This window comes from Saccoglossus kowalevskii, unplaced genomic scaffold (assembly GCF_978046115.1).
Source record: "Saccoglossus kowalevskii unplaced genomic scaffold, keSacKowa6.1 SCAFFOLD_313, whole genome shotgun sequence".
Classification (NCBI taxonomy): domain Eukaryota; kingdom Metazoa; phylum Hemichordata; class Enteropneusta; family Harrimaniidae; genus Saccoglossus; species Saccoglossus kowalevskii.
This window is the reverse complement of record NW_028188752.1, coordinates 1-51000: the sequence shown is the minus strand read 5'-3', so window position 1 is coordinate 51000 and position 51000 is coordinate 1. Positions and strand designations below refer to the sequence as shown.

The following is a 51000-nucleotide window of genomic DNA, read 5'->3' as shown; positions in this document are numbered from 1 at the left end:
TTTACAATCTGCATATGAATACAACCATTGTGGTTTACAATCTGCATACGAATACAACCATTCTGGTTTACAATCTGCATACGAATACAACCATTCTGGTTTACAATCTGCATATCAATACAGCCATTGTGGTTTACGATCTGCATATGAATACAGCCATTGTGGTTTACAATCTGCATATGAATACAACCATTCTGGTTTACAATCTGCATATCAATACAGCCATTGTGGTTTACAATCTGCATATGAATACAACCATTGTGGTTTGCAATCTGCATATGAATACAACCATTGTGGTTTACAATCTGCATATGAATACAACCATTGTGGTTTACAATCTGCATATGAATACAGCCATTGTGGTTTACAATCTGCATAGGATTACAGCCATTGTGGTTTACAATCTGCATAGGATTACAGCCATTGTGGTTTACAATCTGCATATGAATGGAACTATTGTGGTTTACAATCTGCATATCAATACAGCCATTGTGGTTTACAATCTGCATATGAATACAACCATTGTGGTTTACAATCTGCATATGAATACAACCATTGTGGTTTACAATCTGCATATGAATACAACCATTGTGGTTTACAATCTGCATATGAATACAACCATTGTGGTTTACAATCTGCATATGAATACAACCATTGTGGTTTACAATCTGCATATGAATACAACCATTGTGGTTTACAATCTGCATATGAATACAGCCATTGTGGTTTACAATCTGCATATGAATACAACCATCGTGGTTTACAATCTGCATACGAATACAACCATTGTGGTTTACAATCTGCATACGAATACAACCATTGTGGTTTACAATCTGCATACGAATACAACCATTGTGGTTTACAATCTGCATACGAATACAACCATTCTGGTTTACAATCTGCATATGAATACAGCCATTGTGGTTTACAATCTGCATATGAATACAGCCATTGTGGTTTACAATCTGCATATGAATACAGCCATTGTGGTTTACAATCTGCATATGAATACAACCATTGTGGTTTACAATCTGCATATGCAGATTGTAAACCACAATGGCTGTAATCCTATGCAGATTGTAAACCACAATGGATGTATTCATATGCAGATTGTAAACCACAATGGTTGTATTCATATGCAGATTGTAAACCAGAATGGTTGTATTCGTATGCAGATTGTAAACCACAATGGTTGTATTAATATGCAGATTGTAAACCACAATGGTTGTATTCATATGCAGATTGTAAACCAGAATGGTTGTATTCGTATGCAGATTGTAAACCACAATGGTTGTATTCATATGCAGATTGTAAACCACAATGGCTGTATTCATATGCAGATTGTAAACCACAATGGTTGTATTCATATGCAGATTGTAAACCACAATGGCTGTATTGATATGCAGATTGTAAACCAGAATGGTTGTATTCATATGCAGATTGTAAACCACAATGGTTGTATTCATATGCAGATTGTAAAACCACAATGGTTGTATTAATATGCAGATTGTAAACCACATTGGCTGTAATCCTATGCAGATTGTAAACCACAATGGTTGTATTGATATGCAGATTGTAAACCACAATGGTTGTATCAATATGCAGATTGTAAACCACAATAGTTCCATTCATATGCAGATTGTAAACCACAATGGCTGTATTCATATGCAGATTGTAAACCACAGTGGCTGTATTCATATGCAGATTGTAAACCACAATGGTTGTATTCATATGGAGATTGTAAACCACAGTGGCTGTATTCATATGCAGATTGTAAACCACAATGGCTGTAATCCTATGCAGATTGTAAACCACAATGGTTGTATTCATATGCAGATTGTAAACCACAATGGTTGTATTCATATGCAGATTGTAAACCACAATGGCTGTATTCATATGCAGATTGTAAACCACAATGGTTGTATTCATATGCAGATTGTAAACCACAATGGCTGTATTGATATGCAGATTGTAAACCACAATGGTTGTATTCATATGTAGATTGTAAACCTCTATGGTTGTATTCATATGTAGATTGTAAACCTCTATGGTTGTATTCATATGTAGATTGTAAACCACAATGGTTGTATTGATATGCAGATTGTAAACCACAATGGTTGTATTAATATGCAGATTGTAAACCAGAATGGTTGTATTCGTATTCAGATTGTAAATCACAATGGTTGTATTAATATGCAGATTGTAAACCAGAATGGTTGTATTCGTATGCAGATTGTAAACCACAATGGTTGTATTAATATGCAGATTGTAAACCAGAATGGCTGTATTCATATGCAGATTGTAAACCACAATGGTTGTATTCATATGCAGATTGTAAATCACAATGGTTGTATTCATATGCAGATTGTAAACCACAGTGGCTGTATTCATATGCAGATTGTAAACCACAATGGGTGTATTCATATGCAGATTGTAAACCACAATGGTTGTATTCATATGCTGATTGTAAACCACAATGGTTGTATTCATATGCAGATTGTAAACCACAATGGTTGTATTCATATGCAGATTGTAAACCACAATGGTTGTATTAATATGCAGATTGTAAACCACATTGGCTGTAATCCTATGCAGATTGTAAACCACAATGGTTGTATTGATATGCAGATTGTAAACCACAATGGTTGTATCAATATGCAGATTGTAAACCACAATAGTTCCATTCATATGCAGATTGTAAACCACAATGGCTGTATTCATATGCAGATTGTAAACCACAGTGGCTGTATTCATATGCAGATTGTAAACCACAATGGTTGTATTCATATGGAGATTGTAAACCACAATGGTTGTATTCATATGCAGATTGTAAACCACAATGGGTGTATTCATATGCAGATTGTAAACCACAATGGTTGTATTCATATGCTGATTGTAAACCACAATGGTTGTATTCATATGCAGATTGTAAACCACAATGGTTGTATTAATATGCAGATTGTAAACCACAATAGTTCCATTCATATGCAGATTGTAAACCACGATGGTTGTATTGATATGCAGATTGTAAACCACAATGGCTGTAACCCTATGCAGATTGTAAACCACAATGGTTGTATTCATATGCAGATTGTAAACCACAATGGTTGTATTCATATGCAGATTGTAAACCACAGTGGCTGTATTCATATGCAGATTGTAAACCACAATGGTTGTATTCATATGCAGATTGTAAACCACAATGGTTGTATTCATATGCAGATTGTAAACCACAGTGGCTGTATTCATATGCAGATTGTAAACCACAATGGTTGCATTCATATGCAGATTGTAAATCACAATGGTTGTATTGATATGCAGATTATAAACCACAATGGTTGTATTGATATGCATGGTTGTATTCATATGGAGATTGTAAACCACAATGGTTGTATTCATATGCAGATTGTAAACCACAATGGGTGTATTCATATGCAGATTGTAAACCACAATGGTTGTATTCATATGCTGATTGTAAACCACAATGGTTGTATTCATATGCAGATTGTAAACCACAATGGTTGTATTAATATGCAGATTGTAAACCACAATAGTTCCATTCATATGCAGATTGTAAACCACGATGGTTGTATTGATATGCAGATTGTAAACCACAATGGCTGTAACCCTATGCAGATTGTAAACCACAATGGTTGTATTCATATGCAGATTGTAAACCACAATGGTTGTATTCATATGCAGATTGTAAACCACAGTGACTGTATTCATATGCAGATTGTAAACCACAATGGTTGTATTCATATGCAGATTGTAAACCACAATGGTTGTATTCATATGCAGATTGTAAACCACAGTGGCTGTATTCATATGCAGATTGTAAACCACAATGGTTGCATTCATATGCAGATTGTAAACCACAGTGGCTGTATTCATATGCAGATTGTAAACCACAATGGTTGTATTCATATGCAGATTGTAAACCACAATGGTTCTATTCATATGCAGATTGTAAACCACAATGGCTGTATTGATATGCAGATTGTAAACCACAATGGTTGTATTCATATGCAGATTGTAAATCACAATGGTTGTATTGATATGCAGATTGTAAACCACAATGGTTGTATTCATATGCAGATTGTAAACCACAATGGCTGTATTCATATGCAGATTGTAAACCACAGTGGCTGTATTCATATGCAGATTGTAAACCAGAATGGTTGTATTCATATGCAGATTGTAAACCAGAATGGTTGTATTCATATGCAGATTGTAAACCACAATGGCTGTATTGATATGCAGATTGTAAACCACAATGGTTGTAATCCTATGCAGATTGTAAACCACAATGGTTGTATCAATATGCAGATTGTAAACCACAATGGTTGTATTCATATGCAGATTGTAAACCACAATGGTTGTATTCATATGCAGATTGTAAACCACAATGGTTGTATTCATATGCAGATTGTAAACCACAATGGTTGTATTCATATGCAGCTTGTAAACCACAATGGCTGTATTGATATGCAGATTGTAAACCGCAATGGTTGTATTCATATGCAGATTGTAAACCAGAATGGTTGTATTCATATGCAGATTGTAAACCACAATGGCTGTAATCCTATGCAGATTGTAAACCACAATGGCTGTATTCATATGCAGATTGTAAACCACAATGGTTGTATTCATATGCAGATTGTAAACCACAATGGTTGTATTCATATGCAGATTGTAAACCACAATGGCTGTATTCATATGCAGATTGTAAACCACAATGGCTGTATTCATATGCAGATTGTAAACCACAATGGCTGTATTCATATGCAGATTGTAAACCAGAATGGTTGTATTCGTATGCAGATTGTAAACCACAATGGTTGTATTCGTATGCAGATTGTAAACCACAATGGTTGTATTCGTATGCAGATTGTAAACCACAATGGTTGTATTCGTATGCAGATTGTAAACCACGATGGTTGTATTCATATGCAGATTGTAAACCACAATGGCTGTATTCATATGCAGATTGTAAACCACAATGGTTGTATTCATATGCAGATTGTAAACCACAATGGTTGTATTCATATGCAGATTGTAAACCACAATGGTTGTATTCATATGCAGATTGTAAACCACAATGGTTGTATTCATATGCAGATTGTAAACCACAATGGTTGTATTCATATGCAGATTGTAAACCACAATGGTTGTATTCATATGCAGATTGTAAACCACAATGGCTGTATTGATATGCAGATTGTAAACCACAATAGTTCCATTCATATGCAGATTGTAAACCACAATGGCTGTAATCCTATGCAGATTGTAAACCACAATGGCTGTATTCATAGGCAGATTGTAAACCACAATGGTTGTATTCATATGCAGATTGTAAACCACAATGGTTGTATTCATATGCAGATTGCAAACCACAATGGTTGTATTCATATGCAGATTGTAAACCACAATGGCTGTATTGATATGCAGATTGTAAACCAGAATGGTTGTATTCATATGCAGATTGTAAACCACAATGGCTGTATTCATATGCAGATCGTAAACCACAATGGCTGTATTGATATGCAGATTGTAAACCAGAATGGTTGTATTCGTACGCAGATTGTAAACCAGAATGGTTGTATTCGTATGCAGATTGTAAACCACAATGGTTGTATTCATATGCAGATTGTAAACCACAATGGCTGTAATCCTATGCAGATTGTAAACCACAATGGATGTATTCATATGCAGATTGTAAACCACAATGGTTGTATTCATATGCAGATTGTAAACCACAATGGTTGTATTCATATGCAGATTGTAAACCACAATGGTTGTATTCATATGCAGATTGTAAACCACAATGGTTGTATTCATATGCAGATTGTAAACCACAATGGTTGTATTCATATGCAGATTGTAAACCACAATGGTTGTATTCATATGCAGATTGTAAACCACAATGGTTGTATTCATATGCAGATTGTAAACCACAATGGCTGTATTGATATGCAGATTGTAAACCACAATAGTTCCATTCATATGCAGATTGTAAACCACAATGGCTGTAATCCTATGCAGATTGTAAACCACAATGGCTGTATTCATAGGCAGATTGTAAACCACAATGGTTGTATTCATATGCAGATTGTAAACCACAATGGTTGTATTCATATGCAGATTGCAAACCACAATGGTTGTATTCATATGCAGATTGTAAACCACAATGGCTGTATTGATATGCAGATTGTAAACCAGAATGGTTGTATTCATATGCAGATTGTAAACCACAATGGCTGTATTCATATGCAGATCGTAAACCACAATGGCTGTATTGATATGCAGATTGTAAACCAGAATGGTTGTATTCGTACGCAGATTGTAAACCAGAATGGTTGTATTCGTATGCAGATTGTAAACCACAATGGTTGTATTCATATGCAGATTGTAAACCACAATGGCTGTAATCCTATGCAGATTGTAAACCACAATGGATGTATTCATATGCAGATTGTAAACCACAATGGTTGTATTCATATGCAGATTGTAAACCAGAATGGTTGTATTCGTATGCAGATTGTAAACCACAATGGTTGTATTCATATGCAGATTGTAAACCACAATGGTTGTATTCATATGCAGATTGTAAACCAGAATGGTTGTATTCGTATGCAGATTGTAAACCACAATGGTTGTATTCATATGCAGATTGTAAACCACAATGGCTGTATTCATACGCAGATTGTAAACCACAATGGTTGTATTCATATGCAGATTGTAAACCACAATGGCTGTATTGATATGCAGATTGTAAACCAGAATGGTTGTATTCATATGCAGATTGTAAACCAGAATGGTTGTATTCGTATGCAGATTGTAAACCACAATGGTTGTATTCATATGCAGATTGTAAACCACAATGGCTGTAATCCTATGCAGATTGTAAACCACAATGGATGTATTCATATGCAGATTGTAAACCACAATGGTTGTATTCATATGCAGATTGTAAACCAGAATGGTTGTATTCATATGCAGATTGTAAACCACAATGGTTGTATTCATATGCAGATTGTAAACCACAGTGGCTGTATTCATATGCAGATTGTAACCCACAATGGTTGTATTCATATGCAGATTGTAAACCACAATGGTTGTATTCATATGCAGATTGTAAACCACAGTGGCTGTATTCATATGCAGATTGTAAACCACAATGGTTGCATTCATATGCAGATTGTAAACCACAGTGGCTGTATTCATATGCAGATTGTAAACCACAATGGTTGTATTCATATGCAGATTGTAAACCACAATGGTTCTATTCATATGCAGATTGTAAACCACAATGGCTGTATTGATATGCAGATTGTAAACCACAATGGTTGTATTCATATGCAGATTGTAAATCACAATGGTTGTATTGATATGCAGATTGTAAACCACAATGGTTGTATTCATATGCAGATTGTAAACCACAATGGCTGTATTCATATGCAGATTGTAAACCACAGTGGCTGTATTCATATGCAGATTGTAAACCAGAATGGTTGTATTCATATGCAGATTGTAAACCAGAATGGTTGTATTCATATGCAGATTGTAAACCACAATGGCTGTATTGATATGCAGATTGTAAACAACAATGGTTGTAATCCTATGCAGATTGTAAACCACAATGGTTGTATCAATATGCAGATTGTAAACCACAATGGTTGTATTCATATGCAGATTGTAAACCACAATGGTTGTATTCATATGCAGATTGTAAACCACAATGGTTGTATTCATATGCAGATTGTAAACCACAATGGTTGTATTCATATGCAGATTGTAAACCACAATGGCTGTATTGATATGCAGATTGTAAACCGCAATGGTTGTATTCATATGCAGATTGTAAACCAGAATGGTTGTATTCATATGCAGATTGTAAACCACAATGGCTGTAATCCTATGCAGATTGTAAACCACAATGGCTGTATTCATATGCAGATTGTAAACCACAATGGTTGTATTCATATGCAGATTGTAAACCACAATGGTTGTATTCATATGCAGATTGTAAACCACAATGGCTGTAATCCTATGCAGATTGTAAACCACAATGGATGTATTCATATGCAGATTGTAAACCACAATGGTTGTATTCATATGCAGATTGTAAACCAGAATGGTTGTATTCATATGCAGATTGTAAACCACAATGGTTGTATTCATATGCAGATTGTAAACCACAGTGGCTGTATTCATATGCAGATTGTAAACCACAATGGTTGTATTCATATGCAGATTGTAAACCACAATGGTTGTATTCATATGCAGATTGTAAACCACAGTGGCTGTATTCATATGCAGATTGTAAACCACAATGGTTGCATTCATATGCAGATTGTAAACCACAGTGGCTGTATTCATATGCAGATTGTAAACCACAATGGTTGTATTCATATGCAGATTGTAAACCACAATGGTTCTATTCATATGCAGATTGTAAACCACAATGGCTGTATTGATATGCAGATTGTAAACCACAATGGTTGTATTCATATGCAGATTGTAAATCACAATGGTTGTATTGATATGCAGATTGTAAACCACAATGGTTGTATTCATATGCAGATTGTAAACCACAATGGCTGTATTCATATGCAGATTGTAAACCACAGTGGCTGTATTCATATGCAGATTGTAAACCAGAATGGTTGTATTCATATGCAGATTGTAAACCAGAATGGTTGTATTCATATGCAGATTGTAAACCACAATGGCTGTATTGATATGCAGATTGTAAACCACAATGGTTGTAATCCTATGCAGATTGTAAACCACAATGGTTGTATCAATATGCAGATTGTAAACCACAATGGTTGTATTCATATGCAGATTGTAAACCACAATGGTTGTATTCATATGCAGATTGTAAACCACAATGGTTGTATTCATATGCAGATTGTAAACCACAATGGTTGTATTCATATGCAGATTGTAAACCACAATGGCTGTATTGATATGCAGATTGTAAACCGCAATGGTTGTATTCATATGCAGATTGTAAACCAGAATGGTTGTATTCATATGCAGATTGTAAACCACAATGGCTGTAATCCTATGCAGATTGTAAACCACAATGGCTGTATTCATATGCAGATTGTAAACCACAATGGTTGTATTCATATGCAGATTGTAAACCACAATGGTTGTATTCATATGCAGATTGTAAACCACAATGGCTGTATTCATATGCAGATTGTAAACCACAATGGCTGTATTCATATGCAGATTGTAAACCACAATGGCTGTATTCATATGCAGATTGTAAACCAGAATGGTTGTATTCGTATGCAGATTGTAAACCACAATGGTTGTATTCGTATGCAGATTGTAAACCACAATGGTTGTATTCGTATGCAGATTGTAAACCACAATGGTTGTATTCGTATGCAGATTGCAAACCACGATGGTTGTATTCATATGCAGATTGTAAACCACAATGGCTGTATTCATATGCAGATTGTAAACCACAATGGTTGTATTCATATGCAGATTGTAAACCACAATGGTTGTATTCATATGCAGATTGTAAACCACAATGGTTGTATTCATATGCAGATTGTAAACCACAATGGTTGTATTCATATGCAGATTGTAAACCACAATGGTTGTATTCATATGCAGATTGTAAACCACAATGGTTGTATTCATATGCAGATTGTAAACCACAATGGCTGTATTGATATGCAGATTGTAAACCACAATAGTTCCATTCATATGCAGATTGTAAACCACAATGGCTGTAATCCTATGCAGATTGTAAACCACAATGGCTGTATTCATATGCAGATTGTAAACCACAATGGTTGTATTCATATGCAGATTGTAAACCACAATGGTTGTATTCATATGCAGATTGCAAACCACAATGGTTGTATTCATATGCAGATTGTAAACCACAATGGCTGTATTGATATGCAGATTGTAAACCAGAATGGTTGTATTCATATGCAGATTGTAAACCACAATGGCTGTATTCATATGCAGATCGTAAACCACAATGGCTGTATTGATATGCAGATTGTAAACCAGAATGGTTGTATTCGTATGCAGATTGTAAACCAGAATGGTTGTATTCGTATGCAGATTGTAAACCACAATGGTTGTATTCATATGCAGATTGTAAACCACAATGGCTGTAATCCTATGCAGATTGTAAACCACAATGGATGTATTCATATGCAGATTGTAAACCACAATGGTTGTATTCATATGCAGATTGTAAACCAGAATGGTTGTATTCGTATGCAGATTGTAAACCACAATGGTTGTATTCATATGCAGATTGTAAACCACAATGGTTGTATTCATATGCAGATTGTAAACCAGAATGGTTGTATTCGTATGCAGATTGTAAACCACAATGGTTGTATTCATATGCAGATTGTAAACCACAATGGCTGTATTCATATGCAGATTGTAAACCACAATGGTTGTATTCATATGCAGATTGTAAACCACAATGGCTGTATTGATATGCAGATTGTAAACCAGAATGGTTGTATTCATATGCAGATTGTAAACCAGAATGGTTGTATTCGTATGCAGATTGTAAACCACAATGGTTGTATTCATATGCAGATTGTAAACCACAATGGCTGTAATCCTATGCAGATTGTAAACCACAATGGATGTATTCATATGCAGATTGTAAACCACAATGGTTGTATTCATATGCAGATTGTAAACCAGAATGGTTGTATTCGTATGCAGATTGTAAACCACAATGGTTGTATTCATATGCAGATTGTAAACCACAATGGTTGTATTCATATGCAGATTGTAAACCAGAATGGTTGTATTCGTATGCAGATTGTAAACCACAATGGTTGTATTCATATGCAGATTGTAAACCACAATGGCTGTAATCCTATGCAGATTGTAAACCACAATGGTTGTATTCATATGCAGATTGTAAACCACAATGGTTGTATTCATATGCAGATTGTAAACCACAATGGCTGTATTCATATGCAGATTGTAAACCACAATGGTTGTATTCATATGCAGATTGTAAACCACAATGGCTGTATTGATATGCAGATTGTAAACCACAATGGTTGTATTCATATGTAGATTGTAAACCTCTATGGTTGTATTCATATGTAGATTGTAAACCTCTATGGTTGTATTCATATGTAGATTGTAAACCACAATGGTTGTATTGATATGCAGATTGTAAACCACAATGGTTGTATTAATATGCAGATTGTAAACCAGAATGGTTGTATTCGTATTCAGATTGTAAATCACAATGGTTGTATTAATATGCAGATTGTAAACCAGAATGGTTGTATTCGTATGCAGATTGTAAACCACAATGGTTGTATTAATATGCAGATTGTAAACCAGAATGGTTGTATTGATATGCAGATTGTAAACCACAATGGTTGTATTCATATGCAGATTGTAAACCAGAATGGTTGTATTCGTATGCAGATTGTAAACCACAATGGTTGTATTCGTATGCAGATTGTAAACCACGATGTTTGTATTCATATGCAGATTGTAAACCACAATGGCTGTATTCATATGCAGATTGTAAACCACAATGGTTGTATTGATATGCAGATTGTAAACCACAATGGCTGTATTCATATGCAGATTGTAAACCTCTATGGTTGTATTCATATGCAGATTGTAAACCACAATGGCTGTATTGATATGCAGATTGTAAACCACAATGGTTGTATTCATATGCAGATTGTAAACCACAATGGCTGTATTGATATGCAGATTGTAAACCACAATGGTTCTATTCATATGCAGATTGTAAACCACAATGGTTGTATTCATATGCAGATTGTAAACCACAATGGCTGTATTGATATGCAGATTGTAAACCACAATGGTTGTATTCATATGCAGATTGTAAACCACAATGGTTGTATTCATATGTAGATTGTAAACCACAATGGTTGTATTCATATGTAGATTGTAAACCACAATGGTTCTATTCATATGCAGATTGTAAACCACAATGGCTGTATTGATATGCAGATTGTAAACCACAATGGTTGTATTCATATGCAGATTGTAAACCACAATGGTTGTATTCATATGCAGATTGTAAACCACAGTGGCTGTATTCATATGCAGATTGTAAACCACAATGGTTGCATTCATATGCAGATTGTAAATCACAATGGTTGTATTGATATGCAGATTATAAACCACAATGGTTGTATTGATATGCATGGTTGTATTCATATGGAGATTGTAAACCACAATGGTTGTATTCATATGCAGATTGTAAACCACAATGGGTGTATTCATATGCAGATTGTAAACCACAATGGTTGTATTCATATGCTGATTGTAAACCACAATGGTTGTATTCATATGCAGATTGTAAACCACAATGGTTGTATTAATATGCAGATTGTAAACCACAATAGTTCCATTCATATGCAGATTGTAAACCACGATGGTTGTATTGATATGCAGATTGTAAACCACAATGGCTGTAACCCTATGCAGATTGTAAACCACAATGGTTGTATTCATATGCAGATTGTAAACCACAATGGTTGTATTCATATGCAGATTGTAAACCACAGTGGCTGTATTCATATGCAGATTGTAAACCACAATGGTTGTATTCATATGCAGATTGTAAACCACAATGGTTGTATTCATATGCAGATTGTAAACCACAGTGGCTGTATTCATATGCAGATTGTAAACCACAATGGTTGCATTCATATGCAGATTGTAAACCACAGTGGCTGTATTCATATGCAGATTGTAAACCACAATGGTTGTATTCATATGCAGATTGTAAACCACAATGGCTGTATTGATATGCAGATTGTAAACCACAATGGTTGTAATCCTATGCAGATTGTAAACCACAATGGTTGTATCAATATGCAGATTGTAAACCACAATGGTTGTATTCATATGCAGATTGTAAACCACAATGGTTGTATTCATATGCAGATTGTAAACCACAATGGTTGTATTCATATGCAGATTGTAAACCACAATGGTTGTATTCATATGCAGATTGTAAACCACAATGGCTGTATTGATATGCAGATTGTAAACCGCAATGGTTGTATTCATATGCAGATTGTAAACCAGAATGGTTGTATTCATATGCAGATTGTAAACCACAATGGCTGTAATCCTATGCAGATTGTAAACCACAATGGCTGTATTCATATGCAGATTGTAAACCACAATGGTTGTATTCATATGCAGATTGTAAACCACAATGGTTGTATTCATATGCAGATTGTAAACCACAATGGCTGTATTCATATGCAGATTGTAAACCACAATGGCTGTATTCATATGCAGATTGTAAACCACAATGGCTGTATTCATATGCAGATTGTAAACCAGAATGGTTGTATTCGTATGCAGATTGTAAACCACAATGGTTGTATTCGTATGCAGATTGTAAACCACAATGGTTGTATTCGTATGCAGATTGTAAACCACAATGGTTGTATTCGTATGCAGATTGTAAACCACGATGGTTGTATTCATATGCAGATTGTAAACCACAATGGCTGTATTCATATGCAGATTGTAAACCACAATGGTTGTATTCATATGCAGATTGTAAACCACAATGGTTGTATTCATATGCAGATTGTAAACCACAATGGTTGTATTCATATGCAGATTGTAAACCACAATGGTTGTATTCATATGCAGATTGTAAACCACAATGGTTGTATTCATATGCAGATTGTAAACCACAATGGTTGTATTCATATGCAGATTGTAAACCACAATGGCTGTATTCATATGCAGATTGTAAACCAGAATGGTTGTATTCGTATGCAGATTGTAAACCACAATGGTTGTATTCGTATGCAGATTGTAAACCACAATGGTTGTATTCGTATGCAGATTGTAAACCACAATGGTTGTATTCGTATGCAGATTGTAAACCACGATGGTTGTATTCATATGCAGATTGTAAACCACAATGGCTGTATTCATATGCAGATTGTAAACCACAATGGTTGTATTCATATGCAGATTGTAAACCACAATGGTTGTATTCATATGCAGATTGTAAACCACAATGGTTGTATTCATATGCAGATTGTAAACCACAATGGTTGTATTCATATGCAGATTGTAAACCACAATGGTTGTATTCATATGCAGATTGTAAACCACAATGGCTGTATTGATATGCAGATTGTAAACCACAATAGTTCCATTCATATGCAGATTGTAAACCACAATGGCTGTAATCCTATGCAGATTGTAAACCACAATGGCTGTATTCATATGCAGATTGTAAACCACAATGGTTGTATTCATATGCAGATTGTAAACCACAATGGTTGTATTCATATGCAGATTGCAAACCACAATGGTTGTATTCATATGCAGATTGTAAACCACAATGGCTGTATTGATATGCAGATTGTAAACCAGAATGGTTGTATTCATATGCAGATTGTAAACCACAATGGCTGTATTCATATGCAGATCGTAAACCACAATGGCTGTATTGATATGCAGATTGTAAACCAGAATGGTTGTATTCGTATGCAGATTGTAAACCAGAATGGTTGTATTCGTATGCAGATTGTAAACCACAATGGTTGTATTCATATGCAGATTGTAAACCACAATGGCTGTAATCCTATGCAGATTGTAAACCACAATGGATGTATTCATATGCAGATTGTAAACCACAATGGTTGTATTCATATGCAGATTGTAAACCAGAATGGTTGTATTCGTATGCAGATTGTAAACCACAATGGTTGTATTCATATGCAGATTGTAAACCACAATGGTTGTATTCATATGCAGATTGTAAACCAGAATGGTTGTATTCGTATGCAGATTGTAAACCACAATGGTTGTATTCATATGCAGATTGTAAACCACAATGGCTGTATTCATATGCAGATTGTAAACCACAATGGTTGTATTCATATGCAGATTGTAAACCACAATGGCTGTATTGATATGCAGATTGTAAACCAGAATGGTTGTATTCATATGCAGATTGTAAACCAGAATGGTTGTATTCGTATGCAGATTGTAAACCACAATGGTTGTATTCATATGCAGATTGTAAACCACAATGGCTGTAATCCTATGCAGATTGTAAACCACAATGGATGTATTCATATGCAGATTGTAAACCACAATGGTTGTATTCATATGCAGATTGTAAACCAGAATGGTTGTATTCGTATGCAGATTGTAAACCACAATGGTTGTATTCATATGCAGATTGTAAACCACAATGGTTGTATTCATATGCAGATTGTAAACCAGAATGGTTGTATTCGTATGCAGATTGTAAACCACAATGGTTGTATTCATATGCAGATTGTAAACCACAATGGCTGTAATCCTATGCAGATTGTAAACCACAATGGTTGTATTCATATGCAGATTGTAAACCACAATGGTTGTATTCATATGCAGATTGTAAACCACAATGGCTGTATTCATATGCAGATTGTAAACCACAATGGTTGTATTCATATGCAGATTGTAAACCACAATGGCTGTATTGATATGCAGATTGTAAACAACAATGGTTGTATTCATATGTAGATTGTAAACCTCTATGGTTGTATTCATATGTAGATTGTAAACCTCTATGGTTGTATTCATATGTAGATTGTAAACCACAATGGTTGTATTGATATGCAGATTGTAAACCACAATGGTTGTATTAATATGCAGATTGTAAACCAGAATGGTTGTATTCGTATTCAGATTGTAAATCACAATGGTTGTATTAATATGCAGATTGTAAACCAGAATGGTTGTATTCGTATGCAGATTGTAAACCACAATGGTTGTATTAATATGCAGATTGTAAACCAGAATGGTTGTATTGATATGCAGATTGTAAACCACAATGGTTGTATTCATATGCAGATTGTAAACCAGAATGGTTGTATTCGTATGCAGATTGTAAACCACAATGGTTGTATTCGTATGCAGATTGTAAACCACGATGTTTGTATTCATATGCAGATTGTAAACCACAATGGCTGTATTCATATGCAGATTGTAAACCACAATGGTTGTATTGATATGCAGATTGTAAACCACAATGGCTGTATTCATATGCAGATTGTAAACCTCTATGGTTGTATTCATATGCAGATTGTAAACCACAATGGCTGTATTGATATGCAGATTGTAAACCACAATGGTTGTATTCATATGCAGATTGTAAACCACAATGGCTGTATTGATATGCAGATTGTAAACCACAATGGTTCTATTCATATGCAGATTGTAAACCACAATGGTTGTATTCATATGCAGATTGTAAACCACAATGGCTGTATTGATATGCAGATTGTAAACCACAATGGTTGTATTCATATGCAGATTGTAAACCACAATGGTTGTATTCATATGTAGATTGTAAACCACAATGGTTGTATTCATATGTAGATTGTAAACCACAATGGTTCTATTCATATGCAGACTGTAAACCACAATGGCTGTATTGATATGCAGATTGTAAACCACAATGGTTGTATTCATATGCAGATTGTAAACCACAATGGTTGTATTCATATGCAGATTGTAAACCACAGTGGCTGTATTCATATGCAGATTGTAAATCACAATGGTTGTATTGATATGCAGATTATAAACCACAATGGTTGTATTGATATGCATGGTTGTATTCATATGGAGATTGTAAACCACAATGGTTGTATTCATATGCAGATTGTAAACCACAATGGGTGTATTCATATGCAGATTGTAAACCACAATGGTTGTATTCATATGCTGATTGTAAACCACAATGGTTGTATTCATATGCAGATTGTAAACCACAATGGTTGTATTAATATGCAGATTGTAAACCACAATAGTTCCATTCATATGCAGATTGTAAACCACGATGGTTGTATTGATATGCAGATTGTAAACCACAATGGCTGTAACCCTATGCAGATTGTAAACCACAATGGTTGTATTCATATGCAGATTGTAAACCACAATGGTTGTATTCATATGCAGATTGTAAACCACAATGGTTGTATTAATATGCAGATTGTAAACCAGAATGGTTGTATTGATATGCAGATTGTAAACCACAATGGTTGTATTCATATGCAGATTGTAAACCAGAATGGTTGTATTCGTATGCAGATTGTAAACCACAATGGTTGTATTCGTATGCAGATTGTAAACCACGATGTTTGTATTCATATGCAGATTGTAAACCACAATGGCTGTATTCATATGCAGATTGTAAACCACAATGGTTGTATTGATATGCAGATTGTAAACCACAATGGCTGTATTCATATGCAGATTGTAAACCTCTATGGTTGTATTCATATGCAGATTGTAAACCACAATGGCTGTATTGATATGCAGATTGTAAACCACAATGGTTGTATTCATATGCAGATTGTAAACCACAATGGCTGTATTGATATGCAGATTGTAAACCACAATGGTTCTATTCATATGCAGATTGTAAACCACAATGGTTGTATTCATATGCAGATTGTAAACCACAATGGCTGTATTGATATGCAGATTGTAAACCACAATGGTTGTATTCATATGCAGATTGTAAACCACAATGGTTGTATTCATATGTAGATTGTAAACCACAATGGTTGTATTCATATGTAGATTGTAAACCACAATGGTTCTATTCATATGCAGACTGTAAACCACAATGGCTGTATTGATATGCAGATTGTAAACCACAATGGTTGTATTCATATGCAGATTGTAAACCACAATGGTTGTATTCATATGCAGATTGTAAACCACAGTGGCTGTATTCATATGCAGATTGTAAATCACAATGGTTGTATTGATATGCAGATTATAAACCACAATGGTTGTATTGATATGCATGGTTGTATTCATATGGAGATTGTAAACCACAATGGTTGTATTCATATGCAGATTGTAAACCACAATGGGTGTATTCATATGCAGATTGTAAACCACAATGGTTGTATTCATATGCTGATTGTAAACCACAATGGTTGTATTCATATGCAGATTGTAAACCACAATGGTTGTATTAATATGCAGATTGTAAACCACAATAGTTCCATTCATATGCAGATTGTAAACCACGATGGTTGTATTGATATGCAGATTGTAAACCACAATGGCTGTAACCCTATGCAGATTGTAAACCACAATGGTTGTATTCATATGCAGATTGTAAACCACAATGGTTGTATTCATATGCAGATTGTAAACCACAGTGGCTGTATTCATATGCAGATTGTAAACCACAATGGTTGTATTCATATGCAGATTGTAAACCACAATGGTTGTATTCATATGCAGATTGTAAACCACAGTGGCTGTATTCATATGCAGATTGTAAACCACAATGGTTGCATTCATATGCAGATTGTAAACCACAGTGGCTGTATTCATATGCAGATTGTAAACCACAATGGTTGTATTCATATGCAGATTGTAAACCACAATGGTTCTATTCATATGCAGATTGTAAACCACAATGGCTGTATTGATATGCAGATTGTAAACCACAATGGTTGTATTCATATGCAGATTGTAAATCACAATGGTTGTATTGATATGCAGATTGTAAACCACAATGGTTGTATTCATATGCAGATTGTAAACCACAATGGCTGTATTCATATGCAGATTGTAAACCACAGTGGCTGTATTCATATGCAGATTGTAAACCAGAATGGTTGTATTCATATGCAGATTGTAAACCAGAATGGTTGTATTCATATGCAGATTGTAAACCACAATGGCTGTATTGATATGCAGATTGTAAACCACAATGGTTGTAATCCTATGCAGATTGTAAACCACAATGGTTGTATCAATATGCAGATTGTAAACCACAATGGTTGTATCAATATGCAGATTGTAAACCACAATGGTTGTATTCATATGCAGATTGTAAACCACAATGGTTGTATTCATATGCAGATTGTAAACCACAATGGTTGTATTCATATGCAGATTGTAAACCACAATGGTTGTATTCATATGCAGATTGTAAACCACAATGGCTGTATTGATATGCAGATTGTAAACCGCAATGGTTGTATTCATATGCAGATTGTAAACCAGAATGGTTGTATTCATATGCAGATTGTAAACCACAATGGCTGTAATCCTATGCAGATTGTAAACCACAATGGCTGTATTCATATGCAGATTGTAAACCACAATGGCTGTATTCATATGCAGATTGTAAACCACAATGGTTGTATTCATATGCAGATTGTAAACCACAATGGTTGTATTCATATGCAGATTGTAAACCACAATGGCTGTATTCATATGCAGATTGTAAACCACAATGGCTGTATTCATATGCAGATTGTAAACCACAATGGCTGTATTCATATGCAGATTGTAAACCAGAATGGTTGTATTCGTATGCAGATTGTAAACCACAATGGTTGTATTCGTATGCAGATTGTAAACCACAATGGTTGTATTCGTATGCAGATTGTAAACCACAATGGTTGTATTCGTATGCAGATTGTAAACCACGATGGTTGTATTCATATGCAGATTGTAAACCACAATGGCTGTATTCATATGCAGATTGTAAACCACAATGGTTGTATTCATATGCAGATTGTAAACCACAATGGTTGTATTCATATGCAGATTGTAAACCACAATGGTTGTATTCATATGCAGATTGTAAACCACAATGGTTGTATTCATATGCAGATTGTAAACCACAATGGTTGTATTCATATGCAGATTGTAAACCACAATGGTTGTATTCATATGCAGATTGTAAACCACAATGGCTGTATTGATATGCAGATTGTAAACCACAATAGTTCCATTCATATGCAGATTGTAAACCACAATGGCTGTAATCCTATGCAGATTGTAAACCACAATGGCTGTATTCATATGCAGATTGTAAACCACAATGGTTGTATTCATATGCAGATTGTAAACCACAATGGTTGTATTCATATGCAGATTGCAAACCACAATGGTTGTATTCATATGCAGATTGTAAACCACAATGGCTGTATTGATATGCAGATTGTAAACCAGAATGGTTGTATTCATATGCAGATTGTAAACCACAATGGCTGTATTCATATGCAGATCGTAAACCACAATGGCTGTATTGATATGCAGATTGTAAACCAGAATGGTTGTATTCGTATGCAGATTGTAAACCAGAACGGTTGTATTCGTAAGCAGATTGTAAACCACAATGGTTGTATTCATATGCAGATTGTAAACCACAATGGCTGTAATCCTATGCAGATTGTAAACCACAATGGATGTATTCATATGCAGATTGTAAACCACAATGGTTGTATTCATATGCAGATTGTAAACCAGAATGGTTGTATTCGTATGCAGATTGTAAACCACAATGGTTGTATTCATATGCAGATTGTAAACCACAATGGTTGTATTCATATGCAGATTGTAAACCAGAATGGTTGTATTCGTATGCAGATTGTAAACCACAATGGTTGTATTCATATGCAGATTGTAAACCACAATGGCTGTATTCATATGCAGATTGTAAACCACAATGGTTGTATTCATATGCAGATTGTAAACCACAATGGCTGTATTGATATGCAGATTGTAAACCAGAATGGTTGTATTCATATGCAGATTGTAAACCAGAATGGTTGTATTCGTATGCAGATTGTAAACCACAATGGTTGTATTCATATGCAGATTGTAAACCACAATGGCTGTAATCCTATGCAGATTGTAAACCACAATGGATGTATTCATATGCAGATTGTAAACCACAATGGTTGTATTCATATGCAGATTGTAAACCAGAATGGTTGTATTCGTATGCAGATTGTAAACCACAATGGTTGTATTCATATGCAGATTGTAAACCACAATGGTTGTATTCATATGCAGATTGTAAACCAGAATGGTTGTATTCGTATGCAGATTGTAAACCACAATGGTTGTATTCATATGCAGATTGTAAACCACAATGGCTGTAATCCTATGCAGATTGTAAACCACAATGGTTGTATTCATATGCAGATTGTAAACCACAATGGTTGTATTCATATGCAGATTGTAAACCACAATGGCTGTATTCATATGCAGATTGTAAACCACAATGGTTGTATTCATATGCAGATTGTAAACCACAATGGCTGTATTGATATGCAGATTGTAAACCACAATGGTTGTATTCATATGTAGATTGTAAACCTCTATGGTTGTATTCATATGTAGATTGTAAACCTCTATGGTTGTATTCATATGTAGATTGTAAACCACAATGGTTGTATTGATATGCAGATTGTAAACCACAATGGTTGTATTAATATGCAGATTGTAAACCAGAATGGTTGTATTCGTATTCAGATTGTAAATCACAATGGTTGTATTAATATGCAGATTGTAAACCAGAATGGTTGTATTCGTATGCAGATTGTAAACCACAATGGTTGTATTAATATGCAGATTGTAAACCAGAATGGTTGTATTGATATGCAGATTGTAAACCACAATGGTTGTATTCATATGCAGATTGTAAACCAGAATGGTTGTATTCGTATGCAGATTGTAAACCACAATGGTTGTATTCGTATGCAGATTGTAAACCACGATGTTTGTATTCATATGCAGATTGTAAACCACAATGGCTGTATTCATATGCAGATTGTAAACCACAATGGTTGTATTGATATGCAGATTGTAAACCACAATGGCTGTATTCATATGCAGATTGTAAACCTCTATGGTTGTATTCATATGCAGATTGTAAACCACAATGGCTGTATTGATATGCAGATTGTAAACCACAATGGTTGTATTCATATGCAGATTGTAAACCACAATGGCTGTATTGATATGCAGATTGTAAACCACAATGGTTCTATTCATATGCAGATTGTAAACCACAATGGTTGTATTCATATGCAGATTGTAAACCACAATGGCTGTATTGATATGCAGATTGTAAACCACAATGGTTGTATTCATATGCAGATTGTAAACCACAATGGTTGTATTCATATGTAGATTGTAAACCACAATGGTTGTATTCATATGTAGATTGTAAACCACAATGGTTCTATTCATATGCAGATTGTAAACCACAATGGCTGTATTGATATGCAGATTGTAAACCACAATGGTTGTATTCATATGCAGATTGTAAACCAGAATGGTTGTATTCGTATGCAGATTGTAAACCACAATGGTTGTATTCATATGCAGATTGTAAACCACAATGGTTATATTGATATGCAGATTGTAAACCACAATGGTTGTATTCATATTGTATTCTAGGTGTGCAAATAAAGACAATTGCTGACAACCAGATTGGCAGCCAGTCATTAAAGTCATTTAATATTTAAAGAAACATGAACCTACATATGCAGGAAAATACACAAGTCTAAAAACTAATTTAACTACATCAAATTGAGAAATAATTCACATATATGAAATACAAGCTGACTTGTGTGAAGAACAGCTGTGACAGCTGCTAGTCAGCTATGTTGGATAGGGACAATACATTGATCAGTTTGTCGAACATTATAAGTACAAAGGTTAAATTGCACTGTACAAAGAAAAACATTTACTAATTTTCATCATGAAATATGGAAGACAGTTGTTGTCTCGGTATGTTATTGGACATTGTTATAAGAATTGTTCAAAAACAGTGTTAACCAAAATAGCTGCTAAGTGGCCATCCTGGATTGAGTGATACAAATAAAGTTCACTCTATATACAATAGCACTGTCTGTGTACAAAAGTTTATCAGCTACAAAAAACACTGTGTGTACCAAATTTATACAAGTTTAGCAGTTACAAAAAGCACAGTGTGTACCATATTTATACAAGTTTATCAGCTACAAAAAGCAGTGTGTACCAAATTTATACAAGTTTAGCAGTTACAAAAAGCACAGTGTGTACCAAATTTATACAAGTTTATCAGCTACAAAAAGCACAGTGTGTAGCAAATTTATACAAGTTTATCAGCTACAAAAAGCACAGTGTGTAGCAAATTTATACAAGTTTATCAGCTACAAAAAGCACAGTGTGTAGCAAATTTATACAAGTTTATCAGCTACAAAAAACACTATGTGTACCAAATTTATGCAAGTTTATCAGCTACAAAAAACACAGTGTGTAGCAAATTTATACAAGTTTATCAGCTACAAAAAGCACAGTGTGTAGCAAATTTATACAAGTTTATCAGCTACAAAAAACACAGTGTGTAGCAAATTTATACAAGTTTATCAGCTACAAAAAGCACAGTGTGTAGCAAATTTATACAAGTTTATCAGCTACAAAAAGCACTGTGTGTACCAAATTTATACAAGTTTATCAGCTACAAAAAGCACAGTGTGTAGCAAATTTATACAAGTTTATCAGCTACAAAAAACACAGTGTGTAGCAAATTTATACAAGTTTATCAGCTGCAAAAAGCACAGTGTGTAGCAAATTTATACAAGTTTATCAGCTACAAAAAGCACAGTGTGTAGCAAATTTATGCAAGTTTATCAGCTACAAAAAGCACTGTGTGTAGCAAATTTATACAAGTTTATCAGCTACAAAAAGCACTGTGTGTACCAAATTTATGCAAGTTTATCAGCTACAAAAAGCACTGTGTGTAGCAAATTTATACAAGTTTATCAGCTACAAAAAGCACAGTGTGTAGCAAATTTATACAAGTTTATCAGCTACAAAAAGCACAGTGTGTAGCAAATTTATACAAGTTTATCAGCTACAAAAAGCACAGTGTGTAGCAAATTTATACAAGTTTATCAGTTACAAAAAACACAGTGTGTAGCAAATTTATGCAAGTTTATCAGTTACAAAAAACACAGTGTGTAGCAAATTTATACAAGTTTATCAGCTACAAAAAGCACAGTGTGTAGCAAATTTATACAAGTTTATCAGTTACAAAAAACACAGTGTGTAGCAAATTTATGCAAGTTTATCAGTTACAAAAAACACAGTGTGTAGCAAATTTATACAAGTTTATCAGTTACAAAAAGCACAGTGTGTAGCAAATTTATACAAGTTTATCAGTTACAAAAAGCAGTGTGTAGCAAATTTATACAAGTTTATCAGCTGCAAAAAGCACAGTGTGTAGCAAATTTATACAAGTTTATCAGCTGCAAAAAGCACAGTGTGTAGCAAATTTATACAAGTTTATCAGTTACAAAAAGCACAGTGTGTAGCAAATTTATACAAGTTTATCAGCTGCAAAAAGCACAGTGTGTAGCAAATTTATACAAGTTTATCAGTTACAAAAAGCACAGTGTGTAGCAAATTTATACAAGTTTATCAGTTACAAAAAGCACAGTGTGTAGCGAATTTATACAAGTTTATCAGTTACAAAAAGCACAGTGTGTAGCAAATTTATACAAGTTTATCAGCTACAAAAAGCACAGTGTGTAGCAAATTTATACAAGTTTATCAGCTACAAAAAGCACTGTGTGTAGCAAATTTATACAAGTTTATCAGTTACAAAAAGCACAGTGTGTAGCAAATTTATACAAGTTTATCAGTTACAAAAAGCACAGTGTGTAGCAAATTTATACAAGTTTATCAGCTACAAAAAGCACAGTGTGTAGCAAATTTATACAAGTTTATCAGCTGCAAAAAGCACAGTGTGTAGCAAATTTATACAAGTTTATCAGTTACAAAAAGCACAGTGTGTAGCAAATTTATACAAGTTGATCAGCTACAAAAAGCACAGTGTGTAGCAAATTTATACAAGTTTATCAGCTACAAAAAGCACAGTGTGTAGCAAATTTATACAAGTTTATCAGCTACAAAAAGCACAGTGTGTAGCAAATTTATACAAGTTTATCAGTTACAAAAAGCACAGTGTGTAGCAAATTTATACAAGTTGATCAGCTACAAAAAGCACTGTGTGTACCAAATTTATGCAAGTTTATCAGCTACAAAAAGCACAGTGTGTAGCAAATTTATACAAGTTTAACAGTTACAAAAAACACAGTGTGTAGCAAATTTATGCAAGTTAATCAGCTGCAAAAAGCACAGTGTGTAGCAAATTTATACAAGTTTATCAGCTGCAAAAAGCACAGTGTGTAGCAAATTTATACAAGTTTATCAGCTACAAAAAGCACAGTGTGTAGCAAATTTATACAAGTTTATCAGCTGCAAAAAGCACAGTGTGTAGCAAATTTATACAAGTTTATCAGCTACAAAAAGCACAGTGTGTAGCAAATTTATACAAGTTTATCAGTTACAAAAAGCACAGTGTGTAGCAAATTTATACAAGTTTATCAGCTGCAAAAAGCACAGTGTGTAGCAAATTTATACAAGTTTATCAGCTACAAAAAGCACTGTGTGTAGCAAATTTATACAAGTTTATCAGTTACAAAAAGCACAGTGTGTAGCAAATTTATACAAGTTTATCAGCTACAAAAAGCACAGTGTGTAGCAAATTTATGCAAGTTTATCAGCTACAAAAAGCAGTGTGTAGCAAATTTATACAAGTTTATCAGCTACAAAAAACACAGTGTGTAGCAAATTTATGCAAGTTTATCAGCTACAAAAAACACAGTGTGTAGCAAATTTATACAAGTTTATCAGCTACAAAAAGCACAGTGTGTAGCAAATTTATGCAAGTTGATCAGCTACAAAAAACACAGTGTGTAGCAAATTTATACAAGTTTAACAGATTCAAAAAGCACTGTGTGTACCAAATTTATACAAGTTTATCAGTTACAAAAAGCACAGTGTGTAGCAAATTTATACAAGTTTATCAGTTACAAAAAGCACAGTGTGTAGCAAATTTATACAAGTTTATCAGCTACAAAAAGCACAGTGTGTAGCAAATTTATGCAAGTTGATCAGCTACAAAAAACACAGTGTGTAGCAAATTTATACAAGTTTAACAGATTCAAAAAGCACTGTGTGTACCAAATTTATACAAGTTTAACAGATTCAAAGCTGATATAGATGTGAATGTGTCTTACCTGAGTCTTCAGATCAACAGTGTTCATACCTGGATGTAAAGTTACATTATCTTTGATAACTGCCATTGAGAAATCCTCCTTCTGCCATATATCAACTCTTCTAAGAGAAGAGGTGCTATCCTGTCTCTGCAGTAGAGTAGTAGTGTTTCTACACACCACAGCACTCCATTGTATGCTCTTATCTGGTGCATAGTCACACTCATGGCGCAGGTCAATTACTGGTGCTATGTTCCTTGCAAATGACTGCTGCACACTCTGTGATTGGCTAGGTTTCTCAGATGATTGGTCCCCCGAATCATGTGACACCCTGTCTTCTGATTGGCTGTCATCATCATGTGACACATGGATCAATGATAAACTAAGTTTATTGCACAAAATATCTTTAGGTAAATTGCTGTGAATGGTGAAACTGAAAACCACATCCTGTCCAGGAATAAGTTTGCCACTGTCTGGATTCATGGACACATCATGTAGAATCAATACTGGGTCCATTTTCATAACCACTTCTGCATCAGAGATAGATATTAACTTAAGGTAGTTAAACAAATCAAAATGTGATTCTATTTTTACTGCTCACAATACCAGATAACAAAAATATAGCCACCTAACTCATATTTACAGAAAAATGCACCATTGCAATTCTGAATCACTTATTACTGTTCCAAAAAAGGTCTATTGTTCTCAAAATATTGTAATCTAAAAGTCACTCATATGTAATTCTAAGATAGTTGTCACAAACTAAATCGGATGAATAATCATGCAACAACAAAAATGAAATAAATTGTTTACACCTAGCAAAATTGAATCAATTGTTTAAGGAAGATAAAAGTACTAAAAATAATATGACACCTATTGGCTACATTTGTTAGCTATTCCCAAAATTAATTAAGACATTCAGAAATAAAAGAAAGTTAAAGTAATCAGAAATATTTTGAAATCTAGTGGTGTCCAGAATTGTTTATGTGAAAACTGATAAATGTGTTTACCCATCTCAGCCTCACTGTTGCTTATCAGTTGGGCAGAACACTTGACTAACTCATTACAGAATTGATTTCTATCCTCTGTTTTCAGATGACCATCACTGGCAAGCAAAGCACAATTTTTAACATATGTACTTAAAGTCAAGGAATATTCATATAATTTGTGGTTACACTATAAATAAGTCACTTACATATTTGACATAATGATACTGGCACTAGTTGTACCAGTGAACTGGCACTATTCTGTACCAGTGAAATGGCACTATTCTGTACCAGTGAAATGGCACTATTCTGTACCAGTGAAATGGCACTATTCTGTACCAGTGAACTGCCACTATTCTGTACCAGTGAAATGGCACTATTCTGTACCAGTGAACTGGCACCATTCTGTACCAGTGAACTGGCACTATTCTGTACCAGTGAAATGGCACTATTCTGTACCAGTGAAATGGCACTATTCTGTACCAGTGAAATGGCACTATTCTGTACCAGTGAACTGGCACTATTCCGTACCAGTAAACTGGCGCCATTCCGTACCTGTGAACTCGCACTATTCTGTACCAGTGAAATGGCACTAGCTTGTACCAGTGAAATGGCACTAGCCTGTACCAATGAAATGGCACTAGCCTGTAACAGTGAACTGGCACTAGCCTGTAACAGTGAACTGGCACTAGCCTGTACCAGTGAACTGGCACTAGCCTGTACCAGTGAAATGGCACAAGCCTGTACCAGTGAAATGGCACTAGCCTGTACCAGTGAACTGGCACTAGCCTGTACCAGTGAAATGGCACTAGCCTGTACCAGTGAAATGGCACTAGCCTGTACCAGTGAAATGGCACTAGCCTGTACCAGTGAAATGGCACTATTCTGTACCCGTGAAATGGCACTATTCTGTACCAGTGAACTGGCACTATTCTGTACCAGTGAACTGCCACTATTCTGTACCAGTGAACTGGCACTATTCTGTACCAGTGAACTGGCACTATTCTGTACCAGTGAACTGGCACTATTCTGGGCCAGTGAGCTGCCACTATTCTGTACCAGTGAACTGGCACTAATTTGTACCAGTGAACTGGCACTATTCTGTACCAGTGAACTGGCACTATTCTGTGCCAGTGAGCTGCCACTATTCTGTACCAGTGAACTGGCACTATTCTGTATCCGTGAACTGGCACCATACTGTACCAGTGAACTGGCACTATTCTGTACTGAAGAACTGGTACTATTCTGTACCAGTGAACTGGCATAATTCTAGACCCGTGAACTGGCATAATTCTGTACCAGTGAACTGGCACTATTCTGTACCAGTGAAATGGCACTATTCTGTACCAGTGAACTGGCACTATTCTGTACCAGTGAAATGGCACTATTCTGTACCAGTGAACTGGCACTATTCTGTACCAGTGAACTGGCACTATTCTGTACCAGTGAACTGGCACCATTCTGTACCAGAGAACTCGCACTAGCCTGTACCAGTGAAATGGCACTATTCTGTACCAGTGAACTGGCACCATTCTGTACCAGTGAACTGGCACTAGCCTGTACCAGTGAAATGGCACTAGCCTGTACCAGTGAAATGGCACTAGCCTGTACCAGTGAAATGGCACTATTCTGTACCCGTGAACTGGCACTATTCTGTACCCGTGAACTGGCACTATTCTGTACCAGTGAACTGGCACTATTCTGTACCAGTGAACTGGCACTAGACTGTACCTGTGAACTGGCACCATTCTGTACCAGTGAACTGGCACTATTCTGTACCAGTGAACTGGCACCATTCTGTACCAGTGAACTGGCACCATTCTGTACCAGTGAACTGGCACTATTCTGTACCAGTGAACTGGCACCATTCTGTACCAGTGAACTGGCACCATTCTGTACCAGTGAACTGCCACTATTCTGTACCAGTGAACTGGCACCATTCTGTACCAGTGAACTGCCACTATTCTGTACCAGTGAACTGGCACTATTCTGTACCAGTGAACTGGCACTATTCTGTACCAGTGAACTGCCACAATTCTGTACCAGTGAACTGGCACTATTCTGTACCAGTGAACTGGCACTATTCTGTACCAGTGAACTGGCACTATTCTGTACCAGTGAACTGCCACTATTCTGTACCAGTGAACTGCCACTATTCTGTACCAGTGAACTGGCACTATTCTGTACCAGTGAACTGGCACTATTCTGTACCAGTGAACTGGCACTATTCTGTACCAGTGAACTGGCACTATTCTGTACCAGTGAACTGGCACTAGCCTGTACCAGTGAAATGGCACTATTCTGTACCAGTGAACTGGCACCATTCTGTACCAGTGAACTGGCACTATTCTGTACCAGTGAACTGGCACTATTCTGTACCAGTGAACTGGCACTAGCCTGTACCAGTGAAATGGCACTATTCTGTACCAGTGAACTGGCACCATTCTGTACCAGTGAACTGGCACTAGCCTGTACCAGTGAACTGGCACTATTCTGTACCAGTGAACTGGCACTATTCTGTACCAGTGAACTGGCACTATTCTGTACCAGTGAAATGGCACTATTCTGTACCAGTGAACTGGCACTATTCTGTACCAGTGAACTGGCACTATTCTGTACCAGTGAACTGGCACTATTCTGTACCAGTGAACTGGCACTATTCTGTACCAGTGAACTGCCACTATTCTGTACCAGTGAACTGGCACTATTCTGTACCAGTGAACTGGCACTATTCTGTACCAGTGAACTGGCACTATTCTGTACCAGTGAACTGGCACTATTCTGTACCAGTGAACTGGCACTAGCCTGTACCAGTGAAATGGCACTATTCTGTACCAGTGAACTGGCACCATTCTGTACCAGTGAACTGGCACTATTCTGTACCAGTGAACTGGCACTATTCTGTACCAGTGAACTGGCACTAGCCTGTACCAGTGAAATGGCACTATTCTGTACCAGTGAACTGGCACCATTCTGTACCAGTGAACTGGCACTAGCCTGTACCAGTGAACTGGCACTATTCTGTACCAGTGAACTGGCACTATTCTGTACCAGTGAAATGGCACTATTCTGTACCAGTGAAATGGCACTATTCTGTACCAGTGAAATGGCACTATTCTGTACCAGTGAACTGGCACTATTCCGTACCAGTAAACTGGCGCCATTCCGTACCTGTGAACTCGCACTATTCTGTACCAGTGAAATGGCACTAGCTTGTACCAGTGAAATGGCACTAGCCTGTACCAATGAAATGGCACTAGCCTGTAACAGTGAACTGGCACTAGCCTGTAACAGTGAACTGGCACTAGCCTGTACCAGTGAAATGGCACTAGCCTGTACCAGTGAAATGGCACTAGCCTGTACCAGTGAACTGGCACTAGCCTGTACCAGTGAAATGGCACTAGCCTGTACCAGTGAAATGGCACTAGCCTGTACCAGTGAAATGGCACTAGCCTGTACCAGTGAAATGGCACTATTCTGTACCCGTGAACTGGCACTATTCTGTACCAGTGAACTGGCACTATTCTGTACCAGTGAACTGCCACTATTCTGTACCAGTGAACTGCCACTATTCTGTACCAGTGAACTGCCACTATTCTGTACCAGTGAACTGGCACTATTCTGTACCAGTGAACTGGCACTATTCTGTACCAGTGAACTGGCACTATTCTGTACCAGTGAACTGGCACTATTCTGGGCCAGTGAGCTGCCACTATTCTGTACCAGTGAACTGGCACTAATTTGTACCAGTGAACTGGCACTATTCTGTACCAGTGAACTGGCACTATTCTGTGCCAGTGAGCTGCCACTATTCTGTACCAGTGAACTGGCACTATTCTGTACCCGTGAACTGGCACCATACTGTACCAGTGAACTGGCACTATTCTGTACTGAAGAACTGGCACTATTCTGTACCAGTGAACTGGCACTATTCTGTACAAGTGAACTGGCACTATTCTGTACCAGTGAACTGGCACTATTCTGTACCAGTGAACTGGCACTATTCGGTACCAGTGAACTGGCACTATTCGGTACCAGTGATATGACATGCATTTTTTTTACTTGTGTATAGCCCATACAGATTATTTTTGATCCCTTTCACAGGGGTTAAGAAACTCAAAAGAATTGACAAAAACATGGATTTGTCGGGTTTGTGACATACTCCTCCCAAGTAATAAACTGTACCACAATATATCTATGATTAGCACAAGAACAATTGCTTCATCAACTTGTATAAAGGATATTTGCCAGTGACATCAACTTGTTTCTGGCACTCTGCTAACTGTTTTCTAGTGTAAGATGCCAGCAGATCCCAACCCTCTTCAACATAAGTTTTTAACGCATCACTCAGGAAAAGCTCTGCTTTATTTGCCTCACCATTTTTCCTGAAGTGATATGAATAGGGTTAAAAATTACATAAAACTGGAATGGAATGGAGACTCTCTCGTATGGTATAAGTCATTCTGACATACATCATGTGGGACCATATCAAACTTGATGTGTCACACAGTGCTTTAAGTAAGGATGTGAAAAGCCAGACACTGATCATCAATCAAAGCCTATCCTTTCTGATTGTTTACTCACATGTAGAAGTTAGCCAGATCTTTACCGATGCGTTTTGCACATCTCAATCTACCAATGTGTTTGTAAGTTCCCATCGCTAGCTCTGAAAGCTCCTACACAATATAATGACAATAAGCAAAAATGATAAAAACTTTACAATATGTATCAATATTTTATTGTTTGAAAATGGTCTAATTGTTGCAAATGTGATGGCTTAGAAATAGAAATATCCAAGATATTTGTGACAAAAAGATCACTCATTCTCATGACCTTTGACCTGTGGAATGTCTATATTTGGTCAGTAATAAATAATATATGGAATGAATTAACACTAAACACTAGTAATTACCAGGTAATGTTTGTGGAATGATTCCTTTGAACTGAGTGCTTCCCGTAATTTCTGATTTGGTGAGTTCTCAGTTAAACCTGACTGCCCCATACCAGACAAAAGGTTCACCACCAAATGCAGTTGTTCAGATAATGGTGTCATATCAGGCATCAAACCACATAGTAAGCCCAACTCAAGTAGCTGATGAAGAAAAATAAAAATAAAAAATTTATATCAGATTTTGAAATATCTATTCTGAGAAGTAATGCATTGTTTAAGTCCAACTTTGTACAAAATCTTGGAAATGACTCAAGCTTAAACCAAATCTTTCTCTTGGTTATTGTATAGCAGTCTTATTGATGTGATTAATGATTTATGTGAAGATGTACACATACAAGCAGCCTCTCGACTGAGATAGATCCGCTGTTAGCAATGCACGTTTCAATTAAAGAACAGAAGATATCATTAAACAAGCAGCCTATCGGCTGAGATAGCTCCGCTGTTAGCAATGCACATTTCAATTAAAGAACTGAAGACATCATTAGAAAATGAACAATATGAATAGTATCAAAGCAATCGGACTTACAGTTTTTAACAAGAAGTCGAAAATATCACTTTTTACCAAAAATTACAAAAATATTCACCAAAATAAATTAATTAGAGAATTGAAGATATCATCACAAAATGAACAAATCTGAGAGAGGTCCACATGTAGTACCTATATATGTAATATCAAAGCAATCGGACTTACAGTTTTCAACAAGAAGTCGAAAATACCACTTTTTACCAAAAATGACAAAAATATTCACCAAAATTAGAGAACTGAAGATATCATCACAAAATGAACAAATCTGAGAAAGGTCTACATGTAGTATCTATATATGTAATATCAATGCAATTGATCTATTGGTTTTTAACAAGAAGTCGAAAATATCACTTTTTACCAAAATTGACAAAAATATTCACCAAAATTAGAAAATTGAAGATATCAACATGAAATGAACAAACCTAAGAGAGGTCTACCCAAGGTACATATACACCAAGTATCAAAGCATTCAGGCTTGTAGTTTTCAAGAAGAAGTCGAAAAAGTAAAACATTGACACGGACCACGACGGAGACAATCACTCATATGATAAGCTCCGCTCGACAAAGTCGACAGCGGAGCTAAAAATGAACAATATGTATAGTATCAAAACAATCAGACTTGTCGTTTTCAACAAGATGTGGAAAATATCACTTTTTACCAAAAATTACAAAAATATTCATCAAAATTAGAGAATTAAAAATATCATCATGAAATGAACAAATCTGAGTTAGAACCACATGTAGTACCTATATATGTAATATCAAAGCAATTGGACTTGTGGTTTTCAACAAGAAGTCAAAAATAGCACTTTTTTACCAAAAATTACAAAAATATTCACCAAAATTAGAGAATTAAAGATATCATTACAAAATGAACAAATCTGAGAGAGGTCCACATGTAGTACCTATTATATGTAATATCAAAGCAATTGGACTTGCGTTTTTTAACAAGAAGTTGAAAATAGTCTAAAATATCACTTTTTACCAAAAATGACAAAAATATTCACCAAAATTAGAGAATTGAAGATATCATCATGAAATGAACAAATCTGAAAGAGGTCCACATGTAGTATCTATATATGTAATATCAAAGCAATTGGACTTGCGGTTTTCAACAAGAAGTCGAAAATAGCACTTTTTACCAAAAATGACAAAAATATTCACAAAAATTAGACAATTAAAGATATCATTACAAAATGAACAAATCTGAGAGAAGTCCACATGTAGTACCTATATATGTAATATCAAAGCAATTGGACTTGTGGTTTTTAACAAGAAGTCGAAAATATCACTTTTTACCAAAAATGACAAAAATATTCACCAAAATTAGAGAATTAAAGATATCATTACAAAATGAACAAATCTGAGAGAGGTCTACCCAAGGTACATATACACCAAGTATCAAAGCATTCAGGCTTGTAGTTTTGAAGAAGAAGTCGAAAAAGTAAAACATTGACATGGACGACGACGACGGACAATCACTTATATGATAAGCTCCGCTTGACAAAGTCGTCAGCGGGGCTAAAAAGCTAATGTATGAACTTACTTTATCCCTAGCGTATGCCCACAGACTTGCAGTATAGTGTGTGTATACATCCACTTGACTAGCATTGCCACATCTCTCACACATCTGTAATACTTCTAAACAACTTAAAAATACCCAGCATGCAACACTACCAACAGGCATAGGTACCTATAAGAAATGAATTTAAAAATCATTATTATAGCAAATTTAAGTCAATTTTTTGAAAATAATAACATATATAAAATATGGAAAAAACAAACATGCTATGTATCCTGCATAACCTGTTATTTATTGTACAATGAGAACCCAGGTTGTGGCATTCAGCTATCATGACTAAATATCAGCTAATCATGGCATTATTATCAGTTAATCACGATGACATTATTATAAACTCAGTAAACTGTACCTCCAATATGTGCAGCTCATGTACTGTATTATGCATGAAGGGTAGTGACCTCTGCGCTACTTCCCAAGGTCTCTGTAAACTGAACAATAGTGCACACTGTCTTGAAAAGAGATAGTTTCTGAGATCCAGCAATGTAGCTGACTTCCCCTGCTGGATTAATTTACGTTTTTCTTCATCGATTGGTTGTGACAGGTTGAGTCCGTCCCAGTTATCGCACTGGCCTGTAAAGGACGACAGCCATTTTGGAGACTCTATAATGCAAAATGAGAAAAATATATCTGTAAATATAGTCTGTGATTTTCCAATTAAAGATTGAATGACAATGCAGATTAGATCAATTTTTTGCAATTGTATAGTGCCAGTATTCGTAAAATGAGACAAAAGGTGTTCCATGTTCTGCTAAACAAGTATATATTCTGTCATCTGTAGCCTGACAATTGTTCAGTGGAAGAGAATTTCAAAGTTGTATGAGAAGAATTGTCCACCAGGTTTTCTGTTTTCATTCTAATCCACTGAATATGTACATGCAAGTACTTTCGTGTCTACTCAGGACAAATACATGTAAAATAGTTACATTACAGACACACATGAATGGGTACATGGACAAAAAGAATTAGGATATGCTTACCTCCAGCTTGAGTATTGATTACAAATTGAGAGAATAAAGCATCAAGTTCATCATATTGTACAAGGGACTCTTCAGGTAGTTTTAACATTTCAAACACAAATGCAAGCTCCTCCTATAAAGAAAAAACAGTTGACATGTACTGGAATAATAGAAAAATAATTCACAATATTCTAAACACTATTGTGACAATTATTCACTCTAATTATTCAGTATAGAGTTTTCATAGTGTTGTATACTACCAACTAAATACAAGCGCATTTAGTCACTGTGTTACAAACCATGTTAAAAATAAGATGTGATGAAAATGACACATTTACAGGTCAAGAGCGATCACAAATATTGAGGTTTGGTATGGTAAGCATCAGTCAGTATTTCACACAAAATACATTATTTTACATGGATACATGGGTCTCACCTGCAGCATGAAGTATTCACAGAAATTCCAGCCCGGCTCAGTTCGTTTCTCTCGCTGAGACCTCATCATTTCTTCAAATTTACCAAGATTTTTATTATAAGATGATAATATCAGTGGCCTAATTTTAGAAATCATAATCTGCCAAGACTCTATTGATCTACCAGCGGCTGCTGGCAAACTAGATTGAAACAATACAATACATCTAGGAAGAAAACAAAAATATAAATATTATATATTAGAATAGTATTTATTGAATTGATTAGGTTTCAGCAATTTAAACGAAAATAGCCATGATAGTAATTTCCAAACAGGGGATGAGAATATTAAGACTATACACAACAATAAATACTGGTACATGTACCTACAGCATATCTAAAAAAAAGCAGCCACTAAAAACACGGCAAGAATTACAATGACAAAAAGACATACATGTCTAAATATTATCAGTATTAATGCCTGAATTGAGTCTTAATTTTGAAACTACATTGTATTTAATGTTAAAAACATATTCCATAGAAATAAATACACATAAAGCAAAATCTGATCCAAAAATAGACCCCTGAGGAACCCCGAACAGAATAAAAAGCCAATCAGAGGACACCCTATCAATCACTTTAGGTATGGATATAGGTAGATACCTAACATTTTTAATAAAAATTGTACATTTCATATTTATGAATTAATTTTTTGTTTCAAGTTTAGCAAATTGAAGATGAAGGCATCCTCCTGAATTCTATTGTCTAGGATTCCATCCAAGGACCTACCTCAATCAACTGCGAGCATGATGATTTACCCTTAATCATACCATGCTGTAATTTATGTTGTGCTTTTCAATTAATGGGTAATTTTACTAGGCAAACAAAGCTTACAAATGTAGAAATAGGTCTATAATTTTCAATATATTTTTTTGCTTATTTTTTCAAAACAGGAAGGATATCAGCAATTTCCAATTAATATTTATATTCACTCAACACAAATCACTTTTTCATACTAAAGCATTCCTGACACAAAAGTAAAATATACAGTACTAACCTGTCACTTTGTTTGCTGCAAAAATCACTTCTAATTTTATCTATGACTGACATCCTTGGTAACAGTTTTGGTTTATTCTTAATGTTGTCAGTTTCCACCAAGACAATGTACCAGTCAGTGATGTTATGTTGTTTCAGTGTATGTAACCATGATGCAATATCATCTTTCAACTCAGACTTGTAAGTATCTGCATCCTACACAGAGATGTGTACAATGTATTGATGATTTCAATTTGGATTTTCAGGTTAATTAAAGTCAATTAACTAGTTTTACACTATACACACTTAAATGCTGATTTCCTGATTTTAACGGTGCCTTAATCGAAAGGATTGGAAAGATGATAATTTGAGTAACGAGAAGAGGGTGGACTATCTCAGATCAGAAAAACTATTCAAAATGAATAGTGTAACTGTAATATTTGCATATTGCTTATTAGCATATTGTACTAGTATGTATGTGCTGAATATAAAGAGACTCCCGGTCGTTCTTGAATTTTACTGTGAACCATCTATCTCGTCGTTCCTTCAGGCCTTACTTACCCACGTTTAAATACGTTACAGTAAGTAGAACCCGAAGAGTAAACATTAAGATAACAATCACAAAATAACAATCACAATACAAGTCAGTGTATTAGCCAGCAGCCTGGCAACTTGACAGTTAACTTCTTTTTTTTTTTTTGACAGGCAACATTTTATCATTTCTTTCTGTTTTTTTGCTTTTATTCTTTGACAATTTTGTCAAATATAATGCCCAAATCAAGCTTTTAGTCTATATATTACCCTGGTACTAGTAATTGTAATTTTCAGGAGCTATGTACATATTAGAGGTGTGATATATAGCAAACATGCTTGGAATAATGGCTACATTGTGTAATGTAGTGACCTATGATAAATGAGTGCAAATAATAATGTTTAACTGGATATACTTACTGGACATGTAGTCCAATAAATGTGAAAAAATGGCTGCTTCAACAAAGTCCGCTCCTTTTCTTTAGGTAAACTGTCTGAACTAAAAGCAACATAATTGACATCTACAATCACATTCTTTGGAGGACGGCCATACGACCTAACAAATGGAAAAGTATTCAGTTAGTTTTATTATTGTATTATTTATTATGTAGTCATTTTGTTATGAATCTCGATCAATGTAAGTTTTCAATGTAAATATTCACTCATACTAAATAAAATGTGTTTTTGTGACTTCTTCAACCACAATCTAAATAAACAAGTTATATGTGACCTATATATTCATCAACATTTTCTGACCTTCTCCATTCTACAGTTTCTCTGGGAAGTCTTTCTGATAATTCTGATCGAAGGGAAGCAAACAGTTCTTGATCACCATGACCTGCATAACATGAATTAAGATTATATACAATTAGAACCTAATGAGTGCATGAATGCAAAGCTCTTCTGGAATTGAATTATTCTTATTTTTCGATGAAAAACTACATGAACAAGATGCCTGATTTTTATTATGATATTATGCCAAAACCAACCAGTGTTGTTAACGTTGCCATGTACTTTTTTTTGACTGTGCATATCGTTTTTTTTTGTTTTTGTAATGGAAATATTGATCAATAAATGTAAAGTTTTATTACATCTGGTATGGTGATTGGTATTTGATAGTGCTGCAGCTCATGTGCTTGCGGTACCCATCTATACTCAGCGGTTTGACTGGCTCTGACTTGTATGGCTTCGTTTATGCGTCAACTCCCTGGCTTCGCAGGTAAAGAGCATCAAGAGTCAACCCGACAAAAATGCTCCAAACCAAAGCCAGGAAATCCAGGGCTACTGTTAGACCAAGGAGCTCCCTGGTTTAACAAACTCGCACTTCTGACATATATTCACAGGAAACAGTCTAAATTTTCCACAGTTTAACGCTTACAAAAGGTTTTGCAATACTTACACGTAATAGTTGGCTTGCATCGATCCATAATTTAAAATTCACAGTGACCGTCGATTTAAATTTTGATGAGAACTATTTTTTCACAGCCTTCTACTATCGTCCGCCATGTTGGATGCAACATTTTCCAGACCGTGGGTTCGACTAATTTTGCATTTATATAACAAAACAATATTTCATATACCCATGCATCAATAACTTATTAAAAATATGCAAAACGGTGATGTTCGCGTTCGTTTTCGTATTAATGAAAATGTTCATATATTTTTGCATCATGTTCATTGTGCCATCGGAGGTGGCGCTCTTCAACCAGGTCATAGGATTATGGATCGATATTGTGTAGCAATATTACTATAGTAGTAACCACAATTTTCGTTTTGTACAATTCATATTTCATTCATCTAGCATATTTGTATAAGCTTTATATTTCATTTCACTAAACATATATGATATAAATATATTTATAATTGTTTATAAATTACAAATTTTCAATATCCTAATTCAATATTTAATAAAATATTGATCAAAATATTACATTTATAAAGTTATTGCTCTCAGAAAATTGTATTTCAACATTACAGTGGTTTTACATATTGCGTTTCCGTTGCTGATGCGAAATGGGAACAGCCTAATACATTTCATATGCGCGGACAAGAATGACCACTCGAGTTGCTAAATATATTATGCCTTATCCCCTGGGATAATACGAGAATGTCTCATCACCTTGTTAATCACCTTACTCTATCCCCACTGTTTTTAAAAGCAATATTCGGACATCCCCTCAGAGTCAAAATGTTATACGGCATACTATATGCATTTAGCACAGTATATGTTTGATCGTTTTTTTCAAATACAAAAGAGGGTGTTATATATGTTCGGTGTAAATCTGAAATTTGCAATTTATAGACTCCTTGCTATGACGACATCAAGATATCATACCCAGACTCGGTAAATAATGTCATAACTTGTTTTATAACAATTTCACTGATGCCAAATATAATTGCAATATTTTTGAGTGCATGTAGATAGTATTAAAACTAAAAGGCCAAAAAGCTTTATTTAGTTTAAAAGCAAAACTTGGACATAAGACAAATTTAAATCCACTTACAATTCTATCCCTTTTCGATAAACTAATTAGACCCATACTAGTTTATGGAAGTGACATCTGGGGCCACGAAAGCACATACAAATCAAGTGTGGAAGAAATTCACCTAAACTTTTGTCGTTTTGTTTTAGGAGTCAGGAAGAACACATCAATCTTGGGTATTTATGGGAAACTGGGAAAATACCCACTCGACGTATTCATCAAAAAACAATTAATTAACTTCAACAGAGTAATAAATACATGGAATGAATTGGTAAGGGAGGCAGCAATTATGAACAAACAATAAAACAGCATGGTACAGTACCATAACTACACTGTTAACTGAAATAAACCAACCACAAATTATCGAAACAACAACTATACTGAACGACAGAAAAACCAAGAAATTAGGTTTGGAAGTTGAAAAAAATATATAAATTATACTGGAAAAGGGAAATTAACATAGGGACTGATGATAACCAAAATAACAATAACAGAAGAAATAAACTCAGAACATACAAAAAAATGAATTTACTTTAGAAAATTATGTGATCAAAATAAAGAATGCCGAACTACGTGAATGTCTAAGTAGGTTCCGTCTGCGCAATCATAAACTAAAAATTGAAACAGGGAGGTACACCAAACCAAAAACCGAAATAGGAAAAAGAGAATCTGCCAACTGTGTTCAAATAACAAAGTAGATATGAGTAACATTTCATGATTGAATGCCTCTTTTACGAAAAATCGCGGAAAGCACTATTTGAAGAGACTTAGCACATTATAAACTTCACGAATATGAGTGACTACAACAATTTTGTTAAATTAATGGGTGATAAAAATCTGAATGTACAAATACGAGCTGCCCAATTTATCAAAAATAACACGAACCTTAGACAGCAACATCTTCTGGTAAATTAACATAAATACTTTTCTCCTTTAATACGTTTTTTTCCTTCATTTCCATCTTTCATTGATTTACTGTTTATTGCTTATTTTTTTAAATTATTATTTCATATATGTATATTTTTCAATATTATTACCTACATATATCAATTGTTTTTTTGTAATAATTATTGTAGTTTGTTGATTTTTGTTGTGTAAACTAGGTATTTTATAAAGCTAATTCACCCCTATACGTCTAATGACGAACACGCCACTTTGCGAAGGGAGAGGCCGGGTTCACCGATACCATCTTATGGTCTATACGACTTAAATTAACGTTTTTCGAGGTGAACAAATTCAACTGCATAAACATTGCTTGATAGATTCGCTATCTCTCTGATGATTCGCCGATATTTTCATCTATTATTGTTTAGTATTTGCGCGATACTGCACTTTCTATCGGTTGTTGTGCAATAAAGTTGAAATAAATCAACAGTAAAAAGTAAAGTTTAGTTTATAATCTAATATGACTAATTTGAACTTTATTCAATCCATTGTTCAAGCAGGTTTAGTGTAAATTCATATTGATCAAATTTCTTATTTTGCCTCAATAGTAAATAAACAAGGAGAGTGGTGTGCACTGTAACCTTGGTGACCGTAACTTAGAAATACAATTGATAATACTCAAGCTGGAGCTAATATAAGAATAAATAAACTACAATGTGCAGAGACAGAATTGAGAAGAAAAATATTACATTTTAGCGTTGCACATATTTTGAAACCGAGCAGAAATTTGTGCAAAAACTTAAACCAGTAAGCAATGTCAAAGAAAGTCATATTAACTCCTCTGATTTTATAATAGAAATATTTAACAAAAGATCTATTCTATTCTATTCTATTCTATTCTATTCTATTCTATTCTATTCAGGCTACAATATATGGACTGCGATTACAGCTAACCATGTATGGCTGCGTTCACACTCGGGAACGAAGTCAACATATAGTACATAATGGACGCGTCGACGGCTCCGCTGCTGTTTACGCTATAACAAAAATGTGTTCCGCTTTCAGCCGCGGACATTTCAGCCACAGATATTTTGGCCGCAGAAAAACAAAGTGACGTGCATCAAGGATCCATAATATGCGATGTATGTACCAAGTTTGAAAGGAATGCATATAAACGCTACTGAGACCCAAATCCGGAATGGCATACAAAAAATGCTTGATTTTGATGAATTTTTAACATTAAATGTCTGCCATGACACTACTGTATATGTGACATAATGTATTTAGCAAGCTACATTTATAACTGTTTTTTTTTTTAATTTTTCCTACTTCCTCAGTTTTTCATCGTTATTGTAATTTTCGTTTTTCTAAGTCAATATCCAAATAAGAATATAATTATGAAATAAAGATTATTATTATTATAAAAGTAAATGCTTGTCACAGATAACAAGCAGCAGTAATCAAAATCCAATCATACACAACATGGATCTGGTTCCGGAATATCAGAAATGTATGATTTTTGCTTGTTGATTTTTTGTATTCGTACCAGACATGATCTCTACAAATTAGATCTGTACCTTGCATTTGACTCCAATGGCTTTCTAGTACCGGACTGTATGTCAACAAGATTATTTTAATTTCATCATTAATTGTCCACACCTTCACAGCATTATACTGACTGCTCTCTCAAACCTAAAGGGTATTTCTTTGAAGCTTGTTCGATATGCTAGGGACTAAAGCTGGTTTTTATAACAATTCCGTTCAACAGTTTTTTATTTGAAAACTTGTTTCTCCTTGACGCAATATTATATTCTATCTCTTGGAAATATTGAACATGCCTTTCATAAGCAATAACATTTACTTTTTGTTTTCTATACCTCCACTGATGCTTTCTTGCCACCAAGATAAAGAAGTTTAACAGACAATAGTAGTCTTTGTCAGGAAACATAATTTGTTTAAGGTTGGGAAATCTATGTGGATTTAATTTATTTCTCTAAAGCATAATGAATGATTCCCAAAATTCTCTCACATCAATAAAAAATATGTAACAATGTTACAATAAAATACAATATCCAGTGAATTATATGCATTTAGTACTGACGAAGTGTACACGATTAGTTTCATTGCTTGGGGCATATGTATTTATCAAGACTACCACATATATAATTGGATGAACAACCACATTATGCACATCAGCACAGACATTTCTGAAGATGGTAATAACACTATTACCCCCCCCCCCCATGTGAAAAATTCATATCGCCCTTTAACTGCCTTCCCCAAAATTTGGCACATTCACTATTACCGAGGCTCTTGTAACATTATGATGTTCGATTTGGCACATTCACCATTACTGAGGCTCTTGTAACATTATGATGTTCGATTTGGCACATTCACTATTACCGAGGCTCTTGTAACATTATGATGTTCGATTTGGCACATTCACCATTACTGAGGCTCTTGTAACATTATGATGTTCAATTTGGCACATTCACTATTACCGAGGCTCTTGTAACATTATGATGTTCGATTTGGCACATTCACTATTACTGAAGCTCTTGTAACATTATGATGTTCGATTTGGCACATTCACCATTACTGAGGCTCTTGTAACATTATGATGTTCGATTTGGCACATTCACTATTACCGAGGCTCTTGTAACATTATGATGTTCGATTTGGCACATTCACTATTACTGAAGCTCTTGTAACATTATGATGTTCGATTTGGCACATTCACCATTACTGAGGCTCTTGTAACATTATGATGTTCGATTTGGCACATTCACTATTACTGAGGCTCTTGTAACATTATGATGTTCGATTTGGCACATTCACTATTACTGAGGCTCTTGTAACATTATGATGTTCGATTTGGCACATTCACCATTACTGAGGCTCTTGTAACATTATGATGTTCGATTTGGCACATTCACTATTACTGAGGCTCTTGTAACATTATGATGTTCGATTTGGCACATTCACTATTACTGAGGCTCTTGTAACATTATGATGTTCGATTTGGCACATTCACTATTACCGAGGCTCTTGTAACATTATGATGTTCGATTTGGCACATTCACTATTACTGAGGCTCTTGTAACATTATGATGTTCGATTTGGCACATTCACTATTACCGAGGCTCTTGTAACATTATGATGTTCGATTTGGCACATTCACTATTACTGAGGCTCTTGTAACATTATGATGTTCGATTTGGCACATTCACTATTACCGAGGCTCTTGTAACATTATGATGTTCGATTTGGCACATTCACTATTACTGAGGCTCTTGTAACATTATGATGTTCGATTTGGCACATTCACTATTACTGAGGCTCTTGTAACATTACGATGTTCGATTTGGCACATTCACTATTACCGAGGCTCTTGTAACATTATGATGTTCGATTTGGCACATTCACTATTACTGAGGCTCTTGTAACATTATGATGTTCGATTTGGCACATTCACTATTACTGAGGCTCTTGTAACATTACGATGTTCGATTTGGCACATTCACTATTACTGAGGCTCTTGTAACATTATGATGTTCGATTTGGCACATTCACTATTACTGAGGCTCTTGTAACATTATGATGTTCGATTTGGCACATTCACAATTACCGAGGCTCTTGTAACATTACGATGTTCGATTTGGCACATTCACGATTACCGAGGCTCTTGTAACATTATGATGTTCGATTTGGCACATTCACTATTACTGAGGCTCTTGTAACATTATGATGTTCGATTTGGCACATTCACTATTACTGAGGCTCTTGTAACATTATGATGTTCGATTTGGCACATTCACCATTACTGAGGCTCTTGTAACATTATGATGTTCGATTTGGCACATTCACTATTACTGAGGCTCTTGTAACATTATGATGTTCGATTTGGCACATTCACTATTACTGAGGCTCTTGTAACATTATGATGTTCGATTTGGCACATTCACAATTACCGAGGCTCTTGTAACATTACGATGTTCGATTTGGAACATTCACTATTACCGAGGCTCTTGTAACATTATGATGTTCGATTTGGCACATTCACTATTACTGAGGCTCTTGTAACATTATGATGTTCGATTTGGCACATTCACTATTACTGAGGCTCTTGTAACATTATGATGTTCGATTTGGCACATTCACCATTACTGAGGCTCTTGTAACATTATGATGTTCGATTTGGCACATTCACTATTACTGAGGCTCTTGTAACATTATGATGTTCGATTTGGCACATTCACTATTACCGAGGCTCTTGTAACATTATGATGTTCGATTTGGCACATTCACTATTACTGAGACTCTTGTAACATTATGATGTTCGATTTGGCACATTCACTATTACCGAGGCTCTTGTAACATTATGATGTTCGATTTGGCACATTCACTATTACTGAGGCTCTTGTAACATTATGATGTTCGATTTGGCACATTCACTATTACCGAGGCTCTTGTAACATTATGATGTTCGATTTGGCACATTCACTATTACTGAGGCTCTTGTAACATTATGATGTTCGATTTGGCACATTCACTATTACCGAGGCTCTTGTAACATTATGATGTTCGATTTGGCACATTCACTATTACTGAGGCTCTTGTAACATTATGATGTTCGATTTGGCACATTCACTATTACTGAGGCTCTTGTAACATTACGATGTTCGATTTGGCACATTCACTATTACCGAGGCTCTTGTAACATTATGATGTTCGATTTGGCACATTCACTATTACTGAGGCTCTTGTAACATTATGATGTTCGATTTGGCACATTCACTATTACTGAGGCTCTTGTAACATTACGATGTTCGATTTGGCACATTCACTATTACTGAGGCTCTTGTAACATTATGATGTTCGATTTGGCACATTCACTATTACTGAGGCTCTTGTAACATTATGATGTTCGATTTGGCACATTCACAATTACCGAGGCTCTTGTAACATTACGATGTTCGATTTGGCACATTCACGATTACCGAGGCTCTTGTAACATTATGATGTTCGATTTGGCACATTCACTATTACTGAGGCTCTTGTAACATTATGATGTTCGATTTGGCACATTCACTATTACTGAGGCTCTTGTAACATTATGATGTTCGATTTGGCACATTCACCATTACTGAGGCTATTGTAACATTATGATGTTCGATTTGGCACATTCACTATTACTGAGGCTCTTGTAACATTATGATGTTCGATTTGGCACATTCACTATTACTGAGGCTCTTGTAACATTATGATGTTCGATTTGGCACATTCACAATTACCGAGGCTCTTGTAACATTACGATGTTCGATTTGGAACATTCACTATTACCGAGGCTCTTGTAACATTATGATGTTCGATTTGGCACATTCACTATTACTGAGGCTCTTGTAACATTATGATGTTCGATTTGGCACATTCACTATTACTGAGGCTCTTGTAACATTATGATGTTCGATTTGGCACATTCACCATTACTGAGGCTCTTGTAACATTATGATGTTCGATTTGGCACATTCACTATTACTGAGGCTCTTGTAACATTATGATGTTCGATTTGGCACATTCACTATTACTGAGGCTCTTGTAACATTATGATGTTCGATTTGGCACATTCACTATTACCGAGGCTCTTGTAACATTATGATGTTCGATTTGGCACATTCACTATTACCGAGGCTCTTGTAACATTATGATGTTCGATTTGGCACATTCACTATTACTGAGGCTCTTGTAACATTATGATGTTCGATTTGGCACATTCACCATTACCGAGGCTCTTGTAACATTATGATGTTCAATTTGGCACATTCACCATTACTGAGGCTCTTGTAACATTATGATGTTCAATTTGGCACATTCACTATTACTGAGGCTCTTGTAACATTATGATGTTCGATTTGGCACATTCACTATTACCGAGGCTCTTGTGACATTATGATGTTCGATTTGGCACATTCACCATTACCGAGGCTCTTGTAACATTATGATGTTCAATTTGGCACATTCACCATTACTGAGGCTCTTGTAACATTATGATGTTCAATTTGGCACATTCACTATTACTGAGGCTCTTGTAACATTATGATGTTCGATTTGGCACATTCACTATTACCGAGGCTCTTGTAACATTATGATGTTCAATTTGGCACATTCACTATTACTGAGGCTCTTGTAACATTATGATGTTCGATTTGGCACATTCACTATTACTGAGGCTCTTGTAACATTATGATGTTCAATTTGGCACATTCACTATTACTGAGGCTCTTGTAACATTATGATGTTCGATTTGGCACATTCACTATTACTGAGGCTCTTGTAACATTATGATGTTCGATTTGGCTTCCCTCAACCACATGAACAAAATTTTCTATCCAATTTCCCTCACATTTAAAGAAAGTACTTTCATACTCAACTGCATTTTTGCAACAAAACATATTACATCATCATTTCAGATGAGGTCCATACAAATTTCCCTTACTGATTTAGTGAGTGTGGTGTACTTATGGAATGTTTGGTGAGATTGTAGTGTACGTGTCATGCCTTCTGTTTGTGTTATTGGACTTGTATATTTACTTTGATGATATATTGTTATGCACAAACAAGATGTATGTAAGCGTAAATTATCTAATTAACATGCAAAAATATGTCAGTCGCTGAACATGGCCTGTCTTGGAGACTATGTTTACATCAATGTAGGTAATACATGGACATAACACCTTTCAGGTTGATTCCCATTTTGTTTGAACAGACTCACTTGTATGAGAGTAATGGAAACCACACAGAATTTTTAGTTTTGTTTTATTACAGCAGCCAACACATTAACAATTGCATTGATATATATATTGGAGTATTGACTAATAAAATATTCACATTTCTGGCACCAAACAAAACTCCAGGACATTTAACAATAGTTATGTTACATATTTTATATTTTAATCAATTAATTCGATTTGGTATCTTTAAGTAGCTTTTCTAGCTTCATGGCCTTGCCCATATCTCCTTTAATCTTCAGTTTACCCATCATGAAAGCAGTTGCTGGTTTCAATTTTCCAGCAAACATTTTATTGAAATCTGAGCTTTTCATTGTCATAGTGCAATCAGCTTTCACATTTGGTGGTTCGCCCGTTCCAAGTGACCCGGAATTGTTCTTAAGATCCAGATACCATGTCCCAGCTTCATCTCCTGTAGGTGATAGCAAAATATAAAAATATGATCAAAACAGTTTTATTTAAAGTGTTCAAAATTGTTACTGTTGTTAATACATTAGATAATATTGGTCTTCAAAAGACGGATAACAAATGTGGAAAAATCTGAAATATGGTGCAACTGAAAGATTCTTGGGAGATGAAATGGTAAAATGAGTGGGTACTGAGAAATATTGGAAGCAGCAGCAGACTCGGGAAGCGTTGAGACAGTTTAGGGATGGAATAATGGGAGGGAAGTGCAGAGACAGTCTAACAGCTTGCGAAGGGATTAAATGGTGGAAAAATGGAATGGTGGAAGCTTAGGCTAGCAGCTTCTGCAGGGATGGATGGAATAGTAGAACAAAAATGACTATTTCAATCTATGAGAAGAATACAATGTAGTAATTTGTGGGTTTGTTACTTAAATGACACTTACCTTTTATATCAAATTGGTATATTGCTCCTATTTTAGTCACCAATTCTTCACTCATTAATGTCTTAATTTGATCAAATGTTTTGGCTGTCTCAGTATCAGTGGTGGCAGTTTCACTCGAATTGGTCTGACTGACATCCTGCTTTTCAGATTCACTCCCGATTGGGCTATCAATATCCAAGAAAAAATCTGGCATCAGTGAGTGTCCTAAAAATAAATAAAAAAATATAAACATCTCAGTATAAAATGTGAATAATTAAAAATAACAAACAGAATTAACAAATAATATTCACTATAAACAGGTGACATAGAGTCTGCTACTCATAGAAAAGCAAACATAAACAAAACATTGCCTTTACTTAAAACACATATAGTGGATCATAGAAATTATTTGTATATGCAATAATAGAAGTAAAAAACATACCGGGTAATACTGAATATCAAATTGCCGGTGAAAAAGTCAGTGTCCAACTATACCCAGATAACATGCATTTAAAGATGTTTTGGGAGTTCAGACAGTGTTAAAATAATTAATTAAGGTGTTTCACAATTCCGAGGTCATTGATCTTTGATGTTACAAAATGAACAACGAATAGCAAGGAATAAGTAAGAAGTGCCTAACAGTGAATGTTCTGAGTTTATTTATCTGGTAGTTTTCAAGAAGAATTCTAAAAAAGCATTTTTTTTACCAAAAATGACAAAAGTATTCGCCAAAAATGGAGAATTGAAGATCTGATGTCATCACAAAATGAAGAAATATGCCAAAGGTTCTCCCAATGTACCTAAATACTAAGTATCAAAGCAATTGAGCAGCTAGTTTTCAAGAAGATGCCAAAAGTATTGTTTTTTACCAAAAATAAAAAAATTTAAGTTATCATCATGAAATGAAGAAATCTGACTTCACCCAAGGTATCTACATACTATGTATCAAAGCAATTGAGCTGGTAGTTTTCAAGAAGAAGTCGAAAATGTAATTGTTGATGGACGGACGACGATGGCCAATCACCTATTTGAACAGCTCCACTCTGTCATCTACAGTGACAGCGGAGCTAAATAGTCATAAACAGCAATAATAAAAATAAAATGGCAGTTAAACTAAAAAAATAAAACTTCCCCCAATAAATTGCAAATTTAAAGTATAAAAGTATAATTATATTGTATAAAGACAAATTAATCACCAAGAAAACATAACTTTATCACATATTAATTGAAATAATTATGATTACAAGTGGAAATGATCTCAGAGGTGTTTACATACATATCAAATGCAATTTCTGGGGTGTTTACAGACAAACCAAGGACAATATCTCATCATCACATCAAAAGTGGTCTCAAAAGTGTCTACGGACACATCAAAGATGATCGGAGGGGTGTTTATGAACACATCAGAGGCAATCCCAGAGGTGTTAACAGACACATTAAATATGATAGGGTAATGATAAGATAATGCACACATGAAAGGTGATCTCGGGGGTCTTTATGCACACATGAACGGTGATTTCAAGGGTATTTATGCACACATGAAAGGTGATCTCAGGGGTGTTTATGCACACATGAAAGGTGACCTCAGGGGTGTTTATGCACACATGAAAGGTGATCTCAGGGGTGTTTATGCACACATCAAAGGTGATCTCAAGGGTGTTTATGCACACATGAAAGGTGATCTCAGGGGTCTTTATGCACACATGAAAGGTGATCTCAGGGGTCTTTATGCACACATGAAAGGTGATCTCAGGGGTATTTATGCACACATGAAAGGTGATCTCGGGGGTCTTTATGCACACATGAACGGTGATTTCAAGGGTATTTATGCACACATGAAAGGTGATCTCAGGGGTGTTTATGCACACATGAAAGGTGACCTCAGGGGTGTTTATGCACACATGAAAGGTGATCTCAGGGGTGTTTATGCACACATCAAAGGTGATCTCAAGGGTGTTTATGCACACATGAAAGGTGATCTCAGGGGTCTTTATGCACACATGAAAGGTGATCTCAGGGGTCTTTATGCACACATGAAAGGTGATCTCAGGGGTATTTATGCACACATGAAAGGTGATCTCAGGGGTCTTTATGCACACATGAAAGGTGATCTCAGGGGTCTTTATGCACACATCAAAAGTGATTTCAAGGGGATTTATGCACACATGAAAGGTGATCTCAGGGGTCTTTATGCACACATGAAAGGTGATCTCAGGGGTATTTATGCACACATGAAAGGTGATCTCAGGGGTGTTTATGCACACATGAAAGGTGATCTCAGGGGTGTTTATGCACACATGAAAGGTGATCTCAGGGGTCTTTATGCACACATGAAAGGCAATTTCAGGGGTCTTTATGCACACATGAAAGGTGATCTCAGGGGTCTTTATGCACACAAGAAAGGTGATCTCAGGGGTCTTTATGCACACATGAAAGGCAATTTCAGGGGTCTTTATGCACACATGAAAGGTGATCTCAGGGGTCTTTATGCACACATGAAAGGTGATCTCAGGGGTCTTTATGCACACATGAAAGGTGATCTCAGGGGTCTTTATGCACACATGAAAGGTGATCTCAGGGGTGTTTATGCACACATGAAAGGTGATTTCAGGGGTATTTATGCACACATGAAAGGTGATCTCAGGGGTCTTTATGCACACATGAAAGGTGATCTTAGGGGTGTTTATGCACACATGACAGGTGATCTCAGGGGTCTTTATGCACACATGAAAGGTGATCTTAGGGGTGTTTATGCACACATGAAAGGTGATCTCAGGGGTGTTTATGCACACATGACAGGTGATCTCAGGGGTCTTTATGCACACATGAAAGGTGATCTCAGGGGTCTTTATGCACACATGAAAGGTGATCTCAGGGGTCTTTATGCACACATGAAAGGTGATCTCAGGGGTCTTTATGCACACATGAATAGTGATCTCAGGGGCCTTTATGCACACATGAAAGGTGATCTCAGGGGTCTTTATGCACACATGAATAGTGATCTCAGGGGTGTTTATGTACACATGAAAGGTGATCTCAGGGGTGTTTATGCACACATGAAAGGTGATCTCAGGGGTATTTATGCAGACATGAAAGGTGATCTCAGGGGTGTTTA

The 51000-nt window shown here is 35.4% G+C and overlaps 2 protein-coding genes across 2 annotated transcripts; both read right to left on the bottom strand.

Annotated features, from left to right (window-relative positions):
• Positions 1–25946: 25946 nt before the first annotated feature.
• Positions 25947–38409, bottom strand: LOC146725342 (trafficking protein particle complex subunit 10-like; the record flags this gene model as incomplete). The annotated part of the gene is made up of 13 exons (XM_085496410.1): positions 38300–38409; positions 37657–37738; positions 37321–37456; positions 36392–36585; positions 35360–35561; positions 34945–35056; positions 34317–34567; positions 33932–34078; positions 31821–32000; positions 31493–31584; positions 31153–31293; positions 26933–27057; positions 25947–26452 (listed from the first exon to the last, which is right to left on the bottom strand). Coding segments are annotated over exons 1-13 (2196 nt in total), but the record flags the coding sequence as incomplete, so codon positions are not given.
• An 8661-nt stretch (positions 38410–47070) lies between these two features.
• On the bottom strand, positions 47071–48123 carry LOC146725341 (hydroxysteroid dehydrogenase-like protein 2). The gene is made up of 2 exons (XM_085496409.1): positions 47907–48123; positions 47071–47468 (listed from the first exon to the last, which is right to left on the bottom strand). Exons 1-2 carry the CDS (start codon positions 48097–48099, stop codon positions 47227–47229), a joined length of 435 nt encoding a protein of 144 aa, XP_085352535.1. The 5' UTR covers positions 48100–48123; the 3' UTR covers positions 47071–47226.
• Positions 48124–51000: the final 2877 nt, after the last annotated feature.

Bases quoted from the DNA above. Each gene is read 5' to 3' on its own strand.
- LOC146725341 (XM_085496409.1), bottom strand. From the start codon at position 48,099: ATGCCAGATTTTTTCTTGGATATTGATAGCCCAATCGGGAGTGAATCT. The intron at 47,469-47,906 runs GTAAGTGTCATT...TATCACCTACAG, and splicing joins ATACCAATTTGATATAAAAG to GAGATGAAGCTGGGACATGG.